This window comes from Pelodiscus sinensis, chromosome 18 (assembly GCF_052426305.1).
Source record: "Pelodiscus sinensis isolate ZL-2025 chromosome 18, ASM5242630v1, whole genome shotgun sequence".
Lineage (NCBI taxonomy): Eukaryota > Metazoa > Chordata > Testudines > Trionychidae > Pelodiscus > Pelodiscus sinensis.
The window spans coordinates 6,439,917-6,509,323 of NC_143069.1; the positions used below are offsets into that span (position 1 = coordinate 6,439,917).

Below are 69,407 nucleotides of genomic sequence, written 5' to 3' on the forward strand. Positions count from 1 at the left end.
TTTTTTTTTTGCCTGTTTCTTGACAAGATTGATTGAAATGTTGGTCTGACTAGAGTAGTCCCCAAGTTTAGCGCCCTGCCCTGAAGCAGGACGAAGTCAACCAAGACCTACGGGTTTGTCTAACCCTGTCTAATTCTTTCTTCCCACCCATGCTTCCCCAGAAGGGATCAGACAGGCTGTACACAGCGGGTGTTTAAGTCTCAGCTTGACAAAGCCCTGGCCGGGTTGATTTAGTTGGGATTGGTCCTGCCTAGAGCAGGGGGCTGGATTTGATGACCTTCTGAGGTCTCTTCCAGCTCTATGATTCTATGATTCCCTCCCCTTTCCTTCACCATCATTAATATCCTTTTGCAGTGAGTTCCAGAGGTTGATTATACACTTCAAAATACGTCCGTTTTAACTAGAGCTGGAAGGAAGTTTTCTGAGGGGATGTTTTTCCATTGGAAAATGCTGATTTTAGTGACCTTTTGTTTGGAAGGGGAAAACTCCACCATTTCAGAACATTAAAATGTAGTTTTCCATTCCTGAAATGACTCTTTGTTTGGTCTCTTTAAGGTTTATCTTCCGTAATCCACTGTACTACATTTAAAAAAAGTCAAAATCTAAACAAAACGTGAATTTATTTGCAGAACTGTGTGTGATCAGGAAAAAAAAGTCAAAATCCTGGAATTTCTAGTCCCAATTCAACCCTACTTTTAGCCACCTTGGTGCCAGGGATGTAAAATCTCATTTAATTAGCTAACCAGTTAAACAATATGTTGAACCAGTTAACCGATTAAATGGGACACGTAGGACGTGTTAAAGATGGGCTTGGAGGAGCCCACACACCTACCCCCTTGGCACACTGCTGTGACTGCTGAGCAACCCTACCCGTGGCGTGCCAGAGTGCCCTCTGCCTATGGCTGGTGGAGGGCTGCTCCAGCCCCCTCTGGTTAACCATAACCGGCTTACTGGTTAACCATTCACTTCCGAACTTGGTGTCCCCACTGCTAACATTAGGACAGTGGTCCCCAACACGGTGCCCGCATTTGTATGCGCCCGCCAAGTGCTCAGGGCTGGCCTGGCCCCGGGCACGTGGCGCATGTGCGGTGCCGGAGCTGGCCCCGGGCGCATGGTGCACGGTGAGCGCCGGCCCCGGGGGCGCCACGGATTGGCTGCCCGCGCTATGGCCACGTGGCGCATGGGGGGAGCGCAGGCTCCGGGCGTGCGGCACTTGCAGGGTGCGCCAGCCCTGGGCGCACAGCGTTTGGAGAGCACCGGCCCCGGGCGCGCGGTGCTTGGGGGGGGGAGAGTGCCAGCGCTAGTGCTGGCCCCGGGCGCGTGGCGCTTGCAGGGTGCGCCGGCCCCGGGTACGCGGTGCTTGGGGGGAGAGCGCCGGTCCCGGGCGCGCGGCGCTTGGTGGGAGGCCCGGCCCTGGGCATGCGGTACTTGTGGGGGGGGGGGGCGGCCCTGGGAATGTGTCTATGGGGGGGCCCCGCCCCCGGGTGCGCAATGGGGGCTCCGCTCCAGGGCGCCCTGCGGGCAAACAGCCACACCCCTTGGCGCCCGGCAACCTCAAATGGTTGGGGACCACTGCATTAGGAGAAGCCATTGGCTGCCTCCCCTGCCCCGCCCCATTCCTTCTTTGACATTCCCCTGCTCCCATGGGGGTCACGCTGCCCCCCTTTGAGAGCTGATGCTGAAAAGTGCTGGGAAAGCTCGGGGCGATTATCTGCCTGACCCCGGTGAATAGGAGCTGGCAAAGGCCCTGATGTGTGACAGACCCTGGAGCTGTGACCGGCCCTTTCACCCAGCAGGATGTGCCGAATGCCCCAGAGGACCAAGGGATGGTGGGCGTGGCACTTCAAGCACACCTTGATTTTCTTCTGTCAGGGCTGGGGCATCGGACCGTCCAGGCTGGGTTCCTGTGATTTCCCGCGCGTGCTGGGCGGATGGTTTCCTGTCCAGTGCAGATTGCTGCTGGTGCGGGACCTCTGCATATAAACGCTGGGTAAGTCCTGGTGGGTTTTTAATGGGCAGTGTCATGTGGTTTGGTAACTCAGGGTGCCCCTGTATAAAACTATGGTACGCCCACATCTTGAATACTGTGTACAGCTGTGGTCTCCTCACCTCAAAAAAGATATTTTGGCCTTGGAAAGGGTTCAGAAAAGGGCAACTAACATGATTAGGGGTTTGGAACGAGTCCCATATGAGGAGAGGTTAAAGCGATGGGACTTTTCAGTTTAGAAAAGAGGAGACTGAGGGGGGATATGATAGAGGTCTATAAAAACATGAGTGGTGTGGAGAGGGTGAATAAAGAAAAGTGATTTATTAGTTCCCATAATAGAAGAACTAGAGGACACCAAATGAAGTTAATGGGTAGCAGGTTTAAAACTAATAAAAGAAAGTTCTTCTTCACACAGGGTGTAGTCAACCTGTGGAACTCCTTGCCAGAGGAGACTGTGAAGGCTAGGTCTATAACAGGATTTAAAGAGAAGCTAGATAATTTCACGGAGGTTAGGTCCATAAAAGGCCATTAGCCAGGAGATAGAAATAGTGTCCCTAGCCTCTGTTTGTGGAAGGCTGGAGAAGGATGGCAGGAGACAAATCGCTTGATCATTGTCTTTGGTCAACCCTCTTTGGGGCACCTGGTGCTGGCCACTGTCAGCAGACAGGCTACCCAGTACTGCCGTTCTTATGTTAGGGTTCTTGGTTGGGGCACAGGGCAGAGCCCATCGGTTCAGAGCTGCTAAGAGCAGAGTTATTTGCACTCACATCCCAGCCAGACTCCCTCGTATCCCCTAACACAGGGCTGGGGGGATCCTTTTTTGGGTCGGGGGCCACAGAGAAATCCGTCGGGCCTTGTAGGAGTTGGGCGGCAGGAGTGGAGCTTAGTGCCTACGGGGCCAAGGGAAACAGAGAGGGCACCATGTCCACAGGGCCGGGGTGCCATTTTCCCTAGGGCCTCCGGGGGGGTGGGGGGGGGGGGGAGTGTGTCTATGGTCTAGGAGCCAGGGCCCACCAAAGATGAATCCGACCCAGGCTCTGGTACATCTCTGCAGCGCTGCCGGCCGGTTCCCCCACCTCTTGGTCCTCAACCCAACTAGACCCGCTTCCCGACGGCTGGTTGCCCCCGGCCAGCCCCGCTCCCTCCAGCCCCCTCCCAGCCAGCCCTGCTTCCCGGCGGCCGGTTCCCCCCCACCCCCTCTCTTCCAGCCAGTCCCGCCCCCCCCCCCCCCCCCGGCCCCTGCTGTTCGGTATTTTTTTTAAACCATCTGGTAACCCTAGCAGGTGGGGGTGAAAAGTGCATGGAAATGCCTGCACAGGCGCGTCTGGGAATGAGATGCTGCTCTAACATCTCCGCCTCTGTTCACTTCCAGCCCCTGCCTCGTGGCGCTGGCCCCCCCGTGGCCTGGGAGGGCTCCCCAGGCGCACCATGGCCCGGCATAGCAAGCTGCAGAAGCACGTCCTGAGCCTATACAGGCAGTTCCTGCGCACCGGCCGGGAGAAGCCAGGATTCCTGCCTCGCATCCAGGCTGAGTTCCGGAAGAACGCCAGCATCCCCCGGGCCGACGTGATGCACATCGAGTATCTGCTCCGCCGTGGCCAGAGGCAGCTGGCGCAGCTCCGAGACGCGAACACCAAACAGATGGGCACCTTTGTCCAAGCCAAACCGGAGGAGCAGTGACCCCTGCTGGTTGGCGCAAGCGTCTGTCTTGTACTGGGACGGTTGGGGGTGAATTCACAGATCAGCCTTCCTGGTTCTCACATCCCTGTGCACCCCTCGTGTCCAAACACAGGTGCCTGGCTTGGCATTTGCTGAGCTAAGGTGTCTTTATTGGCAGCCAAGCTTTTAAACAGTTCAGGTGTGGATGGGTGATCTGGAGGAGATGCTCTTGTTTCCAGGACCTGGTACACAATTCATTCTACCCCTGCTGGCTCCTCTCTTCGGGTATGTCTACACTACAGTGCTAGTTCGAACTAAGCTAATTCGAACTAACGCGTCTAGAACTAAAAACTAGTTTTGCTAATTCGAACTAGCAAGTCCACATTGAGTGGACTCTGAACAGGGCTTAAGGATGGCCGGAAGCAGTGCCAGCAGGGCATCAGAGGAGGACTTAGAGCGTGGAGATGCAGTCTCAGGCTAGCCGAGGGCTGCGCTTAAAGGGTCCCGACCCCCACCCCGGACAGACAGTTCTAAGGGGTGCCCCGCTTGAAAACCAGTCCTGGCTTGGAGTGCCCGGAGTACCCACACTGGGCACATCACACCACTCAGCCATCAGCCCGGCTGCACTTGCCACAGGCTGCCATCTGGGGAGAGGGGGTAATCGGGGGGCTGCAGGAGAGCTTCCACCCCCAGAAGCCTGCAGAGCCAGCCCAGTCCTCCCCATCGGGGGCTCGTACCCCATTCCTCCCTCACCTCCTTCCACTTACCCTTCCCTAGCCCCCCTTCTTATTGATGTACAAACTAAAGATAACGTTTCTTCCAACATTGACTCTGTCTTTATTGAACAAAACTGGGGGAGACTGGGAAAAGGAGGTGGGAGAGGGGAAGATTAAGGCTGGGAGAGGGGAGGGCAACTAACATGATCAGGGGTTGGGAACAGGTCCCAGATGAAGAGAGGCTACAGAGACTGGGACTGTTCAGCTTAGAAAAGAGGAGACGGAGGGGGGACAGGCTAGAGGTCTCTAAAAGCAGGGGTTGGGTGGAGAGGGTGCATTCAGAAAAGTTCTTCCTGAGTTCCCATAAAGAAGGACTAGAGGACACCAAAGGAAAGGACTGGGTAGCAGGCTTGAAACTAGTAAGAGAAAGTTGTTCTTCTTGAGAAAGCAAATAGTTAACCGGTGGAACTCCTTGCTGCAGGAGGCTGTGAAGGCTACAACTAGAACAGAGTTTAAAGGGAAGTGAGATCAAGTCATGGAGGTTGGGTCCATGGAGTAGTCTTAGCCAGGGGGTAGGAGTGGTGTCCCTGCCCAAAGTTTGTGCAAGGCTGGAGAGGGATGGCACGAGACAAATGGCTTAGTCACTGTCTTTGGTCCATCCCCTCCACGGTCCCTAGGGTTGGCCGCTGTCGGCAGACAGGCTACTGGGCTAGATGGACCTTTGGTCTGACCCAGGACGGCCATTGTAAGCTCAGGGCTCAGGGTCGGGGGTCTCAGTGGACCCCCTTGATTTTCATGCAAACCTGCTCCTGGGTGGCCAGGCTGGCAGCTCTCCTGCCCTAGATGGCCACTTTCCTGTGCCTAGTGCGGAGATCGTGGACGAGGTCCACGATGTCCGCACTAGCCCAGGAATGTACCCGCCTCTTGCGGTCCTGGGCAAGCTTCCGGGAGCTGCCAGCCTGGTCCCGGGAAGAGGGGGTGGGCTGGGGGACATCGGGTGGGTGGCTCTGTGCCGTGCCAGGTGCAGGGTCTGCTGGCTGGGTGCTAGCAGGCTTGCACCTGGCACGGGCACCGTAGCCAGCCCGTGCCCCTTTAAGGGGTCCGGGGCCGGGAGGGGGGCATAGAGTTTCCCTGGTGTTGGCCAGAGTGGCCACCAGGGAAACCTGGGGAGGGCTAGCCTCCCACTCGTTTGAATTAAGGGGCTACACAGCCCTTAATTCGAACTAGTAAGTTCGAACTAGGCTTAAGCCTCGTAAAATGAGGTTTTCCTAGTTCGAACTAAGCGCTCCGCTAGTTCGATTCAAATTCGAACTAGCGGAGCGCTAGTGTAGCGGCTATGAATGTTAGTTCGAACTAACGTCCGTTAGTTCGAACTAACATTGTAGTGTAGACATACCCTTCCATCCTTAGCCAAAGAGGAACAAGCCAGTTAGCCCAGGGAAATAAAAGAAAGGGAGAGCGGTGACGGAAAACCCTGTGTCTGTCATTTTTTCAAATGATCTATCTTGCCTAAAAGCCTGTCAGGGATTGGGCTCTGTTGCAGGAGGTGCTGGCGAAACACTCCGTGGATTTGGGTGCTACAATTCCTGAGTGTCGTCCGCCTTCCTGCCCCCTCCCCCCACCGAAGCGCTTTGGAAGGCTCACAAAGGACAGAGACCTGCCTTTTGAAAATCCGACTCCCCACCGGTGTCTCAAGACAGGCGGCTCTCTCTCGCCAAAAACGGAGGCAGCAGCGTGGGATGACAGGCAGCCAGGTCGCAAGGGGAGGTGCTTTTTAGACCAGTTCCCTCCTGGCACTCCGTACTGCTGCCTCTGTATCAGAGGCAGCAGCACAAGCTGGCAGCAGCCCTTGCCTGGGGGCTGGGTCTGAGCTTCTGGACCTGGTGCAAACTGGAACTGAGCGAGGCTGCCTGCCTGCCTGGCTCCTAACACACTGTAAATGCAGAGCCGCAGAGGGGGTAGGTCCCGCACCCAGCGCGAGCCAGGACTGAGACAGCTGGCCCCTGGGGACTATCGAAAAGTCAAGTAACCGATAAGAAATCATGAGGTTAATTGACTACTCAGTGAATATCTTAACGTCCCTAATCTCTTTTCATAGTTCCCCTCTGGACTCTCTCCCCTAAAGCATAGCCCTGAGATCTGGACACAGTGCTCCAGCTGAGGCCTCCTCCGCGCCAAATAGCTAGGACAGTGACCTCCCATGTCTGCCGTACGTCTCCTACCACGCCCCAGGGCTATGCCCTCTTACTGAAGGGCTTTGTGTCTGAGATCGCTTCTCTCCTAGGCTACGTCTACACAACGAGTTTTTTTGGCAACAAATATGCTAACGAGGGACTCTATGACACGCAATGTCATTTGCATATTTTCTGCCGATCCGTTTTTGTGCTCGGGGTTTGTGCGCAAAACCAAGCCGTGTGGATGTTTACTTTTTGTGCAAAAAACCCCCTTTTCCCACAAGATCCCTATTTCTGCAAAAAGGCCGACCGATCTTGTGCAAAAAGGGGCTTTTGCCTAAAAAGAAAACATCCACATGGCTTGTTTTTGCGTGTTCTTGCGAAAAAACTTGTGGCGCGTCTACACTCTACGTGCGTTCTTGCAGAAGTAAATTTGCAGTAAAGCATCAGAGAACAGGGCTCCTTGCACAGGAGTTATTCCTCTCCCGACGATGACTAAGCCCCCTTTGTGCAAGAGCTGTTGTGCAAGAAGGCAGCGTGGACGGGCACCAGGGGCTTCTTGAGCAAGACACTTTTATGGCTAAAATGACCATCAGAGCTTTCTTGCACAAGAGAGCGTTCACACTGCCATGGACGCTCTTGTGCAAAAGCCCATGGCAGGGTGGAGGCACTCTTGCACGAGACCTTTTGCACAAGAACTCCGGCGTGAAACAGCTCTCGTGCAAGAAGCCTGCAGTGTAGGGCAGGGAGCAGCCTATGAGGGAGGGGGAGGGACCCCTAGTAATGGCTCAAACTTCCCAGGGGGGTGGCCAGAGGCAGGACATTTGCCTGGCAGGGTGGGGGGGGGGCGGTGACCTCACAGGGGCTTTGGGCAGCCCTCAGCATATAAGGCAAAGGGCAGGTGGGGAGGTGATGACCTCACAGAGGGACCCACATCTCAGGCTGATAAAAGCGGGGGGCGGGCCCAGGGGACTTTGGAGACCCCCGGTTGCTTTAGCTCTGGTGCGTCTCCTCCTCACGGTTCGTTCGCGTTCTGTGAGTTCCACATCCCGACACCTTTGTGACGAAGGTAAGAGCCCCCAGGGGTTGGATCCCGCCCGGGGCCGGCTGGGTTCCAGGCAGGCCCAGCCCTCGGTCAAGGGCCAGAAGGTGATTCCTCACCTGGGCTGCGTCCTTAGCGCCACTGGGGCTTTCTCCTGGTTGGTTTCCCTTTTCCTCCATCCCCCCACATTTCTGCTCTGTTCTTGCCTCCTCTGTGACCTTCCCTTGCTGCCTCCCCCAGCTTGGGACCCAACAGACTAGCTGAAGGACGGGGGGTGGTTTGCAGGAGCCGTGGGGTGGGGGATGCAGCCCCCATTGTGGGGACTGGGGAGGTGGGGCTGGAACAAGTCTATGCCGGTGTCTTTGGGGAGAACGCTCCACCCCCCACACCTTAGATTCTCCCCTGATTGGCCAAGAAGGGGCTGTTGATGGGCAGGAGACTCGTGGAATGAGGAGTAACGGTAGTTTGAACTAGGAAGCCTAGTTCGAACTACCTAGTTCGAGCCCCGTGTCGCCGCGCTGCACGGGGTTCGAACGAGCGGGGTTTTAAAAATGGCGGCTCCCCGCTTATGCAAATGAAGCCCGGGAAATTCAAATCCCGGGCTTCATTTGCAAGTGCGGTATGCCTACATTACCCTCCTAGTTCGAACTAGCGGGGTAGTGTAGACATACCCTCAGGTCCTTGCAGTGCCTGTGCAAGACCGAACCGATAAGCAAGGGGCCATTTGGGGGCTGGGGGCAGTCGCTCTGGGGAGCTGGAACCCCTGGATTTCGCTCTGCAGGCTGCGCCCCAAGCTCCCCTTTGCTCCCCTCATTTGCAGCATGGCCAAACGTTTTCGGCTGTGGTTCAAGAAAGCCCTGAAGATGGCCCCAGGGCCGGTGGGGAGCAGCTTCTCCGTCCCCGCGGGCGGGGAAGCTGGATCCCACCAGCTCGGGGCGACTCGCCCACCGGCCAGGCCCCCCCGGACCTGGCTCCAGAGGCGGCTGGGCAGGCGGGACCCAGCCCAGTGGGGGAGCCGGGTAGGGTGGCTCCGGGGCCTCCTCTGTGGAGAGAAACACCTGCCCCGGGAGCCCAGCCCCCATTACCACCAGGGGGCATCGCCCTGCCCGGCCCCCGGGGACCTGCCGGTCTCCGGGAGCCCCCAGCCCGTCGCTCCCCGCACCAGCCCCTGCAGCTGTGGGTCCAGGTCCGTCAGCAGCAGCGCCTGGGCCTCCAGCTGCAGCCGGGCCACCTCCCGCAGCCGCTCAGACCCAGGTGAGGGGCCGTGAACACGCTGGGCCCAGGGGCTCACCCAGTACCCCGGGGGGGCAGCCCCAGTGTCTGCCCCACAGCCAGGGCAATGGATGGGGGGGGGGCTGCTTGGCTCTCTTGTTCCTGGTGGGGGCTCTGCTGAGGGCGTTGGCAGATGTGAGGGTGGCAGGGGGATGGGTCCCTGCGAGGGGCGTGTGGGGCCCAACCTGCCCTGGGTCCCTGACATGGGGGCACGTGACCCCTGCTGGCCGCTGGAGTCACCCTGGTCCCTTCCCTCCCGCACAGAGCCCCCCTGCGCCTCGGCGGAGCTCTGCCAGGAGCGGGTGGACTCCCGGGTGGAGGAAGGGGCCATCTATGACATCGAAGAGCAGCTCCACACCCGGGACACGGTAGGAACCTTCTCCACACGGGGGGGACCCGAGATTGTCCGGCCCCTTCCCAGCACGTCCCCCCCCCCTCCGGGAGGGGCTTGTCCCTGGGGATCCCCCTGGGGCCCCTTCTCCTGCATGACCTGGACCCCCCAAGCTGGGGGCTCTTGTCATGCACCAGCTGGGCCCCCACAAGCCTGAGGCAGCAGTTGGGAGGGAGTGCGGGTGCTTGGACAACTAGCAGATCCCACCTCCAGTCCTGGGAGACCTGAGCCCTGCAGCTGTCCGTGGGGGGCAGGCAGGCCCCAGGCTCACAGACTCTCTCTGGGGTGCAGAGCCCAGCCGCCCTGCAGCGGTTCCTCTTGGCCATCCCCCTCGCCTGCCTCGCCGCCCTCCAAAGGGGCGAGGACACCCTGGCGCCGCGCTGCTGCAAGGACACCATGATGGCCAGGATCGTTGTAAGCGAGTCGCGGCAGCCGGGAGGAGGGGAGGGGATACGTGGGGTGGACGCGGGTCTGCCTGGGCCATGGCGGCGGGTGGGGGTGCTGGAAACGGGATGGGTGGAGCCAGGAGGGCTGGAGGTGGACATGGGGAGGGTGGGTGGGAATGCTGGAGGAGGGAGGGACACAGAAATGGGGCAGGTGTGGGGTGCCGGACAGGAAGGGGGATTCGGGACAGGGAGGGGTCTCCCCGGGCCATGGGGGGCTGGAAGGGAGCCGAGCGGGCTGCTGGGGATGCGCCTGGGGAGCAGGGATGAGGAGGTTCAGAGGCTGGTCACCAGGGCAGGGAGGGGCAGGAGACGGCCTGGGGACAAGGATTGAGCTGGTCCCGGTTTGGGAGGGGGGTGCTGGGAGGGGCCCTGTGCCGGGCAGGGGGGCTACAGGGCAGCGGGAGGCAGTGGGGTTGGATCCTGCTGGGTGGGGGCGCTGGCTGCGTGAGCGTCTCTTGGGGGCCCCAGCCTCACACGCCCCTTTGTCTCCTTGGGTCTCCCAGGAGATCATGGAGGACTCGCCCCCCCGCTGGTCTTGGCCGATTGCCTCAACGCCGCCTGCAGCCTCAGGTACCGACCCCCCCCCCCGCCGACTCCCCCCAGAGCAGATCCCCTGGCCAGGGAGTGGGAAAGTCTCTGTCTCCTGCTGCTGAATTAACAGTCTCTGCCCCTCTCTCCTGCCAGCACCTTGCAGCCTCCCCTGGGGGCCCAGCTCCTGAGCCCCCTGCTGACGGCGGCCGTGGGACAGACTGTGTCTGGGGACTGGCAGCAGGAGCCCATCCACACGCAGGTACGTCCCTCCGGGCCCTGCTCCCGGGCTGGGCTGGAGCTCCAGAGAGGAGGGGGGGGGGCAGAGGGAGGGAAGAAGCTGCAGGTTTGGATCCTTCCCTCCAGGGTTCCCGTTGCTCTCCCGGGGGGCCCGTCCCTTCCATGCCCAGCCTGGGCTCCTCCCTGCTCTGCGAGGCGGCTCAGACCCTGCTCTAGGCTGGACCCCGGAGCCAGCGGGTGGCCTGGATCCCCCAACCCCCCTCTGACCCAGGGCTCCCCCTTGTCTTGCAGCAGTTCATCCGGGCCCTTCCCTACGACCTCCAGGCCCTACTGGCGAGCCTCCTCGCCGAGTCCCCAGACACCGCCCGGCTGCAGCTCATAATGGAGGTGAGCCCCGTGGGGGGGACGGGGCCATTGTCCCTGCTTCCTCGGGGGGGGCCGAGAGAGGAGCAGTGTCAGTGGCTGGGGGGGGGCACAGTCCGAGAGGAGCCCCAGGCTCTGCCCAGAACCGGCACCTCCCTACGGGTCCTGACCTGCCTCTTTCCCCCCCAGCACCTGAGCCCGTGGCTGGAGTCCCGCCTGCCCCAGGAGCGAGCCAGGGCCCTTGGCAGCACCACGGCCCTGCTGGGAGTCGCCACCACCCTCCCGGGGTTTGACGTAAGTGACCTCGGAGCCGGGGGGTCTGGGGCTGCAGGGCGCGGGGCTGGGAGCGTCCCCGGGAGGCAGAGGCAGGGCCGGGAATGGGCCGGGAATGGGCCGCGTTCTCCTTTCCCCGGGGAGGGGCGACCCTGGGCCCTTCAGGGGGGCTCTTGAGGGACTGGGCCTGGGGACTGGGGAGTGGCCGTCAGTGGATCCCCTTGTTCCACCCCCGGAGTGACCCTTCAGTCGGGGCCATTGCTCAGGGTTGTCTCCTCGCAAGGCCGGCCCCGCCCCGCCCCGGGAGGTGTCTCTGTCCGTCCCCCGAGCTCAGACCCGCCTCGGCGGCCGTTTGCATGGGACGTGCAGCCCCAGGATGCTGAGGGACCCCCCCTCTTCTCTCCCCTCAGAACTCCGCCGACTGGCCGAGGATGGGTCACCACGTGGCCCAGCTGGGCCTTTTTATTTCGGACCCATCCGAAGACGTCAGCCGGCTGGCCCGGGAGGGGGTGCACAGCCTGTATCAACTCCTCCTGCACCACAGGGGTAAGGAACCCAGCCGGGACCTGGGCCCCAGGGACACCCTGAGGGTGCCGGCGGCGGGGGGAGGGGACCCAGCCCTTTTCCCCCAGACTGGCCCAAGGGGGGATGCGTCCCTCTGTGTTCCCCTTCTGCCCCCTGTGCCCCTCCATTTGCCCAGGGATGCCTGCAGGGACCCGTGGGAGGGGAAGGGCTCAGACCTGCCAGCAGAATGACCCTGTTGTGTCTCTTGCAGGCCTCAACATCCACCAGGCAGAGGACCTGTGGTGCAGACACTACTACAAAGAAAGATGGGTCCTGGCTCACAGCAACAGCGTGAGGGTGGGAGAGGTAAGGACACGCTGCCAGGGCAGGGCAGGGCTCGGGGGTGGGGCTGGCTGGGGCCCTCGTGGGGGTAGGAGGGTCTTGGGGGCAGGAGGAAGCTGTGACCTGGGGCAGGGGTTGGGGTGCCGGGTGAGGAGAGCGTCTGGGTGCAGGGTCTGGAAGGGAGTTTGGGGAGGAGGAAGCTGTTTTAGCCCCAGGAGTTGGGGCCGGGCTCTGGGCCGTCAGCTGAAACCTCCTGTGCTCTTGATTTCAGGTCTTTGGGCAGCTCTTCACAGCAGAGCAGGAGAATTGCTTTTTGGACAAGGCTCTGCTCGCTGCCCGCTCCCCCCTGCGGCGCCCCAGCCAGGCCGGGCTGGTCCTGGCCCACGCCCTGCATGGGCAGGCCCATCAGCTCCTGGAATACATGGTGAGCAGCCGGAGCAGATGCAGGAGAGTGGGGCAGGGCCAGGGTCTCCTTCCCATCCCCTCAGGGAGTCCCCCCCCCTTTCCTCAGGCTGCCCCCACCCCACGTCCCTGCTGGCAGAATCCCTCCTGCCCCTGCGAGCGTCCCTGGGGGTGGGGGAGGCTCTGAACACAGAAACTGTCCTAGGAGGCGGGAGGGGGCCGAGGTGTCAGGAGCTCTGGGGGGGGGGGGGTCAGGAGCTCACCCTGCGGGCCTGACGGGGGTGACCAGAGAGCAGGGGGAGGAGGGTGGAAATGCTGGGGGGCCAGTTCCCCTGAGTCCCCAGGGATGAATGTGACGGATTCTGCTTCCCTTGCAGCAGGAAGACACCCAGTGAGAGCAGCAAGAGCTGAGGAGCCAGCAGCTGCGTCCCCCTCCCCCCAACCCTCCCAATTGTATTGAATTGTATTTACATTCTCATTAAACAATGTTTCAAAAAACATTTGGATCAGGCTTGGTCAATAATTTGTAATGGGGGGGCCATTTTGGCAACTGATCAAGGGCCACATTTCTACCGAGGGCTTTGGGGTCTGGGACGGGGTGGTTGGGTGCAGAAGGGAGCTTAGGGGTGGAGCCTGGGTGCGGGGGGGGGGTATGATCTGGGGCGGTGGATAGCGGTGCAGGGTCCAGGAGGGGGTATGGGCGCAGGAGAGGACTCTGGCCTGGGGGAGGGGCTCTAGAGGGGTGCAGGGTCAGGGAGGGAGCTGTGACCTGGGTGAAGGGGGAGCAGAAGGTTTGGGGGAGGGGGTGCGGGTGCCAGAGAGGAGTCTGGCCTGGGGGAGGGGTGTCGGGGGGTGCAGGGTCAGGGAGGGAGCTGTGATCTGAGGGAATGGGGGACGCAGGTTCAGGTGGTCGCCTGGGACAGGCAGTCGGGGAGGGGACGTGGGCGCCAGGGGCAGGCTCTGGCTGCGGAGGTGCCTACCTAGTCAGCTGCGTATGGGGGAGCCCGACTGTCACCTGAGGGGATGGGGGAGCTCAATTTTCAACTGTGGGGAATGGAGGAAATATTGTGGAGTGGAGGGAGTGAGATGGGGGGGGCTGAATTGTTCCCGGAGGGGAGATCTCCCTGGCTTGGGGGGGGGGGCGTTTCCAGCAAAGCCCTCACATAAGAGGGGGACAGACGGGGGGAGGGAGAGGACGGGGATGGGCAGGGCAGGTGGAAATGGGGAGGGGCAGGAGAAGGGAAGGGGGAGGAGATGGAGGAGAGCAGGGGATAGGAGTGGGGGCGGGGATGAGGAGCAGGACAGAGGCAGGGCAGTGGTGGTGATGGCTGAGCGATGAGAACAGCTCGCAGGGAGCTTAAAGCCAGCAGATGCTTTTCGGCAGAGTTGCCATTTGCCCTGGCGGCTTTGCCAGAATAGCTGTGCCAGCGGGGGGGGGGGGGAGGGGGGGGGCTTTTGCCACACACCAAAGCCAAGCCAGCTGTGGCGGCAAAGCCTTGTGATGTAACCTAAGCCCTTGGCAAGGTCGGGATCAACCTGCTCTGACAATTTCTCGGACCGGCGGGATGAGAAACAAGGATCGTGCAGGGAGATGGGGATGACTAGGAAGCGAATCCAGGTGTGGGGGGAATATCCTGGGTTGGAGGGTCAGTCGATACCCCCGCCTGCCACTGTCTGCCGGGGCTCTGCCCGCAAGATGGAACCAACAGCTGAGTTTGCTTTTCTGCCCCGTCGTGGGCACAAAAGGCCCAGAGCAGCCTCCTGCTATCTTGGAGGAAAGGGGCCAAAGTTCAGGAAGCAGGTGCCAGGCTGGGCTGGAATCCGCGAGCTCCGCTTTTGCTTTGCCCTTCCTGGAAGCTGGGCTGCAGGTGAGTGGCGGTTTCATCTCTGCTCTTGGGGTGTTTCTTGTGGGTTCCGAGTGTGGATCTGAGAGGGGCTGCGCAGGGGCAGTGTCATGAACGAGCTGTAAGCGTTATAGCCCCTTCTGCGCAGGCTGGCTCCAGCCTCCCGTCTGTCTCCAAGCCCTGGGGGAGAGGCGGGAGGCCAGCAGCATGGCCTAGTGGAGGGGGCAGGGGGTTGGGTGTAAGAACTCCCGGGTTTTAATCTAATGCCACCTAGTGACTAAGGCACAGAGTTGTGTGCTAGACCCTTGCTCCTCAATTCTGCGCTCACTCTCGCGCTGGTGACCTTGGAGAGGCCTTTCAGGTCTCCCTTTCCCTGTCCATCAAAGGCAGGCAAGTGCGATGTAATGCCCTGGAGCAAGTGCTTTGGGACGTGTCGCACAAGTGTGCCTGGCTCACAAGCGTGTCAGCACAGCTGTGTAAAAGCGTGACGAGGGCTTTGAGATCGATGCCGAAGGCGTGTGAGGCTGTAGCTGGCCAAGTGACAGGGAAATGAAAGGTCGGAGTTTGGTTGGTTAGATTTTATTGTAATACACTGAGACGAAGCACTTTGGGCGTATAAACGATAATGTCTTTCCAAGTGCGTTAGTTCAAGCCGTGTCCTAGGAGCCAAGAGGTGAGACAAACATGCTTGGTCCTGTCTCGGTGCAGGGGTGGACTAGATCAGTGCTTCTCGACCAGTGGTACGAGTCCCCTTAAAGGTACTCAAGAGATGTCTGGGGGATACGTCAACACAACTGAAATTTGGAGAAAACTGAATTTTAGTTTTCAGTTTGACAGCGCTTTATTCTTTTTGTACCTTTTACACCCAAAAATGCCATCACCCGCCCGGGTACGATGCAGTTGTTTAAACAAATGTGTTGCAACGGTAGAAAAAAATTGTGTGTGTCTGAAAACTGTAGGTACTGGGGGTACTTACACATTTTTTTTTAAAGGGGGTACATTATAAAAAAAGTTTGCGAAACACTGGACCTATCATGGTCCCTTCCACTCAGACTTTTCTATGATTCTGTGACAGGGCTGGGCGATAATTTTCAGAAGGGGGCCACTTAATGGATTTTGGTATGGGGTCATAGGCCGGCTCCACCCACAGAAGGGGCGGAGCCTGAGGCAGAAGGGGCGGTGTTGTGGACTAGCCCACCCTCAGAGTTCTCCGTGGCTGAGGCTTTCAATTAAAAGCACAGAAAAGAGCTCACAGCTTTGCCACTACTGGCAGCTGTCCAGCGTGGCTACAGCTTTTTAAAGGGCTCGTGGCTCCTGCCCCTGCTGTAACCATGAGCCGTGAATCATTTAAAATCGGATCCTGCTGCCTGAGTCCCCACTTAGAATTCGGCGGCATGGGCAGCAGGATCTAAACAGAAAGCGGCCAGATCACAGTGTTTGGTAGGTTGCATCTTACCCAGCCCTGTTCTCTGAGCTGGTTTCGAAACCTCCATGTCCTCCTTATGGTCTGACAGCTGCAGATTTACTGCCTGTCTCTCCTCTCGTGGCCCAGCCTAGCCGCAGCTAATGGACTAACTCAGGTTAGCATCACCTGCCCTGTCTTGGTGACTCTTCACAGCTGAACAGCCTATAAGGCATCGTGCTGGTCTTCTGATCTCTTGGTGACTCCTCTGCCTTCTGTTTATTTCTTTCTCCCTAGCTGGCCGATCGAGTCAAACCCTGTCAGTGCGTGAAGGCCCCAGGAATTACGAGTGCGATGGTCTCCCATGCCCAAGGTAATCGGCTGGCTAGTAATGGATGGGCTGCTTGGTTATCAGGTTAGGCTGCACAAGCCAGGTCTATGGGACCCCATGGCCAGCTGGCACCTGGTTCACAGGGAGGCAGCTGTACTAATCTGAAAATGGCTGGAAGACACCACCATCATTAGGCTCCAGAGTCAACAGCACTTGCTCCTCTTGGAGCTACTTGTCCGTGGCAGGCAGCACAGCTTAGCAGCTCATTGGGACGTCTCCTTTCTGTTGTGAGATCTGGGCACTTTTGAATGGCTGTAGCTATTGAAAGCGAAGGTGCACAGCTATAGGCATGGGGGTTTCCAGCTTTATTCACCTAGGTGGCTGATTCCAGGAAGCAAGGGTGTGTGTGTGTGGGGGGGGGGGGGGGGGGGAAGTCCTGTACAGAGGGTTCCCTGGCCCCTCTGCTTCCATGGCTGTGCAACTGCCACCAGGTGGATTAGAACCTGGGACTTTTGGAGCTTAGGGCAGGAGCTGCTATAGCTTGAGTTATAAGTCAGTTGCCTCTCAGCATAGGCTGAAGAGCTCCCTTGTAATAATTGCTTGCTGGAAGTGGTCTCAGTGCCACTCCATAGGATAGTGACCCACATCAGGTGTGTGGGTTACAGCTGCAGGCCTGCTCCCAGCATGCGGATCTGCTCTCTGGGCGGCATCTATAACTCTGTGGCTGCAGCCCTGCTCCCAGGACTGGATCTGCTCTCTGCCCATTGGCATGCGCAGCACATTTCATTAGGGTGTGCAGCCAAAGAATGTTTTTAAATGTACTCTTTGACCCCCATTAGCCACACCCCCTGACCCCCATTAGCCACACCCCCTGACCCCCATTAGCCACGCCCCCTGACCCCCATTAGCCACGCCCCCTGACTCCCATTAGCCACGCCTCTGGAGGTAACACTTTCAGGGCAATATGGACACATGACCAGAAATAAAAGGTGTCATGTGACCTCCCCCCCCCCCAAGGACTTTTCCCACCATCCACTTACCAATAGGGATTAGTTTGGCCCTCACCAACCCCCCCCTCGTGCAACGATCCTGCAATTGCATTAACCCAATGTGTGAGACATTAACTCGGGGGGTGGAGAGGCTGGGGGAAGTGTTCCCTCTAAGAGTTTCCTCCCATGAGCACAATACATTTTGTGTTGTGCACCAGTACTGAGTTTGTGGCTTGTTTGGATGTGTCAGTGTGGCACCCAAGTTATTCATAAATATCTTATGAACTCTGCTGCCCTGTCTCCTTCCCTTCCTCCATCAGCTCCCCTGGTGCCTGCTGCCCCCCAATCCCTCACCCACCTCTGCTGTCCTGACTCCTGCCCTTCTCACTGCCCTCGGCCTTCCCCAGACCTGCCCCCTCCAGCAGCCTTTCTCTCCCCCCCGTGCCCACTCCTCCAGTAGCCCCACTCTGACCATGTGAGCTACCCCTCCTCATCCCCTCTCCTAACACCCCCCTCTACACACCTGCCCTGCCTCTCTCCTCTGGTGCTGGTCCCTCCCCTGCAGGTGTCTGCCCTTCTGCTTCACCCCCCGGACTCTTCTGGCACCTGCACCTTCCCTTACCCTTGCACCCTCTTGGTGCCTCCCCCTTCGCTCACTGCCCCTGCCCCCTTTGCCTTCTTTTTCCCTGATGCCCACCCCCTCACCACCCTCTGCCCCCGTTCCCCTCATGTCCCTGTGCTCTCACACGTGCCTTGCTCCATCCCCGCCTTCCTCATGCCCATCCCTTCTTTCAAGCCTTTTCCCAGCACCTCCCCTTCTCCCCTCTAGCCCCCAAAGCCCTTCCCCTCTCCTCTCCTAGCATCATCCTGTCCCCTCCCTCACTGACACCTCCCCTCCTGCCCTTTTCCTCATTGTCTCCACTTGGCCCCCTGGCATTTGTCTGTCTCCTACACCCTGTCCCTTAGTGCCTTCCCCTTTCATCTCCTGACCTGCCACAAACCCCCACCCCGCAGACTCAGGTTCCCAAAGTTCCGGCAGTCCCCATCACTTGGTGCCTGCGCCGGGTCTGACTCGTAGGGTTGCCAGGTAGACCCTCCCCCAAAAAAACGGACACACTTGATACTGGGCAGGGGGGAGGGAGGAAGAGGGACTGGCTGAGGGGGGGGGCAGGAACTGGCTGGAAGGAAGAGGGGATGGGAAGCAGCCCTGGGGGGGAGGGGCCAGATCCTGACCCTGGCCCCCCCTTCTCCCTCCCCGAGGCCAGTCATGCTGCCTCTGACCCCCCCCTTCCTCCCTGAGGCCAGTCGCACTGCCCCCAATCCTGACCCCGGCCTCCCCTTCTCCCTCCCCGAGGCCAGCCCTGCTCCCCAGCTCAGTGCGGGCCCCTGCTCTCTCCTTAGCTCAGTCCCACTCTGCCGACCCTGGCTCCCTCCTGGCTCCCTGCTCTGCCAGTCAGGCTGAACTGGGACTTTAGCCTCTCCCCGTTGTTCCTGGGGACTGTCAGTCTCAGGATCTTGATCTCTCATTTCCCCTGCCTTTCACTGAGTTTCAGTAAGGAGCTAGCAGCAATAATGCCTCTACTTTTTCCCCCACTCCTCTGCGGAATACATTTTGTTATGTGCACCAAGGCATGCACGGATGTGCACTGTTACGTCACGTGGAGTTTCACAGCATGGGAAGAAATCAGTGGAAATACAGAGAGCTTGAGTAGTTGCAAGTGTCCATTTTATTGCATAGCACGGAGCTAGCTAGAAAAAACCCAAACCAGCTGGGCTGACCCCCAGTGACCTAACGCAGTTACTATAACAACAAGATCTATGTCTACACCCAGTACACCACATGCACCACCACTAGAAACACATGCTACCGGCTAGCAAACTGGGCAGCATTTGAATGTCTCCTGGCTGGCCGCCCAAGAGCTCAGCTTGCAGGGAACACTGGCTAACCGTCCCCTTCCACCTGGAGAAGGGAGAGACAGGAAAGCAGCAACAGAGCATCTGCCTGGGGGAAGCCCGAATCCCATGCAGGAGTGGAGCCCTGTTCCTTGTTCCAGGCCCTTGCTAGAGTCCCCTCCCGTAGCTGCAGCTATGGCCGGCAGTTTTAAAAGCGGACTTACGCTGGCCCTGCAACCCGAGCGACTCTGTCAGTGGGTGCTTATCACTCCATCACCTCGAGCTGTTTAACCAGCTTGTTTAACCAAGGAGGGAGGGAAAGGGAAACCTTTGGCCATTTGAGGGTTGCGTGCCAATGGAGGGAAAGGGGATGGATAAAAAGGGGCTGAGCACACGGTACTGCCTCTTTTTAAACCCAGGCCCAAAGATGTCCTGGAATTCTGGGCCACTGGCCTGAAGGAGATGGTCAAACTGCCTGGCAGCTGGACTTTTGGAGTCTTGTTATTCCTGGGCTCCTGGTAGCGATGGCTCCCATTCCAGGGGATTCCTGCCAGGTAGTTTACCTCAGACAGCAGCTTTTATTCCCCCGTGTCACTTCTCCCAGTATCTGAGACTTTGGTCATGGGGATCAAGCATTTAACATGATTCCAAGAGGAACCGGATGGTTCATCTAGCGAGCCAGGCTCACCGATATTTGAGTAGTTAATAAAAATCCCTAGTTGCTGTGTGTAGGTCTAAAAAGGGAAGGTTAGTATCATTAGTCTTATTTTACAGACAGGGAATAACCTCTCCAACCTGTGGGAGAGGCAGGAATAGAACCCAGGTTTCCTGATACCACAGTCAGGGCTTTGTTACCAGGCTACATCCTGTACTAGAAAGGATGGGCCTGAAGCATGGGCCTGGTGTAAGGCCTGAGGCCTGAACCAAAGTAAGCAAGAGTTAGCTGAAGAGAAACAGGCAGGTCGTGTCAAAAGCAGATGGTTGCCTGAAAGTCTTGGGACTTAACCCTAACTGTCTTGCCTGGAAAGGTTGAAACCATAGACAAAAGGTCCTAGAAAGTCTCCAGGAATGCTAGAGAAGCAGGAAGCGAGTTGACAGGAGGCCAGGAAAGAAAATGGAAACAGAATTTGGGGTTTTGAATTGGAAGCAGTGATGTGCCTGTTGTGTGATCATGCCTGGAAGATGTGAATTAAGCCAGGAACCTGGGCAAGCAGAATCCAGCGACTTTCTTGGCTAGGGAAAGACTAAATCTTGGAACAAGAGAGATGTGAGTAGAACAGGGAATTTTTAGTCAGACGCTACTAGGTTATTTTCTTTATTTTTTTAGTTTGTTGGACTTCTTTTTGCTAAGCACATGTAACTATCCCCCTTTACCCTAGAACTCTTCAAACTGAATCCCAGGGAAGCGATTTTCTGTGTTTTAATCTTTCTTTTTTCAGTTTCTTTGTAACACCTAGCAACCACGTAGATACGCTGGAGGGCAGTAGATATGCTGGAGGGCAGGGATAGGGTCCAGAGTGACCTAGACAGATTAGAGGATTGGGCCAAAAGAAATCTGATGAGGTTCAACAAGGACAAGTGCAGAGTCCTGCACTTGGGATGGAAGAATCCCGAGCATAGTTCAGGCTGGGGACCGACTGGCTAAGTAGCAGTTCAGCAGAAAAGGACCTGGGGGTTACAGTGGATGAGAAGCTGGATATGAGTCAACAGTGTGACCTTGTAGCCAAGAAACCTAATGGCATATTAGGGTGCATTAGGAGGAGCATTGCCAGCAGATCCAGAGAAGTGATTATTCCCCTTCATTCGGCTCTGGTGAGGCCACATCTGGCGTATTGTGTCCAGTTCTGGGGCCCCCACTATAGAAAGGATGTGGACGCATTGGAGAGGGTCCAGCGGAGGGCGACCAAAATGATTAGGGGGCTGGAGCGCATGACCTATGAGGAGAGACTGAGGGATTTGTGTCTGTTTAGTCTGCAGAAGAGAAGAGCGAGGGGGGATTTGATAGCAGCCTTCAACTTCCTGAACGGAGGTTCCAAAGAGGATGGAGAGAGGCTGTTCACAGTAGTGACGGATGGCAGAACAAGGAGAAATGGTCTCAAGTTACAATGGGGAAGGTCTAGGTTGGATATTAGGAAAAACTATTTCACTAGGAGGGTAGGGAAACACTGAGATGGGTTCCCTAGGGAGGTGGTGGAATCTGCATCCCTAGAGGTTTTTAAGTCTTGGCTTGACAAAGCCCTGGATGGATTGATTTAGTTGGGATAGGTCCTGCCTTGGGCAGGGGCTGGACTTGATGACTCCTGAGGTCTCTTCCAGCTCTATGGTTCTATGATTCTAAGTAATGTTTCACCAAGTGCATTTCTTTTGTTAATAGATGTCACATTTTTAAAACCATGATCTGATTCCTGCGTCCTAGAGGGCGGAAGGTTCTGTATGCACGTGCCTAAGACAGCAAGCCATACTTCTAGGAGAAATTACAGGTTTTCAAGCTCTCTCTGGAGGGAGTGTCAAGGACAAGGAAGGTACCCCACAGGAGGGAATTCTGAAATGCGCCTGTCTGGTTCTCAAAGGGGTTTGTGCATTTGGATGATGGCAGCAACACCAACGCAAGCCTCCAGTGGCAGGGTATTTTAAAGTCTCTTGTGGGCCCCCACCTTCTGCACTTGGAGTGCCAGAGTGGGAAACAGCCTTGACATGACCCCTCTCCAATTTATCAACATCCATCTGGAATTCTGGTCACCAGAGCTGGGCACAGAACTCCAGCAGCAGAAGTTCAAGTGCCGAATAAAGAGGCTAAGTCGGTTCCCCACTCTGGCACTTGGAGTGCAGAAGGTGTGGGCCCAAAAGAGACCTTAAAATACCGTGTCTCTATGGGCTTCTGCTTCAAAACTCCCCAAGGTCACAGATTCCCTGAGCTTAGGAGGGTTGCTGCCTCTACCCAAGTGGAAAAAAACTTTTTCTTCTTGAACGCAGGAAGAAGTCACTTGGGAACGTATTCCAGAAGGGTACCCCAAACTCTTTTACACAAGAGCCAAAAGAAATCTGATGAGGTTCAACAAGGACAAGTGCGGAGTCCTGCACTTGGGACAGAAGAATCCCAAGCATTGTTACAGGCCTGGGACCAACCAGCTAAGTAGTAGTTCTGCAGAAAAGGACCTGGGGGTTACAGTGGATGAGAAGCTGGATATGAGTCAACAGTGTGCCCTTGTAGCCAAGAAGGCTAATGGCATATTAGGTTGCATTAGGAGGAGCATTGCCAGCAGATCCAGAGATGTCATTATTCCCTTTTATTTAGCACTTGGAAAGAAAAAAAGAAAAATGAAAACAAACTGTAATTTCTGATAGCTCTCCTCTTAGTCTTAGGCAGGTATACACAGACCTCCTATTACTTTCCAGGATACAAAATCAGATCATAGCCTTAAAATAGGTGATTATATTAAGAAAACAAAAAGGTATTCATTTGTAAAGCTGACTTGGCTGCTAGGAGTTATAGCGCAACTGAGAAAAGAACAGATTAAAACACAGACAATTGCATCCCTGGGATTCAGTTTAAAGTTATAGTGGGGAGAGGAGGGGATATGGATTTAGCACAGAGGAGTTTAACCAAACAACAAAACAAAAAAATAACCTGATCGCATCTAAATAAACATTCTCTATCTACTCAAGTATCCACACTTCCAAGGTCCAGTCCAATTCTAGGCCCAGGTATTCTTTTTTTTAGGCATGATGTCCCTGCCCAGTTCAATTCATCCCCCCCCTCATCCCCTTCCACAGCTCCAGGATTAAACTCACAAAGAAAAACAGCAGACAGATTCCCTTTTAATGCAGATCTGAACTCTTTCTTCTCACTGGTGCTCCTGGCTCCCTGCCAACACTTTCTAGCTAGCTAGGTTTAACCCTTTAGTCACTGAATACTGGGATGTTCAGAAAAGAACAGTGGGCCTCCCATCCATCACAGAAGCGAGACAACCTCTTTACTCCTGCTCAAGCGTTTCCTGTTTATACATCCCAGAATTACAATAGCTTTTTAAGCCCCAACGCCACAATGGGAGCTCATGTTCTGCTGATTACCCACCATGACCTCTACATCTCTTTTCCCCGCCCTGCAAGTCTGGCCCACAGAACCATGGGAAGTGGCATAGGCTAGCCTGGGCCAGGGCAAAGGAACACGTGGGCCTTTCTCTTCTCCATCTCTCCCTCTGCATTGCACAGCAGGGCGCAGGAGTGCCAGGGGGCTCTGTGGATGCTGTTTGGCTTAATGCCAGCGAAAGCAGGGTCTACAGGAGTACTTACGGGCTCCTAGTGTTAAGAGCTGTGATGTGGTTGCCTCAGCAGCGTGGCTCAGTGCTTCTGTTCTTGGAGCTCTGGTGTCATCAGTGGTCAGTGCAGGTAACGCAGCCTGCTCCTGCTGCAGATCTCGCTGTTATGCACAAAGACCGACCACAGGCACCGTCTGGTGACAGAGGCACTTGGCCAGGTTTATAGCCGTGTAGTCACAGATCTAGTGCCCTGGATTTGCGGTTACGCGTGCATCAACTCATGAGTGCCCCAGGACGAGGAGCAAGTCAGTCAGTAAGTCTCTGTTGTCCCTTCGGCCATGCAAAGGGGGTAAGGCCAGGCACCCCAATATTTATAGCCTAAAATAAACTTGTCTGGTTTCGGACATTTGTTTGCTCCCTCCCCTTGTACCTAGTACCTTGAACCGAAAAATATTAGCAGAGACACTGTTGAGCATCCACTGCGGATGCGCTCGGTGAGGCTAATCTTCGTGTTTTACCTCATCCCCGTTGCAGGGTTCCAGACCAAGGAGGATATCTACTGCCTCGCTTTAGCGAAGGCCCTGTACACTGTGCCCATGCCAGTGACTGCTGGGTTTTATGCACCATGGGGACATTGCAAAAACCTGCTCTTACACAAAATCAAGGGTGAGTACTGCCCTGGGGAACGTAAGACGGGGAAGGAACCTTGTGGGGATGGGGATTAGTGGATGACAACTATCTCCAAAGAGCCAGAGCCACCCGTACTCATTTGCCGATTATGCAATCGCATAGGGGACCTGAAAATTTGGAGCAGCACTGGGTTTTCATGTCCACTCCACCCACCTGCCTCTTCCTATCCATGGTCTGTGGCTCTGCTTCCTCCAGCAGCAGAAGTTCTAGAAGATCTAGTTAATTTACAAGTGACAAAGTCTGCTCGAGCTACTGGCAGAACATCGACGACATGGTAATGAAGCCATTTAACAGGCATTTGCCAACCTCTGCTAAATGTTTGCTGAATTTACTGTGAGAGTCGACAGGACCTTAGTTTAAAATGTGTTTGTTTATTAGTGTGTGGATGAGGATTATAAAATCACATCGCTAAAAATTCAACATCCATCTGGGCTGCTGTTGGGCAGATGGGCACCAGTTTAATAGAACGGTGTAGGATCCCATCAATCCTAAGGATGGCTTTGCCAAGAGCTACCCATTCTTGATTGCTTCCCAGAAGGGAGGGATTGTGAAGCTGGAAGACACTTCAGGAGGAATAGTGATAGAAATGTAGCCGTGTTAGTCTGGGGTAGTTGAAGCAAAATGCAGGACAATGTAGCACTTTAAAGACTAACAAGATGGTTTATTAGATGATGAGCTTTCGTGGGCCAGACCCACTTCCTCAGAGGAAGTGGGTCTGGCCCACGAAAGCTCATCATCTAATAAACCATCTTGTTAGTCTTTAAAGTGCTACATTGTCCTGCATTTTCCTTCAGGAGGAGAGATTTAAGGCACTGCCAGGTACCTAACATATCTTCCTCTTTTATCTCAGAGAACATGGAAAACGAATCAAAGAAGAAAGACCTGGAGGAATTTCAGCGGACGCAGAAGATGCAGCGTGACAATACTGGCCGGGATCTACTCAAGCTCGTGTTACTCATGATCTTCTACCGGCCGGTCCTGACGGAGCAGCAGAAGTGGAGAAGGAACGTGAAACACGTATTCATCCATTTCAGCGCCTGGGAGTACGCGGGCTGCGACCAGCTCTGGGCAGGCCTCATTACCACACTGTGCGACGGCATCGAAAGCCACTTTGGTCTCCTACCCATGAGCATTTACAGGACCATAGACAGGAAATGTAGCATCATCGAAAGACCAGGGGATCAGGAATGGGTTAGCAAGAAGTTCCTCTTCCTCCCGCTGTGGGTGGCTGTGATCCTTTTGATCATGGTAGCTATTGGGGTGGGTGGTCTCCTCCTAGTGTTTGGGATCCCCATCGGGGATGCCTCAGGAGACGCCATAGCTGTCGTGGAAGGCATTGGGGTGACGGCTGTCAGCGTCTCTGCAGCAGCTGCCATACGGCTCACTATCACAGTGGTACGAAACATTATCGTCACCCAGAAGAGCCAGCTGGAGAGACAGATGAACCAGACGGCTCTCAGCGCACAGCTGGGCTTCATGAGCTGCGTGAAAAGCAAAGTCAGGACAATCACTGGGTTCCTGCAGTACATGGAGATCTTCCAGCGGCGGAAGCTGCGGGTGGTGCTGGAGATCACCCACTTGGATACATGCAGCCCTGACAAGGTGGTGGGCGTCCTTGATGCCATGAACATCCTCCTCTCAGACGATGACGCCCCTTTCATCTCCATCCTGGCTGTTGACTCCAGCATCATTGTCGACTGCGTGGAAAGCTCCAAGTATATGAGAGGTATGGCCAACAACGGCTACGAGTTCTTAAACCACATCGTCACCCTGCCCTTCTCTGTCCCTCGGATGGACTGCGACACCAAGCGGAGGCTGATCAGGAATATCATCGCGCGCAAGGAGCAGCTAGAGGCAGAGGTCGTCTTCCGGCAGGATGGCAAGATGGAAGCCAGCTCTGACTTCCTCAACATCTCTCGCTACCATTCGGCCAACCACGATGCCCAGAATCCAGTTGCAGAGGACAGCCAGATACCTCTCATGGTTGGAACCCCAGCGCTGGGAACCGGCAGCTGCGGGAAAGGTATCCGAGCCAAAGACCTCATTCAAGATGCTTTCGACTACCTCCTGGATGACGCCTTGAAGGAATTCATGACAGACAACGTGGTGCAGATGCGGCGCATCGTGAACACCGTCATCATCACCATCAGGCTGCTGGCGAGTAACATCCCCAAGGATGAAGTGTGTCCGAAGAAGGTGGTGGAATGGGTGCTCCTTGCCAACCAGTGGCCGTGCCGTCTGAGCTGGCTCTTGCAGTGCATCGAGGATGAGGAGCAGAGGAGTCGAATGGGCAGCTGCCATGGAAGCCCGCTCCGCCCCGACATGTCTCTGTGGGAGGTCTACGAGAAGTACATGGAAGAGCTGGACATGCTGAAAGGCCAGATGGAAAAGCTGCTGGAACTGGACCAGGATCCCGAGCTGTTCCACACTTTCCTGTGTGGCAGGTTTCGGGTGGAGGAGGCCCTCTTCTACCTCCCCTTCACGGTCAATTTGGACCCATCCCTGAAAAGACAGATGGAGCTGCAACGTGGCAGCCACAGACTGAAACGGACAAAGAAATTCGACAAGCTCAGCGCCTGCACTCTGCTGGGTATGACGGTGGAGGATGTCTGCTGAGAGGTGGGTCACCCTTGGGTTTCCTTCCTTCGAGCAGGGCCAGCTGTCGATAGAATGTCCATGCCTCTTCATCGCAAGAAGAATGTCATTCATGTGACAGCAGCTGCCCACAGATGACGGCTACAGGCAGAGCCATCTTTGCAAATTGTGGGGCCCTGAATAATTGAGGGCCCTTCTGCAGGATTGCCTGGGCCTTTTCCCCCCATGCAGCTTCTGCTGGAGGTCTGGTCGTTCCTACTACCTCCCTACCCCAAGCAGGGCTCAGGAACTAGAGCAGAGTTGCAGATCCTCTCTGCTTGCTAGCTTGCTGCTGCTGCTGATTTGAACCACATAGCAGATTTGAACCTAGGCCCTCTAGGAGTGTGTCTAAACTACATGGCTCCGTCGACGGAGCCATGTAGATGAGGCTGATCGGCAGAGGGAAATGAAGCCGCGATTTAAATAATCGTGGCTTCATTTAAATTTAAATGGCTGCCGCGCTCTGCCGACCAGCTGATGATCAGCTGTTTGTCGGCAGATCGGGGCAGTCTGGACGCTTCCCCGTCGACGTGAAAGCCCTTTGTCGACCTCCCCGGTAAACCTCATCCCACGAGGCATCAGGGGAGGTCGACAAAGGGCTTTCATGTCGACGGGAGCGTCCAGACTGCCCCGATCTGCCGACAAACAGCTGATCATCAGCTGGTCGGCAGAGCGCGGCAGCCATTTAAATATAAATGAAGCCGCGATTATTTAAATCGCGGCTTCATTTCCCTCTGCCGATCAGCCTCATCTACATGGCTCCATCGATGGAGCCATGTAGTTTAGACACACCCCTAGAGGCCTCGACAGCTGGAGCCATGAAGGCAGCTGGCTCCCAGCTTAGGATGTAGAGCTCCCTTGTTCTTATCTCTGGCTGTAAGAGGTCCAATTGCCACACGAAGGGACAGTGAACCACACACACTAGGTGTGTGGATTACACTGCCAGCTGAGAGGAGCACGTGGGGGAGGGCGAAGGGAAAAGCCCTGCAGCAGACAGGACACAGCGTCCCCAGAGACGAACCGGCAGAGGCATATCCTCAGACATACAAGAACACATGGCTGCTGCATTGGGGAACTCAAAAATTTGGTGCCCAAACTTTCCGGTGCCCTATGCAGCTACATATTTCCCATGGGCCTAGGGACAGCCCTGACTATGGGCCCCAGAGCTGGGAGAAAACTGTCCCACATAACTGGTGCATAACTGGAGGGAGAGGAGCGAGAACTAGTGGGGGTAGGATGTTGAGGGGAACAGGCGGTGTGGAATGGGGGCTTTCGGGGAAGGCACAGTGTGGGTTTGAGGCCTCAGGAGTAGGGGGGCACATGAGGGGGAATGGGCAGAGTGAGGATGAGGGGGAAAGGGTGATGGCCACAGTCCGGGCTCTGCTAGTTCCCCCACTTTCTGCTGCTCCTGACTCTTGGTTTGCACAAAACATTTCTTCTTGGAACAACTCGGTTCCTTGGAGCTCTTTCCTCCAACCCCGAAGCCATTGGCTGGCTCTCCCCGGGTTCATCCTTTACGCTCTGAAGTGACTTGGGTCGGTTTTAAGACTGGGAGACCCGTAGCTGTCTGTTATGCACTCCAGAGAGAAGAGAGGCAAAAACATAAATACTCTTGCTGGAGGCCTGCAGCGTAATACCCCTTATCCAGAATAACACACAAGAACCCTGAGGCTATGTCTACACTGCTAGCTTTTGCCTGCAGAGAGCATGCTAATGAGTGCCAAGAAGTTGCTAACGAGTGCTTCATTAGCATACTCTCTGCCTGCAAAGGCCTGCAGTGTAGATATAGCCTTAGGTCGAGAGGCCCAACTCCACCCCCGTCAGGCTGACTGCATGCTTCCCTCCAGCCTACAAGCAGGGTCAGGAAACCTTCCCTCTTCATTTCAACACACCCCTCCAGTGGTCCCTGCATTGCTAGCTTTTGCCTGCAGAGAGCATGCTATTTCCCCTGCCGTGCCAACTTGCTCAGCGGTGCCCTTAGCAGAATCCAAGCACTCGGCAGTGGGGTGTGCCGGGTACCATACCTGGCCCCACAGCCGGCCGGCCCGCCTTGTTTGCTAGAATCTGAGCAAGCCCAGACAGGTTCCTCTCGGGAGCTATAGCGGACCCTTCCTAAAAACGTGTTTGGCGACATGTTCAGTAGATGCACGGCACTAACGGGTGCTCCCACTTCTCTTCCAGATGGACACAATCGGCTTGAAGGAGGAAAACGTCCCGCTGTACAAACAGAGGCTCAGGGACCATAATCTCAACGGGCGCGCGCTGGTCTACAGTGACAACACTGAAATCAAAGAGGCCCTGCACATGAGTCTTGGCGAATGGACCCTCTTTAGCATCCATTTCCTTGGAGTGTTTCCCCCGGCGAATTTGGCCTCTTCTGTGGTGTCCCCCGTCCCGTTCCACGTCAGGCCAGAGGCTCTGAAGAACATGGTTGCCTTAAGAGAGACTGTGGCGAGAGGGAGCAAGCTCTCTCTGAACAGCTCCAGGGAAGATCTTTGGGAAAAGAGATAACTCTGAATCCTGAACACAGAGGTGAAAGTGCCCTGGTGCGCAGCTCCAGCAAGAACTGCAAAGACCTGGGCTGCAACAGGACAGTACCTGTGAGAAACTGTAAAGTTACTTTCACGGCCGCCTGTACAAAACCAGAAGCAAGATCGGGGCTTTCGCCCACAGTGTACCTCCCTGCGTCTCCAGTGACATCGCACGGATGAATCATAGAATCCTAGAGCTGGAAAAGACCTCAGGAGTCATCAAGTCCAGCCCTCTGCCCAAGGCAGGACCAATCCCAACTCAATCAACCTGGCCAGGGCTTTGTCAAACCGAGACTTAAACACCTCTAGGGATGCAGATTCCACCACCTCCCTAGGGAACCCAGCCCAGTGCTTCCCCACCCTCCTAGGGAAATAGTTTTTCCTAAAATCCAACCTAGACCTCCCCCGTTGTAACCTGAGACCACTGTTCCGTGTTCTGCCATCCCTCACTACTGAGAACAGCCTCTCTCCATCCTCTTTGGAACCTCCCTTCAGGAAGTTGAAGGCTGCTATCAAATCCCCCCTCATTCTTTGCTTCTGCAGGCTAAACAAACCCAAATCCCCCAGTTTCTCCTCATAGGTCATGTGCTCCATACCCCGAATCATTTTGGTCAAGCTCCCCTGGACCCCCTCCAATGCGTCCCCATCCTTCCTGTAGTTGGGGGCCCAGAACTGGACGCAATACTCCAGATGTGGCCTCACCAGAGCCGAATAAAGGGGAATAATCACTTCTCTGGATCTGCTGGCAATGCTCCTCCTAATGCCCCCTAATATGCCTTTAGCCTTCTTGGCTACAAGGCCACCCTGTTGACTCATCTCCGGCTTCTCATCCACTGTAACCCCCAGGTCCTTTTCTGCTGCTTAGCCAGTCGGTCCCCAGCCTGTAACAATGCTTGAAGCAATCAGATGACAAGAGAAGAATTAAGGATGCGGGGGGGGGGGGGGAAGAGGGGGGGACTGTACTGGGTCTGAGGGATTTGGGGCACATTCATGTCAACGGGGCTGGTGTCACGTTGTCGGGCCCTGGGTAATGTATGGGGGGGAGTCGGCTCTAGACCCCCTCAAAGGGGCAAAGCTAAAGGTAGGAGGGACAAGGCTAGGGCCAATCAGGCCTTAGCGCCACCCACCATGCACCAGACAGAGCTCTAGGATTGATTTCATTTGCCCGGGTCTCTGGCAGTGGCGGCTGCCATAATAGTCGATACAGTGACCCAGAGGCCTGGACCCTTTTAAATCATCAGCTCCCGGGACAACTGCCCCCTTTGCCTCTCCCCCTCCCCGTCCGTGGCCCCTGTCTGTGGGGCTTCAGACCCTGGTGGTCAAAGTATTTTGGTCTGGTTAGTACAGCAGGGGACAGGGAGTTGGGACATACGGGTCCTATTCCTAGCGCTGCCACTGGCTTGCTGTGTTTTTGAACAAGCTGCTCCTCCTTTTTGGGACTCAGTTGCCTCTGTAGTAAGTTGCGGGTTGGTAACATAAAATCAGCAGGCCCGAATAAAGGCCGGTAACATAAAAACAGCAACAGGCCTGAAATCTAGGAAGCAAGACTTTGGCTCAGTGGAACCGCAGGCAGGAAAGAGAAATAGTATAAGCCAGATCAAGCATAAAGGTCCAGGCACAGGTACCAAGCACATTTATAGAATCCTAGGGCTGGAAGAGACCTCAGGAGTCAACAAAAAATCCTCATTAAAAAAAAATTGTTTGGTGTTCCTCGGTCTTAAAAAGTTTAAGAAACACTCGTCTAGACAGTACTGGGTCCTGCCATGAGGGCAGGGGACTGGACTCGACCTCTCGAGGTCCCTTCCTGCCGGCTACATGTGGCAATGAAACGGTAACTCGAACTAAGTCCTTAGTTCGAATTAACTGTTACATCTCATTCTATAGCCGCGCGGCAGTTACTTCGGGCTAGTGGAATTTCAAAATGGCGACCGGATGGGAACATGCAAATAAAGCCTGGGCTATTTAAATCCCGGGCTTCATTTACAACTCCGGTTGCCTGCTTTGCCTACCTAGCTCAAATTAACGAGCTAATGTAGACATACCCTTATTGACTAATTGAGTAGTCGATGGAAATTCCACCAACTACTGGATTAGCTGATTAAGCGCAATTTAACATCCCTCGGTTGAGCTACCACATATGTTTTAGAAAGACATCCAATCTTTATGGCTTGTGTGTAGTTCAACGCATTAAATTCCAAGCAGGTTGCTGAAGTTTCTTTTTTTCATCATGATTGGCAATTTGACCAGCCTTATACAGTAATGGATCTTTACCATTCCTCTGATTTCTTTTGTTCCCGATATATTTAAACATTTCCTAATTATCCTTTATGTTACTGGTTATAGATTTTTTCCCCCAATTTTAGCTTCTCCTATCAACTGTTTGCTTTTTCATAACTCGCATCCTCCCTTTTTTCCCATTTGCTTTATATTTTTTTCTTGTGGTGTTTATGACAAAAACTAAAACATAGGACATAAACTTTGAGTCCTATTTATAGTACTTTAGGTTGGTTTAATGGAAAAATGGGTTGATACAGAGTAAATTGGAGTTCAAAATAACCCTTTCTCGGGCAATTTTTCTCTCGAAAGCCTCACCTTTTTCAGCCTCCTTCCACTAACTTCTGATTTTAAATGTCTGGATTGTTAGACATGTGCTCAGGAAACCTTACCTGTCACTAAACATAGATTTTGTTTGTGTTAATTATAGATATGAATGGAGCTAGTTAATCCCTGTTGTAAGATTCCAGTGGAGCCAAAGAAAGTAAACAAGTAACTAAATTGGGTCAATCTTTCTACTTGACAGTCCCTAGGAATCTACCGTTTCAACATTTCCTGGGAACAGAAACACAAGTTAGAACAGTGATAGAAATGTAGCCGTGTTAGTCTGGTGTAGCTGAAACGAAATACAGGACTATGTAGCACTTTAAAGACTAACAAGATGGTTTATTAGATGATGAGCTTTCGTGGGCCAGACCCACTTCCTCAGATCAAATAGTGGATCTGAGGAAGTGGGTCTGGCCCACGAAAGCTCATCATCTAATAAATCATCTTGTTAGTCTTTAAAGTGCTACACAGTCCTGTATTTTGTTACAAGTTAAAACACTCATTAATTTTGGCTTCATTCAGCTTTCCCTTGGAACAAATTAAAAACATAGTTGATAAGTGGCAAAGTTGGTGCATGGGAGTGAAGGACACGTTAGCTCATTATGCCTACACAGGGGGATGTCACACTGGTCTGACCAGTTCCAAGGACAGTTGGGCTGCCATAGAAAGGGATGCAGAGCTGCTCTTCAGGAGCTCCATGGATTAGACCTATACTGCTGTTGAAGGAATTGGGGCTCTCAAATAAAAGAAGTCCCTTGCCTTAGAATCATAGAATCCCAGGGCTGGAAGAGACCTCAGGAGTCATCGAGTGCAGCCCCCTGCCCAAAAGCAGGACCAATCCCAACTCAATCATCCCAACCAGGTCTGTGTCAAACCAGGACTTAAAAACCTCTAGGGATGGAGATTCCACCATCTCCCTAGTTAGCCCATTCCAGTGCTTCCCCATTCTCTTAGGGAAAGAGTTTTTCCTAATATCCAACCTACACCTCCCCCACTGCACCTTGAGACCATCACTCCTCGTTCTGCCATCGTCACCACTGTGAACAGCCTCTCTCCATCCTCTTTGGAACCTCCCTTCAGATAGTTAAAGGCTGCTATCAAATCCCCCGTCATTCTTCTGCAGACTAAACAAGCCCAACTCCCTCAGCCTCTCCTAAGTCATGTGCTCCAGCCTCCTAATAATTTTTGTTGCCCTCCACTGGACCCTCTCCAATGCGTCCACATCCTTCCTGTAGTGGGGGGCCCAGAACTGGACACAATACTCCAGACGTGGCCTCACCACATCCCAATAAAGGGGAATAATCACTTCCCTAGATCTGCTGGCAATGTTCCTCCTAATGCACCCTAATATGCCATTAGCCTTCTTGGCTACAAGGGCACACTGTTGACTCATATCCAGCTTCTCATCCACTGTAACCCCCAGGTCCTTTTCTGCAGAACTGCTACTTAGCCAGTCGGTCCCAGCCTATAACAATTCTTGGGATTCTTCCATTCAAGTGCAGGACTCTGCACTTGTCCTTGTTGAACCTCATCAGATTTCTTTTGGCCCAATCCTCCAATATGTCTTGGACACTCTGCACCATATACCCTACCGTCCAATGTATCTACCTTTCCCCCTAGCTTAGTGACATAGGCAAACTTGCTGAGGGTGCAATCCATCCCCTCATCCAGTCATTAATAAAGATGTTGAACAAAACCGACCGTAGAACCGGTCTTTGAGGTACTCTGCTTGAAACTGACCGCCAGTCCGACATCGAGCTGTTGATCACTACCCATTGAGCCCAACAGTCTAGCCCAATTTCTATCCATCTTACAGTCCATTAATCCAATCCATACTTCCTTAACTTGCTGGCAAGAATAAGTCCAGGTATATCACATCCACTGAATTCCCCATGTCCACAGAGCCAGTTACCTCGTCATAGAAAGCAATCAGGTTCGTCAAGCATGACTTGCCCTTGGTGAATCCATGCTGACTGCTCCTGATCCCTTTCCTTATTCTAAGTGCTTCAAAATGGATTCCTTGAGGATCCCCTCCATGATTTTTCCGGGGAGTGAGGTGAGGCTGACCGGTCTGTAGTTCTGTGGATTGTCCTAAGGAACATCTTGGTACCATTCACCTCCCACAAATAAAGTACATACCGACCTATGTTCAGGACCAGGTCAAAGTTGACAGCATAACAGATAGTAAGTTGACAGTATGAAGACTAGGAAGTAAGCCCCCTTCTGCAAGGTAAGGGACGGTAACCAGGTAACAGGGGGTAGCAACCTGATACATCAGGAATGTATAAAAGTTCACCTCAAATGGTGTTCACCAGCTGACTGTGTGGGGGCACTGGATGGTGCTCAGTGGGTGTGAGGACATTGCCACGGCTTCCATAAAGTGTAGCGGCGCAGCGCTGAGTCTGTTCGCTGGCAACTATTATTGCATGTTGTTACGCAAAAAATCTGCTTGGGCGATTTCGAATCTTATCTGGTTTGTGGTCTCTGGGGACTCTGGGCACGGAGACCACATCCAGCGATAGTGACTCGGCTCTGCAACTTTAGCGAAGAGCCAGGTGGCTTGTACCTCATGCAGTAGAGAAGGCTCCAGACTTACAAACCAGGTAACAGAACTTTTGCGTTCTCCTCCAGCAGCAGGCGCTCCGACACAGCTGGACTGAGTACAACACCTGCAAATAACCCAGTTAGTTAATGCAAGCATAAAGAGAGGCAGCCTGGCCAGATGTAACCATTCATTAACTTCCAGGCCAGAGAGGGCCATTGTGATCTTCAGTCTAGCCTGGCATCCTATGAGGTGCACACAGGCCCTTCTCTTCCACTTGTTTAAACAGAGGCACCCTGGGCCACCTTAAAGACTAACACGTGTATTTGGGCATCCGCTTCCAGGGGTAAAAAACACTTGGACCTGCTTTTCCTCCGCAACAGATCCTTTTTTGGGTCGGGGGACACAGAGAAATCCGTCGGGCCTTGTAGGAGTTGGGCGGCAGGAGTGGAGCTTAGTGCCTACGGGGCCAAGGGAAACAGAGAGGGCACCATGTCCACAGGGCCGGGGTGCCATTTTCCCTAGGGCCTCCGGGAGGGCGGGGGGAACGAGTGTGTCTATGGTCTAGGAGCCAGGGCCCACCAAAGATGAATCCGACCCAGGCTCTGGTACATCTCTGCAGCGCTGCCGGCCGGTTCCCCCACCTCTTGGTCCTCAACCCAACTAGACCCGCTTCCCGATGGCTGGTTGCCCCCCGGCCAGCCCCGCTCCCTCCAGCCCCCTCCCAGCCAGCCCTGCTTCCCGGCGGCCGGTTCCCCCCCACCCCCTCTCTTCCAGCCAGTCCCGCCCCCCCCCCCCCCCGGCCCCTGCTGTTCGGTATTTTTTTTAAACCATCTGGTAACCCAAGCAGGTGGGGGTGAAAAGTGCATGGAAATGCCTGCACAGGCGCGTCTGGGAATGAGATGCTGCTCTAACATCTCCGCCTCTGTTCACTTCCAGCCCCTGCCTCGTGGCGCTGGCCCCCCCGTGGCCTAGGAGGGCTCCCCAGGCGCACCATGGCCCGGCATAGCAAGCTGCAGAAGCACGTCCTGAGCCTATACAGGCAGTTCCTGCGCACCGGCCGGGAGAAGCCGGGATTCCTGCCTCGCATCCAGGCCGAGTTCCGGAAGAACGCCAGCATCCCCCGGGCCGACGTGATGCACATCGAGTATCTGCTCCGCCGTGGCCAGAGGCAGCTGGCGCAGCTCCGAGACGCGAACACCAAACAGATGGGCACCTTTGTCCAAGCCAAACCGGAGGAGCAGTGACCCCTGCTGGTTGGCGCAAGCGTCTGTCTTGTACTGGGACGGTTGGGGGTGAATCCACAGATCAGCCTTCCTGGTTCTCACATCCCTGTGCACCCCTCGTGTCCAAACACAGGTGCCTGGCTTGGCATTTGCTGAGCTAAGGTGTCTTTATTGGCAGCCAAGCTTTTAAACAGTTCAGGTGTGGATGGGTGATCTGGAGGAGATGCTCTTGTTTCCAGGACCTGGTACACAATTCATTCTACCCCTGCTGGCTCCTCTCTTCGGGTATGTCTACACTACAGCGCTAGTTCGAACTAAGCTAATTCGAACTAACGCGTCTAGAACTAAAAACTAGTTTTGCTAATTCGAACTAGCAAGTCCACATTGAGTGGACTCTGAACAGGGCTTAAGGATGGCCGGAAGCAGTGCCGGCAGGGCATCAGAGGAGGACTTAGAGCGTGGAGATGCAGTCTCAGGCTAGCCGAGGGCTGCGCTTAAAGGGTCCCGACCCCCACCCCGGACAGACAGTTCTAAGGGGTGCCCCGCTTGAAAACCAGTCCTGGCTTGGAGTGCCCGGAGTACCCACACTGGGCACATCACACCACTCAGCCATCAGCCCGGCTGCACTTGCCGCAGGCTGCCATCTGGGGAGAGGGGGTAATCGGGGGGCTGCAGGAGAGCTTCCACCCTCAGAAGCCTGCAGAGCCAGCCCAGTCCTCCCCATCGGGGGCTCGTACCCCATTCCTCCCTCACCTCCTTCCACTTACCCTTCCCTAGCCCCCCTTCTTATTGATGTACAAAATAAAGATAACGTTTCTTCCAACATTGACTCTGTCTTTATTGAACAAAACTGGGGGAGACTGGGAAAAGGAGGTGGGAGAGGGGAAGATTAAGGCTGGGAGAGGGGAGGGCAACTAACATGATAAGGGGTTGGGAACAGGTCCCAGATGAAGAGAGGCTACAGAGACTGGGACTGTTCAGCTTAGAAAAGAGGAGACGGAGGGGGGACAGGCTAGAGGTCTCTAAAAGCAGGGGTTGGGTGGAGAGGGTGCATTCAGAAAAGTTCTTCCTGAGTTCCCATAAAGAAGGACTAGAGGACACCAAAGGAAAGGACTGGGTAGCAGGCTTGAAACTAGTAAGAGAAAGTTGTTCTTCTTGAGAAAGCAAATAGTTAACCGGTGGAACTCCTTGCTGCAGGAGGCTGTGAAGGCTACAACTAGAACAGAGTTTAAAGGGAAGTGAGATCAAGTCATGGAGGTTGGGTCCATGGAGTAGTCTTAGCCAGGGGGTAGGAGTGGTGTCCCTGCCCAAAGTTTGTGCAAGGCTGGAGAGGGATGGCACTAGACAAATGGCTTGGTCACTGTCTTTGGTCCATCCCCTCCACGGTCCCTAGGGTTGGCCGCTGTCGGCAGACAGGCTACTGGGCTAGATGGACCTTTGGTCTGACCCAGGACGGCCATTGTAAGCTCAGGGCTCAGGGTCGGGGGTCTCAGTGGACCCCCTTGATTTTCATGCAAACCTGCTCCTGGGTGGCCAGGCTGGCAGCTCTCCTGCCCTAGATGGCCACTTTCCTGTGCCTAGTGCGGAGATCGTGGACGAGGTCCACGATGTCCGCACTAGCCCAGGAATGTACCCGCCTCTTGCGGTCCCGGGCAAGCTTCCGGGAGCCGCCAGCCTGGTCCCGGGAAGAGGGGGTGGGTTGGGGGACATCGGGTGGGTGGCTCTGTGCCGTGCCAGGTGCAGGGTCTGCTGGCTGGGTGCTAGCAGGCTTGCACCTGGCACGGGCACCGTAGCCAGCCCGTGCCCCTTTAAGGGGTTCGGGGCCGGGAGGGGGGCATAGAGTTTCCCTGGTGTTGGCCAGAGTGGCCACCAGGGAAACTTGGGGAGGGCTAGCCTCCCACTCGTTCGAATTAAGGGGCTACACAGCCCTTAATTCGAACTAGTAAGTTCGAACTAGGCTTAAGCCTCGTAAAATGAGGTTTTCCTAGTTCGAACTAAGCGCTCCGCTAGTTCGATTCAAATTCGAACTAGCGGAGCGCTAGTGTAGCGGCTATGAATGGTAGTTCGAACTAACGTCCGTTAGTTCGAACTAACATTGTAGTGTAGACATACCCTTCCATCCTTAGCCAAAGAGGAACAAGCCAGTTAGCCCAGGGAAATAAAAGAAAGGGAGAGCGGTGACGGAAAACCCTGTGTCTGTCATTTTTTCAAATGATCTATCTTGCCTAAAAGCCTGTCAGGGATTGGGCTCTGTTGCAGGAGGTGCTGGCGAAACACTCCGTGGATTTGGGTGCTACAATTCCTGAGTGTCGTCCGCCTTCCTGCCCCCTCCCCCCACCGAAGCGCTTTGGAAGGCTCACAAAGGACAGAGACCTGCCTTTTGAAAATCCGACTCCCCACCGGTGTCTCAAGACAGGCGGCTCTCTCTCGCCAAAAACGGAGGCAGCAGCGTGGGATGACAGGCAGCCAGGTCGCAAGGGGAGGTGCTTTTTAGACCAGTTCCCTCCTGGCACTCCGTACTGCTGCCTCTGTATCAGAGGCAGCAGCACAAGCTGGCAGCAGCCCTTGCCTGGGGGCTGGGTCTGAGCTTCTGGACCTGGTGCAAACTGGAACTGAGCGAGGCTGCCTGCCTGCCTGGCTCCTAACACACTGTAAATGCAGAGCCGCAGAGGGGGTAGGTCCCGGACCCAGCGCGAGTCAGGACTGAGACAGCTGGCCCCTGGGGACTATCGAAAAGTCAAGTAACCGATAAGAAATCATGAGGTTAATTGACTACTCAGTGAATAGCTAACGTCCCTAATCCCTTTTCATAGTTCCCCTCTGGACTCTCTCTCCTAAAGCATGGCCCTGAGATCTGGACACAGTGCTCCAGCTGAGGCCTCCTCCGTGCCAAATAGCTAGGAGAGTGACCTCCCATGTCTGCCGTACGTCTCCTACCACGCCCCAGGGCTATGCCCTCTTACTGAAGGGCTTTGTGTCTGAGATCGCTTCTCTCCTAGGCTACGTCTACACAACGAGTTTTTTTGGCAACAAATATGCTAACGAGGGACTCTATGACACGCAATGTCATTTGCATATTTTCTGCCGATCCGTTTTTGTGCTCGGGGCTTGTGCGCAAAACCAAGCCGTGTGGATGTTTACTTTTTGTGCAAAAAACCCCCTTTTCCCACAAGATCCCTATTTCTGCAAAAAGGCCGACCGATCTTGTGCAAAAAGGGGCTTTTGCCTAAAAAGAAAACATCCACATGGCTTGTTTTTGCGTGTTCTTGCGAAAAAACTTGTGGCGCGTCTACACTCTACGTGTGTTCTTGCAGAAGTAAATTTGCAGTAAAGCATCAGAGAACAGGGCTCCTTGCACAGGAGTTATTCCTCTCCCGACGATGACTAAGCCCCCTTTGTGCAAGAGCTGTTGTGCAAGAAGGCAGCGTGGACGGGCACCAGGGGCTTCTTGAGCAAGACACTTTTATGGCTAAAATGACCATCAGAGCTTTCTTGCACAAGATAGCGTTCACACTGCCATGGACGCTCTTGTGCAAAAGCCTATGGCAGGGTGGAGGCACTCTTGCACGAGACCTTTTGCGCAAGAACTCCGGCGTGAAACAGCTCTCGTGCAAGAAGCCTGCAGTGTAGGGCAGGGAGCAGCCTATGAGGGAGGGGGAGGGACCCCTAGTAATGGCTCAAACTTCCCAGGGGGGTGGCCAGAGGCAGGACATTTGCCTGGCAGGGTGAGGGGGGGGCGGTGACCTCACAGGGGCTTTGGGCAGCCCTCAGCATATAAGGCAAAGGGCAGGTGGGGAGGTGGTGACCTCACAGAGGGACCCACATCTCAGGCTGATAAAAGCGGGGGGCGGGCCCAGGGGACTTTGGAGACCCCCGGTTGCTTTAGCTCTGGTGCGTCTCCTCCTCACGGTTCGTTCGCGTTCTGTGAGTTCCACATCCCGACACCTTTGTGACGAAGGTAAGAGCCCCCAGGGGTTGGATCCCGCCCGGGGCCGGCTGGGTTCCAGGCAGGCCCAGCCCTCGGTCAAGGGCCAGAAGGTGATTCCTCACCTGGGCTGCGTCCTTAGCGCCACTGGGGCTTTCTCCTGGTTGGTTTCCCTTTTCCTCCATCCCCCCACATTTCTGCTCTGTTCTTGCCTCCTCTGTGACCTTCCCCTGCTCCCCCCCCCCCCCCCAGCTTGGGACCCAACAGACTAGCTGAAGGACGGGGGGTGGTTTGCAGGAGCTGTGGGGTGGGGGATGCAGCCCCCATTGTGGGGACTGGGGAGGTGGGGCTGGAACAAGTCTATGTCGGTGTCTTTGGGGGGAACGCTCCACCCCCCACACCTTAGATTCTCCCCTGATTGGCCAAGAAGGGGCTGTTGATGGGCAGGAGACTCGTGGAATGAGGAGTAACGGTAGTTTGAACTAGGAAGCCTAGTTCGAACTACCTAGTTCGTGCCCCGTGTAGCCGCGCTGCACGGGGTTCGAACGAGCGGGGTTTTAAAAATGGCGGCTCCCCGCTTATGCAAATGAAGCCCGGGAAATTCAAATCCCGGGCTTCATTTGCAAGTGCGGTATGCCTACATTACCCTCCTAGTTCGAACTAGCGGGATAGTGTAGACATACCCTCAGGTCCTTGCAGTGCCTGTGCAAGACCGAACCGATAAGCAAGGGGCCATTTGGGGGCTGGGGGCAGTCGCTCTGGGGAGCTGGAACCCCTGGATTTCGCTCTGCAGGCTGCGCCCCAAGCTCCCCTTTGCTCCCCTCATTTGCAGCATGGCCAAACGTTTTCGGCTGTGGTTCAAGAAAGCCCTGAAGATGGCCCCAGGGCCGGTGGGGAGCAGCTTCTCCGTCCCCGCGGGCGGGAAAGCTGGATCCCACCAGCTCGGGGCGACTCGCCCACCGGCCAGGCCCCCCCGGACCTGGCTCCAGAGGCGGCTGGGCAGGCGGGACCCAGCCCAGCGGGGGAGCCGGGTAGGGTGGCTCCGGGGCCTCCTCTGTGGAGAGAAACACCTGCCCCGGGAGCCCAGCCCCCATTACCACCAGGGGGCATCGCCCTGCCCGGCCCCCGGGGACCTGCCAGTCTCCGGGAGCCCCCAGCCCGTCGCTCCCCGCACCAGCCCCTGCAGCTGTGGGTCCAGGTCCGTCAGCAGCAGCGCCTGGGCCTCCAGCTGCAGCCGGGCCACCTCCCGCAGCCGCTCAGACCCAGGTGAGGGGCCGTGAACACGCTGGGCCCAGGGGCTCACCCAGTACCCCAGGGGGGGGGCAGCCCCAGTGTCTGCCCCGCAGCCAGGGCAATGGATGGGGGGGGGGCTGCTTGGCTCTCTTGTTCCTGGTGGGGGCTCTGCTGAGGGCGTTGGCAGATGTGAGGGTGGCAGGGGGATGGGTCCCTGCGAGGGGCGTGTGGGGCCCAACCTGCCCTGGGTCCCTGACATGGGGGCGCGTGACCCCTGCTGGCCGCTGGAGTCACCCTGGTCCCTTCCCTCCCGCACAGAGCCCCCCTGCGCCTCGGCGGAGCTCTGCCAGGAGCGGGTGGACTCCCGGGTGGAGGAAGGGGCCATCTATGACATCGAAGAGCAGCTCCACACCCGGGACACGGTAGGAACCTTCTCCACACGGGGGGGACCCGAGATTGTCCGGCCCCTTCCCAGCACGTCCCCCCCCCTCCGGGAGGGGCTTGTCCCTGGGGATCCCCCTGGGGCCCCTTCTCCTGCATGACCTGGACCCCCCAAGCTGGGGGCTCTTGTCATGCACCAGCTGGGCCCCCACAAGCCTGAGGCAGCAGTTGGGGGGGGAGTGTGGGTGCTTGGACAACCGGCAGCTCCCACCTCCACTCCTGGGAGACCTGAGCCCTGCAGCTGTCCGTGGGGGGCAGGCAGGCCCCAGGCTCACAGACTCTCTCTGGGGTGCAGAGCCCAGCCGCCCTGCAGCGGTTCCTCTTGGCCATCCCCCTCGCCTGCCTCGCTGCCCTGCAAAGGGGCGAGGACACCCTGGCGCCGCGCTGCTGCAAGGACACCATGATGGCCAGGATCGTTGTAAGCGAGTCGCTGCAGCCGGGAGGAGGGAAGGGGATACGTGGGGTGGACAGGGGTCTGCCTGGGCCATGGCGGCGGGTGGGGGTGCTGGAAACGGGATGGGTGGAGCCAGGAGGGCTGGAGGTGGACATGGGGAGGGTGGGTGGGGATGCTGGAGGAGGGAGGGACACAGAAATGGGGCAGGTCTGGGGTGCCGGACAGGAAGGGGGATTCGGGACAGGGAGGGGTCTCCCCGGGCCATGGGGGGCTGGAAGGGAGCCGAGCGGGCTGCTGGGGATGCGCCTGGGGAGCAGGGATGAGGAGGTTCAGAGGCTGGTCACCAGGGCAGTGAGGGGCAGGAGACGGCCTGGGGACAAGGATTGAGCTGGTCCCGGTTTGGGAGGGGGGTGCTGGGAGGGGCCCTGTGCCGGGCAGGGGGGCTACAGGGCAGCGGGAGGCAGTGGGGTTGGATCCTGCTGGGTGGGGGCGCTGGCCGCGTGAGCGTCTCTTGGGGGCCCAGCCTCACACGCCCCTTTGTCTCCTTGGGTCTCACAGGAGATCATGGAGGACTCGCCCCCCCCGCTGGTCTTGGCCGACTGCCTCAACGCCGCCTGCAGCCTCAGGTACCGACCCCCCCCCCCGCCGACTCCCCCAGAGCAGATCCCCTGGCCAGGGAGTGGGAAAGTCTCTGTCTCCTGCTGCTGAATTAACAGTCTCTGCCCCTCTCTCCTGCCAGCACCTTGCAGCCTCCCCTGCGGGCCCAGCTCCTGAGCCCCCTGCTGACGGCGGCCGTGGGACAGACAGTGTCTGGGGACTGGCAGCAGGAGCCCATCCACACTCAGGTACGTCCCTCCGGGCCCTGCTCCCGGGCTGGGCTGGAGCTCCAGAGAGGAGGGGGGGGGGGGGCAGAGGGAGGGAAGAAGCTGCAGGTTTGGATCCTTCCCTCCAGGGTTCCCGTTGCTCTCCCGGGGGGCCCGTCCCTTCCATGCCCAGCCTGGGCTCCTCCCTGCTCTGCGAGGCGGCTCAGACCCTGCTCAAGGCTGCACCCCGGAGCCAGCGGGTGGCCTGGATTCCCCAACCCCCCTCTGACCCAGGGCTCCCCCTTGTCTTGCAGCAGTTCATCCGGGCCCTTCCCTACGACCTCCAGGCCCTACTGGCGAGCCTCCTCGCCGAGTCCCCAGACACCGCCCGGCTGCAGCTCATAATGGAGGTGAGCCCCGTGGGGGGGACGGGGCCATTGTCCCTGCTTCCTCGGGGGGGGGCCGAGAGAGGAGCAGTGTCAGTGGCTGGGGGGGGCACAGTCCGAGAGGAGCCCCAGGCTCTGCCCAGAACCGGCACCTCCCTACGGGTCCTGACCTGCCTCTTTCCCCCCCAGCACCTGAGCCCGTGGCTGGAGTCCCGCCTGCCCCAGGAGCGAGCCAGGGCCCTTGGCAGCACCACGGCCCTGCTGGGAGTCGCCACCACCCTCCCGGGGTTTGACGTAAGTGACCTCGGAGCCGGGGGGTCTGGGGCTGCAGGGCGCGGGGCTGGGAGCGTCCCCGGGAGGCAGAGGCAGGGCCGGGAATGGGCCGGGAATGGGCCGCGTTCTCCTTTCCCCGGGGAGGGGCGACCCTGGGCCCTTCAGGGGGGCTCTTGAGGGACTGGGCCTGGGGACTGGGGAGTGGCCGTCAGTGGATCCCCTTGTTCCACCCCCGGAGTGACCCTTCAGTCGGGGCCATTGCTCAGGGTTGTCTCCTCGCAAGGCCGGCCCCGCCCCGCCCCGGGAGGTGTCTCTGTCCGTCCCCCGAGCTCAGACCCGCCTCGGCGGCCGTTTGCATGGGACGTGCAGCCCCAGGATGCTGAGGGACCCCCCCTCTTCTCTCCCCTCAGAACTCCGCCGACTGGCCGAGGATGGGTCACCACGTGGCCCAGCTGGGCCTTTTTATTTCGGACCCATCCGAAGACGTCAGCCGGCTGGCCCGGGAGGGGGTGCACAGCCTGTATCAACTCCTCCTGCACCACAGGGGTAAGGAACCCAGCCGGGACCTGGGCCCCAGGGACACCCTGAGGGTGCCGGCGGCGGGGGGAGGGGACCCAGCCCTTTTCCCCCAGACTGGCCCAAGGGGGGATGCGTCCCTCTGTGTTCCCCTTCTGCCCCCTGTGCCCCTCCATTTGCCCAGGGATGCCTGCAGGGACCCGTGGGAGGGGAAGGGCTCAGACCTGCCAGCAGAATGACCCTGTTGTGTCTCTTGCAGGCCTCAACATCCACCAGGCAGAGGACCTGTGGTGCAGACACTACTACAAAGAAAGATGGGTCCTGGCTCACAGCAACAGCGTGAGGGTGGGAGAGGTAAGGACGCGCTGCCAGGGCAGGGCAGGGCTCGGGGGTGGGGCTGGCTGGGGCCCTCGTGGGGGTAGGAGGGTCTTGGGGGCAGGAGGAAGCTGTGACCTGGGGCAGGGGTTGGGGTGCCGGGTGAGGAGAGCGTCTGGGTGCAGGGTCTGGAAGGGAGTTTGGGGGAGGAGGAAGCTGTTTTAGCCCCAGGAGTTGGGGCCGGGCTCTGGGCCGTCAGCTGAAACCTCCTGTGCTCTTGATTCCAGGTCTTTGGGCAGCTCTTTACACCAGAGCAGGAGAATTGCTTTTTGGACAAGGCTCTGCTCGCTGCCCGCTCCCCCCTGCGGCGCCACAGCCAGGCCGGGCTGGTCCTGGCCCACGCCCTGCATGGGCAGGCCCATCAGCTCCTGGAATACATGGTGAGCAGCCGGAGCAGATCAGGAGAGTGGGGCAGGGCCAGGGTCTCCTTCCCATCCTGTCAGGGAGTCCCCCGCCCCTTTCCTCAGGCTGCCCCCACCCCACGTCCCTGCTGGCAGAATCCCTCCTGCCCCTGCGAGCGTCCCTGGGGGTGGGGGAGGCTCTGAACACAGAAACTGTCCTAGGAGGCGGGAGGGGGCCGAGGTGTCAGGAGCTCTGGGGGGGGGGTCAGGAGCTCACCCTGCGGGCCTGACGGGGGGTGACCAGAGAGCAGGGGGAGGAGGGTGGAAATGCTGGGGGGGCCAGTTCCCCTGAGTCCCCAGGGATGAATGTGACGGATTCTGCTTCCCTTGCAGCAGGAAGACACCCAGTGAGAGCAGCAAGAGCTGAGGAGCCAGCAGCTGCGTCCCCCTCCCCCCAACCCTCCCAATTGTATTGAATTGTATTTACATTCTCATTAAACAATGTTTCAAAAAACATTTGGATCAGGCTTGGTCAATAATTTGTAATGGGGGGGCCATTTTGGCAACTGATCAAGGGCCACATTTCTACCGAGGGCTTTGGGGTCTGGGACGGGGTGGTTGGGTGCAGAAGGGAGCTTAGGGGTGGAGCCTGGGTGCAGGGGGGGGGTATGATCTGGGGCGGTGGATAGGGGTGCAGGGTCCAGGAGGGGGTATGGGCGCAGGAGAGGACTCTGGCCTGGGGGAGGGGCTCTAGAGGGGTGCAGGGTCAGGGAGGGAGCTGTGACCTGGGTGAAGGGGGAGCAGAAGGTTTGGGGGAGGGGGTGCGGGTGCCAGAGAGGAGTCTGGCCTGGGGGAGGGGTGTCGGGGGGGTGCAGGGTCAGGGAGGGAGCTGTGACCTGGGTGAAGGGGGAGCAGAGGGTTTGGGGGAGGGGGTGCGGGTGCCAGAGAGGAGTCTGGCCTGGGGGAGGGGTGTCGGGGGGTGCAGGGTCAGGGAGGGAGCTGTGATCTGAGGGAATGGGGGACGCAGGTTCAGGTGGTCGCCTGGGACAGGCAGTCGGGGAGGGGACGTGGGCGCCAGGGGCAGGCTCTGGCTGCGGAGGTGCCTACCTAGGCAGCTGCGTATGGGGGAGCCCGACTGTCACCTGAGGGGATGGGGGAGCTCAATTTTCAACTGTGGGGAATGGAGGAAATACTGTGGAGTGGAGGGAGCGAGATGGGGGGGGCTGAATTGTTCCCGGAGGGGAGATCTCCCTGGCTTGGGGGGGGGGGCGTTCCCAGCAAAGCCCTCACATAAGAGGGGGACAGACGGGGGGAGGGAGAGGACGGGGATGGGCAGGGCAGGTGGAAATGGGGAGGGGCAGGAGAAGGGAAGGGGGAGGAGATGGAGGAGAGCAGGGGATAGGAGTGGGGGTGGGGATGAGGAGCAGGACAGAGGCAGGGCAGTGGTGGTGATGGCTGAGCGATGAGAACAGCTCGCAGGGAGCTTAAAGCCAGCAGATGCTTTTCGGCAGAGTTGCCATTTGCCCTGGCGGCTTTGCCAGAATAGCTGTGCCAGCGGGGGGGGGGGGGGGGGGGGCTTTGCCACACACCCAAGCCAAGCCAGCTGTGGCGGCAAAGCCTTGTGATGTAACCTAAGCCCTTGGCAAGGTCGGGATCAACCTGCTCTGACAATTTCTCGGACCGGCGGGATGAGAAACAAGGATCGTGCAGGGAGATGGGGATGACTAGGAAGCGAATCCAGGTGTGGGGGGAATATCCTGGGTTGGAGGGTCAGTCGATACCCCCGCCTGCCACTGTCTGCCGGGGCTCTGCCCGCAAGATGGAACCAACAGCTGAGTTTGCTTTTCTGCCCCGTCGTGGGCACAAAAGGCCCAGAGCAGCCTCCTGCTATCTTGGAGGAAAGGGGCCAAAGTTCAGGAAGCAGGTGCCAGGCTGGGCTGGAATCCGCGAGCTCCGCTTTTGCTTTGCCCTTCCTGGAAGCTGGGCTGCAGGTGAGTGGCGGTTTCATCTCTGCTCTTGGGGTGTTTCTTGTGGGTTCCGAGTGTGGATCTGAGAGGGGCTGCGCAGGGGCAGTGTCATGAACGAGCTGTAAGCGTTACAGCCCCTTCTGCGCAGGCTGGCTCCAGCCTCCCGTCTGTCTCCAAGCCCTGGGGGAGAGGCGGGAGGCCAGCAGCATGGCCTAGTGGAGGGGGCAGGGGGTTGGGTGTAAGAACTCCCGGGTTCTAATCTAATGCCACCTAGTGACTAAGGCACAGAGTTGTGTGTTAGACCCTTGCTCCTCAATTCTGCGCTCACTCTCGCGCTGGTGACCTTGGAGAGGCCTTTCAGGTCTCCCTTTCCCTGTCCATCAAAGGCAGGCAAGTGCGATGTAATGCCCTGGAGCAAGTGCTTTGGGACGTGTCGCACAAGTGTGCCTGGCTCACAAGCGTGTCAGCACAGGTGTGTAAAAGCGTGACGAAGGCTTTGAGATCGATGCCGAAGGCTTGTGAGGCTGTGGCTGGCCAAGTGACAGGGAAATGAAAGGTCAGAGTTTGGTCAGTTAGATTTTATGGTAATACACTGAGACGAAGCACTTTGGGCGTATATACGATAATGTCTTTCCAAGTGCGTTAGTTCAAGCCGTGTCCTAGGAGCCAAGAGGTGAGACAAACATGCTTGGTCCTGTCTCGGTGCAGGGGTGGACTAGATCAGTGCTTCTCGACCAGTGGTACGAGTCCCCTTAAAGGTACTCAAGAGATGTCTGGGGGACACGTCAACACAACTGAAATTTGGAGAAAACTGAATTTTAGTTTTCAGTTTGACAGCGCTTTATTCTTTTTGTACCTTTTACACCCAAAAATGCCATCGCCCGCCCGGCTACGATGCAGTTGTTTAAACAAATGTGTTGCAACGGTAGAAAAAAATTGTGTGTGTCTGAAAACTGTAGGTACTGGGGGTACTTACAAATTTTTTTTTAAAGGGGGTACATTATAAAAAAAGTTTGCGAAACACTGGACCTATCATGGTCCCTTCCACTCAGACTTTTCTATGATTCTGTGACAGGGCTGGGCGATAATTTTCAGAAGGGGGCCACTTAATGGATTTTGGTATGGGGTCATAGGCCGGCTCCACCCACAGAAGGGGCGGAGCCTGAGGCAGAAGGGGCGGTGTTGTGGACTAGCCCACCCTCAGAGTTCTCCGTGGCTGAGGCTTTCAATTAAAAGCACAGAAAAGAGCTCACAGCTTTGCCACTACTGGCAGCTGTCCAGCGTGGCTACAGCTTTTTAAAGGGCTCGTGGCTCCTGCCCCTGCTGTAACCATGAGCCGTGAATCATTTAAAATTGGATCCTGCTGCCTGAGTCCCCACTTAGAATTCGGCGGCATGGGCAGCAGGATCTAAACAGAAAGCAGCCAGATCACAGTGTTTGGTAGGTTGCATGTTACCCAGCCCTGTTCTCTGAGCTGGTTTCGAAACCTCCGTGTCCTCCTTATGGTCTGACAGCTGCAGATTTACTGCCTGTCTCTCCTCTCGTGGCCCAGCCTAGCCGCAGCTAATGGACTAACTCAGGTTAGCATCACCTGCCCTGTCTTGGTGACTCTTCACAGCTGAACGGCCTATAAGGCATCGTGCTGGTCTTCTGATCTCTTGGTGACTCCTCTGCCTTCTGTTTATTTCTTTCTCCCTAGCTGGCCGATCAAGTCAAGCCCTGTCAGTGCATGAAGGCCCCAGGAATTACGAGTGCAATGGTCTCCCATGCCCAAGGTAATCGGCTGGCTAGTAATGGATGGACTGCTTGGTTATCAGGTTAGGCTGCACAAGCCAGGTCTATGGGACCCTATGGCCAGCTGGCACCTGGTTCACAGCTGTACTAATCTGAAAATGGCTGGAAGACACCACCATCATTAGGCTCCAGAGTCAACAGCACTTGCTCCTCTTGGAGCTACTTGTCCGTGGCAGGCAGCACAGCTTAGCAGCTCATTGGGACGTCTCCTTTCTGTTGTGAGATCTGGGCACTTTAGAATGGCTGTAGCTATTGAAAGCAAAGGCGCACAGCTATAGGCATGGGGGTTTCCAGCTTTATTCACCTAGGTGGCTGATTCCAGGAAGCAAGGGTGTGTGTGTGGGGGTGGGGAGTCCTGTACAGAGGGTTCCCTGGCCCCTCTGCTTCCATGGCTGTGCAACTGCCACCAGGTGGATTAGAACCTGGGACTTTTGGAGCTTAGGGCAGGAGCTGCTACAGCTTGAGTTATAAGTCAGTTGCCTCTCAGCGTAGGCTGAAGAGCTCCCTTGTAATAATTGCTTGCTGGAAGTGGTCTCAGTGCCACTCCATAGGATAGTGACCCACATCAGGTGGGTGGGTTACAGCTGCAGGCCTGCTCCCAGCATGCGGATCTGCTCTCTGGGCGGCGTCTATAACTCTGTGGCTGCAGCCCTGCTCCCAGCATGAGGATCTGCTTTCTGGGTGGCGTCTACAACTCTGTGGCTGCAGCCCTGCTCCCAGGACTGGATCTGCTCTCTGCCCATTGGCGTGCGCAGCACATTTCATTAGGGTGTGCACCCAAAGAATGTTTTTAAATGTACTCTTTGACCCCCATTAGCCACGCCTCTGGAGGTAACACTTTCAGGGCAATATGGACACATGACCAGAAATAAAAGGTGTCATGTGACCTCCCCCCCCCCAAGGACTTTTCCCACCATCCACTTACCAATAGGGATTAGTTTGGCCCTCACCAAACCCCCCTCATGCAACGATCCTGCAATTGCATTAACCCAACGTGTGAGACATTAACTCGGGGGGTGGGGAGGCTGGGGGAAGTGTTCCCTCTAAGAGTTTCCTCCCATGAGCACAATACATTTTGTGTTGTGCACCAGTACTGAGTTTGTGGCTTGTTTGGATGTGCCATGGTGGCACCCAAGTTATTCATAAATATCTTATGAACCACTTACCTGTCCCCTCTGCTGCCCTGTCTCCTTCCCTTCCTCCATCAGCTCCCCTGGTGCCTACTGCCCCCCCAACCCCTCACCCACCTCTGCTGTCCTGACTCCTGCCCTTCTCACTGCCCTCGGCCTTCCCGAGACCTGCCCCCTCCAGCAGCCTTTCTCTCCCCCCCTGTGCCCACTCCTCCAGTAGCCCCACTCTGACCATGTGAGCTACCCCTCCTCATCCCCTCTTCTAACACCTCCCTCTACACACCTGTCCTGCCTCTCTCCTCTGGTGCTGGTCCCTCCCCTGCAGGTGTCTGCCCTTCTGCTTCACCCCCGGACTCCCTGGCACCTGCACCTTCCCTTACCCTTGCACCCTCTTGGTGCCTCCCCCTTCCCTCACTGCCCCTACCCACTTTGCCCACTCCCTCACCACCCTCTGCCCCCGTTCCCCTCATGCCCCTGTGCCTTTACACGTGCCTTGCTCCATCTCCGCCTTCCTCATGCCCACCCCTTCTTTCAAGCCTTTTCCCAGCACCTCCCCTTCTCCCCTCTAGCCCCCAAAGCCCTTCCCCTCTCCTCTCCTAGCATCATCCTGTCCCCCCCCCCCCCACTGACACCTCCCCTCCTGTCCTTTTCCTCATTGTCTCCACTTGGCCCCCTGGCATTTGTCTGTCTCCTACACCCTGTCCCTTAGTGCCTTCCCCTTTCATCTCCTGACCTGCCACAAACCCCCACCCCGCAGACTCAGGTTCCCAAAGTTCCGGCAGTCCCCATCACTTGGTGCCTGCGCTGGGTCTGACTCGTAGGGTTGCGAGGTAGACCCTCCCCCCAAAAAACGGACACACTTGATCCTGGGCAGGGGGGAGGGAGGAAGAGGGACTGGCTGGGGTGGGGGGCAGGAACTGGCTGGAAGGAAGAGGGGATGGGAAGCAGCTCTGGGGGGGAAGGGCCAGATCCTGACCCTGTGTCACGTTGCTGAATTGGAGGGAAGCAGCCAGATCGCTGCTGCACCCCTAGGTGGGGGTGTTGGCCCCAGAAATTGGTATGGGGGGGCCATGTGGGGTATTGAATGGGAGCTTATTGTTTGTTAATCTTATGTACACTATTTATGTGAGTATATAATGTCTGTGTGTGTAGGTAGGAATCTGTGATCTGTGTGGAAGCTGAATATTTCTGTGAATGTGTTAAGCATGGCTATGGACAGGCTGAGTAGCAAAGCCCTGTGGAACAATGACTCTCAATAGGCTATGGACACACCCAAAGAATGGGATTTGTCACCTGAGGGCAGCCAGCAGGAAACATAGAGATTGGCCTCTGACCAGGTGACTTGCTGCATACAAGAAGAGGCCAGGAAGGAGTATAAAGAGGCCATGTGGTCGAGGCCATTTTGTTCTCAGCTCAGCACTTCATCCCAGAGGCAGCACTGCAGGGATTGAAGAGCCCGGAAGACCTGTGAACCCATCCTGATCGTAGGATGTGCAATAAGAACTTTTAAACCAGCAGCTGCAACACCTCTGCTAGAGCCTGCATCGAGTACTGGGAGATTCGGTGCATGTAACGTACTGTACTTTAATAACCTTACTCTCATGCTTTTCTTTCCTGTAATAATAAACCTTTAGATATAGATTCTAAAGGATTGGCCCAGCGTGATTTGTGGGTAAGGTCCAGAGGGTAAATTGACCAGGGATCTGTGGCTGGTTTCTTGGAACCGGACAGAACTTGTTCGGGGTAGGTGGGATTGGGTGCTAGGACCCCTCACCTGTGTATAGGCCCGGGGCCATCTGGGGCACGGATATTGCTGGGGTGTCGGAGGGGTTTTGCTCGGGAGGCTTCAGGCAGGCTGCTGAAGCGCTCTGTGAGACTGGTTTGTGGCCTGTTTGGAGAGGTCACCAGTCGGGGGCTGTAAGGAGCCCCGGATTTGAGCAATTCGCCCTAAGCGGACGCCCTTAGCTGTGCCCAGACATGGCCCGGTCCGTCACACCCTGGCCCCCCCTTCTCCCTCCCCGAGGCCAGTCATGCTGCCCCTGACCCCCCCTTCCTCCCTGAGGCCAGTCGCACTGCCCCCGATCCTGACCCCGGCCTCCCCTTCTCCCTCCCCGAGGCCAGTCATGCTGCCTCTGACCCCCTTCCTCCCTGAGGCCAGTCGCACTGCCCCCGATCCTGACCCCGGCCTCCCCTTCTCCCTCCCCGAGGCCAGCCCTGCTCCCCAGCTCAGTGCGGGCCCCTGCTCTCTCCTTAGCTCAGTCCCACTCTGCCGACCCTGGCTCCCTCCTGGCTCCCTGCTCTGCCAGTCAGGCTGAACTGGGACTTTAGCCTGTCCCCGTTGTTCCTGGGGACTGTCAGTCTCAGGATCTTGATCTCTCATTTCCCCTGCCTTTCACTGAGTTTCAGTAAGGAGCTAGCGGCAATAATGCCTCTACTTTTTCCCCCACTCCTGTGCGGAATACATTTTGTTATGTGCACCAAGGCATGCACGGATGTGCACTGTTACGTCACGTGGAGTTTCACAGCATGGGAAGAAATCAGTGGAAATACAGAGAGCTTGAGTAGTTGCAAGTGTCCATTTTATTGCATAGCACGGAGCTAGCTAGAAAAAACCCAAACCAGCTGGGCTGACCCCCAGTGACCTAACGCAGTTACTATAACAACAAGATCTATGTCTACACCCAGTACACCACATGCACCACCACTAGAAACACATGCTACCGGCTAGCAAGCTGGGCAGCATTTGAATGTCTCCTGGCTGGCCGCCCAAGAGCTCAGCTTGCAGGGAACACTGGCTAACCGTCCCCTTCCACCTGGAGAAGGGAGAGACAGGAAAGCAGCAACAGAGCATCTGCCTGGGGGAAGCCCGAATCCCATGCAGGAGTGGAGCCCTGTTCCTTGTTCCAGGCCCTTGCTAGAGTCCCCTCCCGTAGCTGCAGCTATGGCCGGCAGTTTTAAAAGCGGACTTACGCTGGCCCTGCAACCCGAGCGACTCTGTCAGTGGGTGCTTATCACTCCATCACCTCGAGCTGTTTAACCAGCTTGTTTAACCAAGGAGGGAGGGAAAGGGAAACCTTTGGCCATTTGAGGGTTGCGTGCCAATGGAGGGAAAGGGGATGGATAAAAAGGGGCTGAGCACACGGTACTGCCTCTTTTTAAACCCAGGCCCAAAGATGTCCTGGAATTCTGGGCCACTGGCCTGAAGGAGATGGTCAAACTGCCTGGCAGCTGGACTTTTGGAGTCTTGTTATTCCTGGGCTCCTGGTAGCGATGGCTCCCATTCCAGGGGATTCCTGCCAGGTAGTTTACCTCAGACAGCAGCTTTTATTCCCCCGTGTCACTTCTCCCAGTATCTGAGACTTTGGTCATGGGGATCAAGCATTTAACATGATTCCAAGAGGAACCGGATGGTTCATCTAGCGAGCCAGGCTCACCGATATTTGAGTAGTTAATAAAAATCCCTAGTTGCTGTGTGTAGGTCTAAAAAGGGAAGGTTAGTATCATTAGTCTTATTTTACAGACAGGGAATAACCTCTCCAACCTGTGGGAGAGGCAGGAATAGAACCCAGGTTTCCTAATACCGCAGTCAGGGCTTTGTTACCAGGCTACATCCTGTACTAGAAAGGATGGGCCTGAAGCATGGGCCTGGTGTAAGGCCTGAGGCCTGAACCAAAGTAAGCAAGAGTTAGCTGAAGAGAAACAGGCAGGTCGTGTCAAAAGCAGACGGTTGCCTGAAAGTCTTGGGACTTAACCCTAACTGTCTTGCCTGGAAAGGTTGAAACCATAGACAAAAGGTCCTAGAAAGTCTCCAGGAATGCTAGAGAAGCAGGAAGCGAGTTGACAGGAGGCCAGGAAAGAAAATGGAAACAGAATTTGGGGTTTTGAATTGGAAGCAGTGATGTGCCTGTTGTGTGATCATGCCTGGAAGATGTGAATTAAGCCAGGAACCTGGGCAAGCAGAATCCAGCGACTTTCTTGGCTAGGGAAAGACTAAATCTTGGAACAAGAGAGATGTGAGTAGAACAGGGAATTTTTAGTCAGACGCTACTAGGTTATTTTCTTTATTTTTTTAGTTTGTTGGACTTCTTTTTGCTAAGCACATGTAACTATCCCCCTTTACCCTAGAACTCTTCAAACTGAATCCCAGGGAAGCGATTTTCTGTGTTTTAATCTTTCTTTTTTCAGTTTCTTTGTAACACCTAGCAACCAAGTAGATACGCTGGAGGGCAGTAGATATGCTGGAGGGCAGGGATAGGGTCCAGAGTGACCTAGACAGATTAGAGGATTGGGCCAAAAGAAATCTGATGAGGTTCAACAAGGACAAGTGCAGAGTCCTGCACTTGGGATGGAAGAATCCCGAGCATAGTTCAGGCTGGGGACCGACTGGCTAAGTAGCAGTTCAGCAGAAAAGGACCTGGGGGTTACAGTGGATGAGAAGCTGGATATGAGTCAACAGTGTGACCTTGTAGCCAAGAAACCTAATGGCATATTAGGGTGCATTAGGAGGAGCATTGCCAGCAGATCCAGAGAAGTGATTATTCCCCTTCATTTGGCTCTGGTGAGGCCACATCTGGCGTATTGTGTCCAGTTCTGGGGCCCCCACTATAGAAAGGACGTGGACGCATTGGAGAGGGTCCAGCGGAGGGCGACCAAAATGATTAGGGGGCTGGAGCGCATGACCTATGAGGAGAGACTGAGGGATTTGGGTTTGTTTAGTCTGCAGAAGAGAAGAGCGAGGGGGGTTTGATAGCAGCCTTCAACTTCCTGAAGGGAGGTTCCAAAGAGGATGGAGAGAGGCTGTTCACAGTAGTGACGGATGGCAGAACAAGGAGAAATGGTCTCAAGTTACAATGGGGAAGGTCTAGGTTGGATATTAGGAAAAACTATTTCACTAGGAGGGTAGGGAAACACTGAGATGGGTTCCCTAGGGAGGTGGTGGAATCTGCATCCCTAGAGGTTTTTAAGTCTTGGCTTGACAAAGCCCTGGATGGGTTGATTTAGTTGGGATAGGTCCTGCCTTGGGCAGGGGCTGGACTTGATGACTCCTGAGGTCTCTTCCAGCTCTATGGTTCTATGATTCTAAGTAATGTTTCACCAAGTGTATTTGTTTTGTTAATAGACGTCACATTTTTAAAACCATGATCTGATTCCTGCATCCTAGAGGGCGGAAGGTTCTGTATGCACGTGCCTAAGACAGCAAGCCATAATTCTAGGAGAAATTACAGGTTTTCAAGCTCTCTCTGGAGGGAGTGTCAAGGACAAGGAAGGTACCCCACAGGAGGGAATTCTGAAATGCGCCTGTCTGGTTCTCAAAGGGGTTTGTGCATTTGGATGATGGCAGCAACACCAACACAAGCCTCCAGTGGCAGGGTATTTTAAAGTCTCTTGTGGGCCCCCACCTTCTGCACTTGGAGTGCCAGAGTGGGAAACAGCCTTGACATGACCCCTCTCCAATTTATCAACATCCATCTGGAATTCTGGTCACCAGAGCTGGGCACAGAACTCCAGCAGCAGAAGTTCAAGTGCCGAATAAAGAGGCTAAGTCGGTTCCCCACTCTGGCACTTGGAGTGCAGAAGGTGTGGGCCCAAAAGAGACCTTAAAATACCGTGTCTCTATGGGCTTCTGCTTCAAAACTCCCCAAGGTCACAGATTCCCTGAGCTTAGGAGGGTTGCTGCCTCTACCCAAGTGGAAAAAAACTTTTTCTTCTTGAACGCAGGAAGAAGTCACTTGGGAACGTATTCCAGAAGGGTACCCCAAACTCTTTTACACAAGAGCCAAAAGAAATCTGATGAGGTTCAACAAGGACAAGTGCGGAGTCCTGCACTTGGGACAGAAGAATCCCAAGCATTGTTACAGGCCTGGGACCAACCAGCTAAGTAGTAGTTCTGCAGAAAAGGACCTGGGGGTTACAGTGGATGAGAAGCTGGATATGAGTCAACAGTGTGCCCTTGTAGCCAAGAAGGCTAATGGCATATTAGGTTGCAGTAGGAGGAGCATTGCCAGCAGATCCAGAGATGTCATTATTCCCTTTTATTTAGCACTTGGAAAGAAAAAAAGAAAAATGAAAACAAACTGTAATTTCTGATAGCTGTCCTCTTAGTCTTAGGCAGGTATACACAGACCTCCTATTACTTTCCAGGATACAAAATCAGATCATAGCCTTAAAATAGGTGATTATATTAAGAAAACAAAAAGGTATTCATTTGTAAAGCTGACTTGGCTGCTAGGAGTTATAGCGCAACTGAGAAAAGAACAGATTAAAACACAGACAATTGCATCCCTGGGATTCAGTTTAAAGTTATAGTGGGGAGAGGAGGGGATATGGATTTAGCACAGAGGAGTTTAACCAAACAACAAAACAAAAAAATAACCTGATCGCATCTAAATAAACATTCTCTATCTACTCAAGTATCCACACTTCCAAGGTCCAGTCCAATTCTAGGCCCAGGTATTCTTTTTTTTAGGCATGATGTCCCTGCCCAGTTCAATTCATCCCCCCCCTCATCCCCTTCCACAGCTCCAGGATTAAACTCACAAAGAAAAACAGCAGACAGATTCCCTTTTAATGCAGATCTGAACTCTTTCTTCTCACTGGTGCTCCTGGCTCCCTGCCAACACTTTCTAGCTAGCTAGGTTTAACCCTTTAGTCACTGAATACTGGGATGTTAGGAAAAGAACAGTGGGCCTCCCATCCATCACAGAAGCGAGACAACCTCTTTACTCCTGCTCAAGCGTTTCCTGTTTATACATCCCAGAATTACAATAGCTTTTTAAGCCCCAACGCCACAATGGGAGCTCATGTTCTGCTGATTACCCACCATGACCTCTACATCTCTTTTCCCCGCCCTGCAAGTCTGGCCCACAGAACCATGGGAAGTGGCATAGGCTAGCCTGGGCCAGGGCAAAGGAACACGTGGGCCTTTCTCTTCTCCATCTCTCCCTCTGCATTGCACAGCAGGGCGCAGGAGTGCCAGGGGGCTCTGTGGACGCTGTTTGGCTTAATGCCAGCGAAAGCAGGGTCTACAGGAGTACTTACGGGCTCCTAGTGTTAAGAGCTGTGATGTGGTTGCCTCAGCAGCGTGGCTCAGTGCTTCTGTTCTTGGAGCTCTGGTGTTATCAGTGGTCAGTGCAGGTAACGCAGCCTGCTCCTGCTGCAGATCTCGCTGTTATGCACAAAGACCGACCACAGGCACCGTCTGGTGACAGAGGCACTTGGCCAGGTTTATAGCCGTGTAGTCACAGATCTAGTGCCCTGGATTTGCGGTTACGCGTGCACCAACTCATGAGTGCCCCAGGACGAGGAGCAAGTCAGTCAGTAAGTCTCTGTTGTCCCTTCGGCCATGCAAAGGGGGTAAGGCCAGGCACCCCAATATTTATAGCCTAAAATAAACTTGTCTGGTTTCGGACATTTGTTTGCTCACTCCCCTTGTACCTAGTACCTTGAACCGAAAAATATTAGCGGAGACACTGTTGAGCATCCACTGCGGATGCGCTCGGTGAGGCTAATCTTCGTGTTTTACCTCATCCCCGTTGCAGGGTTCCAGACCAAGGAGGATATCTACTGCCTCGCTTTAGCGAAGGCCCTGTACACTGTGCCCATGCCAGTGACTGCTGGGTTTTATGCACCATGGGGACATTGCAAAAACCTGCTCTTACACAAAATCAAGGGTGAGTACTGCCCCGGGGAACGTAAGACGGGGAAGGAACCTTGTGGGGATGGGGATTAGTGGATGACAACTATCTCCAAAGAGCCAGAGCCACCCGTACTCATTTGCCGATTATGCAATCGCATAGGGGACCTGAAAATTTGGAGCAGCACTGGGTTTTCATGTCCACTCCACCCACCTGCCTCTTCCTATCCATGGTCTGTGGCTCTGCTTCCTCCAGCAGCAGAAGTTCTAGAAGATCTAGTTAATTTACAAGTGACAAAGTCTGCTCGAGCTACTGGCAGAACATCGACGACATGGTAATGAAGCCATTTAACAGGCATTTGCCAACCTCTGCTAAATGTTTGCTGAATTTACTGTGAGAGTCGACAGGACCTTAGTTTAAAATGTGTTTGTTTATTAGTGTGTGGATGAGGATTATAAAATCACATCGCTAAAAATTCAACATCCATCTGGGCTGCTGTTGGGCAGATGGGCACCAGTTTAATAGTACGGCGTAGGATCCCATCAATCCTAAGGATGGCTTTGCCAAGAGCTACCCATTCTTGATTGCTTCCCAGAAGGGAGGGATTGTGAAGCTGGAAGACCCTTCAGGAGGAGAGATTTAAGGCACTGCCAGGTACCTAACATATCTTCCTCTTTTATCTCAGAGAACATGGAAAACGAATCGAAGAAGAAAGACCAGGAGGAATTTCAGCGGACGCAGAAGATGCAGCGTGACAACACTGGCCGGGATCTACTCAAGCTCCTGTTACTCATGATCTTCTACCGGCCGGTCCTGACGGAGCAGCAGAAGTGGAGAAGGAACGTGAAACACGTCTTCATCCATTTCAGCGCCTGGGAGTACGCGGGCTGCGATCAGCTCTGGGCAGGCCTCATTACCACACTGTGCGACGGCATCGAAAGCCACTTTGGTCTCCTACCCATGAGCATTTACAGGACCTTAGACAGGAAATGTAGCATCATCGAAATACCAGGGGATCAGGAATGGGTTAGCAAGAAGTTCCTCTTCCTCCCGCTGTGGGTGGCTGTGATCCTTTTGATCATGGTAGCTATTGGGGTGGGTGGTCTCCTCCTAGTGTTTGGGATCCCCATCGGGGATGCCTCGGGAGACGCCATAGCTGTCGTGGAAGGCATTGGGGTGACGGCTGTCAGCGTCTCTGCAGCAGCTGCCATACGGCTCACTATCACAGTGGTACGAAACATTATCGTCACCCAGAAGAGCCAGCTGGAGAGACAGATGAACCAGACGGCTCTCAGCGCACAGCTGGGCTTCATGAGCTGCGTGAAAAGCGAAGTCAGGACAATCACTGGGTTCCTGCAGTACATGGAGATCTTCCAGCGGCGGAAGCTGCGGGTGGTGCTGGAGATCACCCACTTGGATACATGCAGCCCTGACAAGGTGGTGGGCGTCCTTGATGCCATGAACATCCTCCTCTCAGACGATGACGCCCCTTTCATCTCCATCCTGGCTGTTGACTCCAGCATCATTGTCGACTGCGTGGAAAGCTCCAAGTATATGAGAGGTATGGCCAACAACGGCTACGAGTTCTTAAACCGCATCGTCACCCTGCCCTTCTCTGTCCCTCGGATGGACTGCGACACCAAGCGGAGGCTGATCAGGAATATCATCGCGCGCAAGGAGCAGCTAGAGGCAGAGGTCAGCTTCCGGCAGGATGGCAAGATGGAAGCCAGCTCTGACTTCCTCAACATCTCTCGCTACCATTCGGCCAACCACGATGCCCAGAATCCAGTTGCAGAGGACAGCCAGATACCTCTCATGGTTGGAACCCCAGCGCTGGGAACCGGCAGCTGCGGGAAAGGTATCCGAGCCAAAGACCTCATTCAAGATGCTTTCGACTACCTCCTGGATGACGCCTTGAAGGAATTCATGACAGACAACGTGGTGCAGATGCGGCGCATCGTGAACACCGTCACCATCACCATCAGGCTGCTGGCGAGTAACATCCCCAAGGATGAAGTGTGTCCGAAGAAGGTGGTGGAATGGGTGCTCCTTGCCAACCAGTGGCCGTGCCGTCTGAGCTGGCTCTTGCAGTGCATCGAGGATGAGGAGCAGAGGAGTCGAATGGGCAGCTGCCATGGAAGCCCGCTCCGCCCCGACATGTCTCTGTGGGAGGTCTACGAGAAGTACATGGAAGAGCTGGACATGCTGAAAGGCCAGATGGAAAAGCTGCTGGAACTGGACCAGGATCCCGAGCTGTTCCACACTTTCCTGTGCGGCAGGTTTCGGGTGGAGGAGGCCCTCTTCTACCTCCCCTTCACGGTCAATTTGGACCCATCCCTGAAAAGACAGATGGAGCTGCAACGTGGCAGCCACAGACTGAAACGGACAAAGAAATTCGACAAGCTCAGCGCCTGCACTCTGCTGGGTATGACGGTGGAGGATGTCTGCCGAGAGGTGGGTCACCCTTGGGTTTCCTTCCTTCGAGCAGGGCCAGCTGTCGATAGAATGTCCATGCCTCTTCATCGCAAGAAGAATGTCATTCATGTGACAGCAGCTGCCCACAGATGATGGCTACAGGCAGAGCCATCTTTGCAAATCGTGGGGCCCTGAATAATTGAGGGCCCTTCTGCAGGATTGCCTGGGCCTTTTCCCCTCATGCAGCTTCTGCTGGAGGTCTGGTCGTTCCTTCTACCTCCCTACCCCAAGCAGGGCTCAGGAACTAGAGCAGAGTTGCAGATCCTCTCTGCTTGCTAGCTTGCTGCTGCTGCTGATTTGAACCCCGTAGCAGATTTGAACCTAGGCCCTCTAGGAGTGTGTCTAAACTACATGGCTCCGTCGACGGAGCCATGTAGATGAGGCTGATCGGCAGAGGGAAATGAAGCCGCGATTTAAATAATCGTGGCTTCATTTAAATTTAAATGGCTGCCGCGCTCTGCCGACCAGCTGATGATCAGCTGTTTGTCGGCAGATCGGGGCAGTCTGGACGCTTCCCCGTCGACGTGAAAGCCCTTTGTCGACCTCCCCGGTAAACCTCATCCCACGAGGCATCAGGGGAGGTCGACAAAGGGCTTTCATGTCGACGGGAGCGTCCACACTGCCCCGATCTGCCGACAAACAGCTGATCATCAGCTGGTCGGCAGAGCGCGGCAGCCATTTAAATTTAAATGAAGCCGCGATTATTTAAATCGCGGCTTCATTTCCCTCTGCCGATCAGCCTCATCTACATGGCTCCATCGATGGAGCCATGTAGTTTAGACACACCCCTAGAGGCCTCGACAGCTGGAGCCATGAAGGCAGCTGGCTCCCAGCTTAGGATGTAGAGCTCCCTTGTTCTTATCTCTGGCTGTAAGAGGTCCAATTGCCACACGAAGGGACAGTGAACCACACACACTAGGTGTGTGGATTACACTGCCAGCTGAGAGGAGCACGTGGGGGAGGGCGAAGGGAAAAGCCCTGCAGCAGACAGGACACAGCGTCCCCAGAGACGAACCGGCAGAGGCATATCCTCAGACATACAAGAACACATGGCTGCTGCATTGGGGAACTCAAAAATTTGGTGCCCAAATTTTCCGGTGCCCTATGCAGCTACATATTTCCCATGGGCCTAGGGACAGCCCTGACTACGGGCCCCAGAGCTGGGAGAAAACTGTCCCACATAACTGGTGCATAACTGGAGGGAGAGGAGCGAGAACTAGTGGGGGTAGGATGTTGAGGGGAACAGGCGGTGTGGGATGGGGGCTTTCGGGGAAGGCACAGTGTGGGTTTGAGGCCTCAGGAGTAGGGGGGGCACATGAGAGGGAATGGGCAGAGTGAGGATGAGGGGAAAGGGTGATGTAGGGGGCAAGGCCACAGTCCGGGCTCTGCTAGTTCCCCCACTTTCTGCTGCTCCTGACTCTTGGTTTGCACAAAACATTTCTTCTTGGAACAACTCGGTTCCTTGCAGCTCTTTCCTCCAACCCCGAAGCCATTGGCTGGCTCTCCCCGGGTTCATCCTTTACGCTCTGAAATGACTTTGGTCGGTTTTAAGACTGGGAGACCCGTAGCTGTCTGTTATGCACTCCAGAGAGAAGAGAGGCAAAAACATAAATACTCTTGCTGGAGGCCTGCAGTGTAATACCCCTTATCCAGAATAACACACAAGAACCCTGAGGCTATGTCTACACTGCTAGCTTTTGCCTTCAGAGAGCATGCTAGGGTGTGTCTAGACTACATGCCTCCGTCGACGGAGGCATGTAGATTAGACAGATCGGCAGAGGGAAATGAAGCCGCGATTAAAATAATCGCGGCTTCATTTAAATTTAAATGGCTGCCCTGCTCTGCCGATCAGCTGTTTGTCGGCAGATCGGGGCAGTCTGGACGTTCCCCTGTCGACAGAAAACCCTTTTGTCGACCGCCCCGTTATGCCTCGTGGGATGAGGTTTACCGGGGCGGTCGACAAAAGGGTTTTCTGTCGACAGGGGAACATCCAGACTGCCCCGATCTGCCGACAAACAGCTGATCGGCAGCCATTTAAATTTAAATGAAGCCGCGATTATTTTAATCGTGGCTTCATTTCCCTCTGCCGATCTGTCTAATCTACATGCCTCCGTCGACGGAGGCATGTAGTCCAGACACACCCCTAATGAAGCACAAGAAGTTGCTAACGAGTGCTTCATTAGCATACTCTCTGCCTGCAAAGGCCCGCAGTGTAGATATAGCCTTAGGTCGAGAGGCCCAACTCCACCCCCGTCAGGCTGACTGCATGCTTCCCTCCAGCCTACAAGCAGGGTCAGGAAACCTTCCCTCTTCATTTCAACACACCCCTCCAGTGGTCCCTGCATTGCTAGCTTTTGCCTGCAGAGAGCATGCTATTTCCCCTGCCGTGCCAACTTGCTCAGCGGTGCCCCTAGCAGAATCCAAGCACACGGCAGTGGGGTGTGCAGGGTACCATACCTGGCCCCACAGCCGGCCGGCCCGCCTTGTTTGCTAGAATCTGAGCAAGCCCAGACAGGTTCCTCTCGGGAGCTATAGCGGACCCTTCCTAAAAACGTGTTTGGCGACCTGTTCAGTAGATGCACGGCACTAACGGGTGCTCCCACTTCTCTTCCAGATGGACACAATCGGCTTGAAGGAGGAAAACGTCCCGCTGTACAAACAGAGGCTCAGGGACCATAATCTCAACGGGCGCGCGCTGGTCTACAGTGACAACACTGAAATCAAAGAGGCCCTGCACATGAGTCTTGGCGAATGGACCCTCTTTAGCATCCATTTCCTTGGAGTGTTTCCCCCGGCGAATTTGGCCTCTTCTGTGGTGTCCCCCGTCCCGTTCCACGTCAGGCCAGAGGCTCTGAAGAACATGGTTGCCTTAAGAGAGACTGTGGCGAGAGGGAGCAAGCTCTCTCTGAACAGCTCCAGGGAAGATCTTTGGGAAAAGAGATAACTCTGAATCCTGAACACAGAGGTGAAAGTGCCCTGGTGCGCAGCTCCAGCAAGAACTGCAAAGACCTGGGCTGCAACAGGACAGTACCTGTGAGAAACTGTAAAGTTACTTTCACGGCCGCCTGTACAAAACCAGAAGCAAGATCGGGGCTTTCGCCCACAGTGTACCTCCCTGCGTCTCCAGTGACATCGCACGGATGAATCATAGAATCCTAGAGTTGGAAAAGACCTCAGGAGTCATCAAGTCCAGCCCCCTGCCCAAGGCAGGACCAATCCCAACTCAATCATCCCAGCCAGGGCTTTGTCAAACCGAGACTTAAAAACCTCTAGGGATGGAGATTCCACCACCTCCCTAGGGAACCCAGCCCAGCGCTTCCCCACCCTCCTAGGGAAATAGTTTTTCTTAATATCCAACCTAGACCTCCCCCGCTGTAACCTGAGACCACTGTTCCGTGTTCTGCCATCCCTCACTACTGAGAACAGCCTCTCTCCATCCTCTTTGGAACCTCCCTTCAGGAAGTTGAAGGCTGCTATCAAATCCCCCCTCACTCTTTGCTTCTGCAGGCTAAACAAACCCAAATCCCCCAGTTTCTCCTCATAGGTCATGTGCTCCATACCCCGAATCATTTTGGTCAAGCTCCCCTGGACCCCCTCCAATGCGTCCCCATCCTTCCTGTAGTTGGGGGCCCAGAACTGGACACAATACTCCAGATGTGGCCTCACCAGAGCCGAATAAAGGGGAATAATCACTTCTTTGGATCTGCAGGCAATGCTCCTCCTAATGCCCCCTAATATGCCATTAGCCTTCTTGGCTACAAGGCCACCCTGTTGACTCATCTCCAGCTTCACATCCACTGGAATACCCAGGTCCTTTTCTGCTGAACTGCTGCTTAGCCAGTCGGTCCCCAGCCTGTAACAATGCTTGAAGCAATCAGATGACAAGAGAAGAATTAAGGATCCGGGGGGGGAAGGAGGGGGGACTGTACTGGGTCTGAGGGATTTGGGGCACATTCATGTCAACGGGGCTGGTGACAGACGTTGTCGGGCCCTGGGTAATGTATGGGAGGGGGTCGGCTCAAGACCCCCTCAAAGGGGCAAGGCTCTAGACCCCCTCAAAGGGGCAAAGCTAAAGGTAGGAGGGGCAAGGCGAGGGCCAATCAGGCCTTAGCGCCACCCACCTTGCACCAGACAGAGCTCTAGGACTGATTTCATTTGCCCGGGTCTCTGGCAGTGGCGGCTGCCATAATAGTCGATACAGTGACCCAGAGGCCTGGACCCTTTTAAATCATCAGCTCCCGAGACAACTGCCCCCTTTGCCTCTCCCCCTCCCCATCCGTGGCCCCTGTCTGTGGGGCTTCAGACCCTGGTGGTCAAAGTTGTGAAAGTAGAAAGAATTATACTGTAAGAAAAAGATGAATTGTGTTGTAATAACTGAATAAGTTGAAGGAATTCTGTTTGTCTTTTTAAGAGAAAGAAGAAAAGTATGTTAATGTTGATTGTAGGTATGCAGATCAAGGTGCTAGCCAATTTGGGCCTGAGTTTAACAGGAAAAGGAACATTAAGTGTTAGACAGGAAACAATTCCAGATAATCAGGGAGATATAGCCAGGAGATTGCTGTGTGCTTAATATTGAAATGAAGAGTACTTGAGTAGCCTCACACTAATTATGTGAAGTTTTGCCCCCCTTTTAATCCTGTTAATTTTGGCTTTCTTTTGACTGTATAAATCAAGAGGTTTGAACCTTGTATGGCACTCACATTTTCTCCATGCATTTTAGCAAAGCTTTGCTGAAATAAACAGAGCAGTCTGCCAAATCTGTGAGTCCTGTCTGACTTTGACAATTTGGAGGTTCCACCGAGATGGCAACCGTCTTCGCTGAGGCTGTGTGATCCCTGACCGTCTTGCAGGATGACCGTGGTAGCCGGCACCTGGGCATTTGGCCCGAGCGGTCCTCCGCCAGAACGGAAAGGTGCACAACCACAGCGAAGTCTACGCCATCGAACCTGTTGGTTCCTGCTCTGTTCTGGTAGGGATCCCGGGATCTAACATCAGGACTCTGGTCAGGTAATTATTTTGTCCGGACTGAGGACTGTCTTGTCTCTGTGTCTATCCATCTTCCCTGTGGTGTGAGTGAGTCTGGGAGCCATCCCTGCCCGGGGACTGGCCGACCAAGGGGCTCCTGTCCCCGCGGTCTGTGTGACTGGAATCTGCACAATCGCAGCCGCACCGCACCTTGGATAAAATCCTTGGAGTGAACGCAAGGGCGATTGAGGCAGTAGCCTGTGGGCTTCTTTTGTGTGTTGCACTGGGCACCGCTCTGACGAACCCGAATTTCCTCCTTGTGTGATTGGTGTATGAAGTCCTCCTGTATGGGTAACTAGACGTCTAAGCAGGGATAGTTCCCTAAAGGGACCCTGGCTCAGTTTATATATTTTAGAAAGGGTCCGGACTCCTGTAAATTTCTGGAAAAATGATCTAGATTGACTCTGGGGGGATCCCAAAACTCAGTGGCCACTGTTAGGATCTTGGAACAAAGACCAAGTGGACGTCTTAAAAGACAAACTTGGCCTTCCCAAAACTAAATTGGCTAGAGGAGAGGTAGATTGCTTCATGCAGTGGTGGGACGAGGCAAATCTTAAATGAACTGAATCGAAGCTCGCCTCCCTTAAAAATTCTAATTATAAGAAAAAGCTTTATTGGAAACCTCCTCTCCCACCACCAGACCGAGCGCTTCCCTTTACCCCGTCCTCCAAGAAGACTCAGACCGGTCCTACTTGAAGCTATAAACCCTGGACCCACACGGAGCTCCACTCGATTTTAAAAGGTTTTCCAAAGCCCCAGGAAAACCCTACCAAATTTGCAGAGGAATTTTGCTAGTGTGCAATGCCTATGAACCCTCTGAAGCAGACCTCCTGCAACTGTGTAAACTACTTATAACCCCGTAAACAGCAACAAAGAAAAAAACCCGGGCAACTATCACACAGACTGACTGATGGTTTTTTTGTTTGTTTGGTTGGGTTTTTTTGGGTTTTTTGGGATACAGCAACCAGGTAAAAATGGACAGGGCGCCCTGGCGCATGCGTTTGTTAATAGCCTCTTATCTGCTATTAGCAGTATGTTAAAGCAAATAAGTGTTGGATGGGAGGCCAAGACCATGGACAAATTGCAAGCAGTGGCAGAGCATTGCCACTGCACTCTAAAAAGAAAGAGAAGCAGTCCTCACAAAAGTTGATAGCTCTGCAAATACAGCATTATTCAGGGCAGGGCAGACAGTACTGGGAATGGGGAGGGTACCAAGAATGGGGATAAGGTCAGAGAAGGGGTCGTGGCACCGGGTTTTTGGGATTTAAAGGTTTCAGCTCCGGTCATATCCACCCTGTGGGAACAAGGCATTATTGTCCCCTGTTCCAGCCCCTGTAACACCCCTATCCTCCTCCCAGTTCGAAAAGCTGATGGTAAATCATGGTGGTTTGTTCAGGATCTTCAAGCTATTAACTGCATTGTTGTACCCACCTTTCCTGTAATCCCTAACCCAGCAACTAATCTGGCTTCTATCCTGCCAGATGCAACTCATTTTACTGATGTTGATCTGTGTTCTGCTTTCTTTTCTGTCCCGGTTCACCCTAAGTCCCAGTATCTTTTTGCCTTTTCTTACAAGGAGCAGCAGTATGCTTCCCAAGGGGTACACAGAAAGCCCGTCTTACTTTTCCCAAGCATTAGCCAAAGACCTTGTTGACCTGGTCTTCCCCTCTGGGTCCACATTGGTCCAATGTGTAAATGATCTACTCCTCTGTTCCCCTTCATTATCTGCCTCAGAAACTGACTCTTTAGTGCTTCTCACTGCCCCCCCAGCCACCTTAGGGTTACCTGACTACTGTAAGCCTTTACCCTTTTCTGCCACGAGCAATCTGGTTGTGCACTTGGGGTTCTTACTCAGGAGCATGGTGGCAAAAATCGTCCAGTAGCTTATTTCTCTGCCACCTTGGATCCTGTTGCCCAAGGTCTACCCCCCTGTCTGCGTGCTGTGGCTGCCGCGGCACGCCTAATTGAAATGTCTGAGTCCCTTGTCCTCCGCTCTCCTGTTTCTCTCATGGTCCCTCACTCTATAGATACTCTCCTGCTACAATGTAATACAGCTCACCTTTCCTCTGCCCGCCTCACTTTTACTGCTTTCGGCTTCGCATATCACCATAAAGTGCTGTTCTCAGTTGAACCCTACCACTCTCCTTCCTCTGGCTAATGACGGTGAACCCCACGACTGCCTTGCAAGTGTCTCTGCTGTCACCGTCTCATGCCCCGACCTTTCTGATGTCCCTCTCTCTAACTCCGACCTTGTGTTATTCACTGAAGGTTCCTGCTTTAGTGGTATCACTCTCTGAAACCCTAGGAGCTGCGCCTTTACCTTCTGTGACCTCAGCACAAGTCGCTGAACTAGTTGCCCTAACCCGCGCTTGCTTTCTGGCTGAGGGACGCTCCGCCACCATTTATACTGATTCTCGATATGCTTTTGGGGTTGTACATGACTTTGGCACCCTCTGGCAAGCTCGGGGTTTCCTTACCTCTGCTGGTACCCCTATCAAGAATGGCCCCTACATTGCTGCTCTCCTGTATGCACTCCCATCTGCATTAGCTATTGTTAAGTGCCCTGGTCACTCCACAGCAGATACTGATGTTGCTAAGGGTAATGCTGCCATAGAACCTTCCCCAGGTGCGTTTCTCGGTTCCCTTTCTGTTTCTGTACCACCGCAGTCCCTTTCTAAAGTCACCCTGCTCCAAGACTCTGCCTCAGAAACAGAAAAAGACTCCTGGGTCGCCCGGGGTTGCTCTCTACACCCTGATTCCCTTTGGCGCCCCCTTATTGGTGCCTTTGTGGCCCCCTTTTCGCTCTACCCAGCTCTGGCCACCCTGCTACACGGCGTTTCGCATGTCGGAAAGGAGGGTATGATCTCTGCTGTAACTAAGGCAGAATGGTGGGCCCCCCATTTCAGCTCTTTTGCAGCTCACCACTGTGCCGCCTGTACCACTTGCCAAAGCTACAATGTTGGCAAACCTGTAAAGGTAGCTCAAGGGTTCTGGGGCCTGCCCCAAGCACTGTTCTTGCATTGGCAGCTTGATTTTGTACAAATGCCTGTGTGTCAACTATATGAATTTATTTGGGTTATGGTATGCTTATTTTCGGGTTGGATTGAAGTCTTTCCTTGTCGCAAAGCTGATTCGCTGTCTGTTGCCAAATGTTTGTTAAATCATATTATGCCTGCCAAAGAAACTCCTGCCACTCTGTCCAGTGGCCGGGGTACACGTTTTACTGAACAACTTGTTCAGCACCTGGATCGTGTGTTACATGTCACACACCTGCTGCACTGTCCCTACCATCCCAAAGACATAAACTAAGTCCTTTTGAAATTGTTTATGTGAACAATGGCTACCATTACTCCAGTCTCAGACTTGAACTTGACTCACAGTACACTCCTTCAGTACTGCAAGGGACTAATGCAAGCTGTAAGTCACTTCCATTCACAGGTTCGAGCCGCCTGGCCGACGGAACCCACCTCGGATGCCTGCCACACTCTCGAGACAGGTGATTGGGTCTACGTACGACACCACCAACGAAAACACGCCATGGAACCCCGGTGGAAGGGCCCGCATCAGGTGCTGCTCACTGCCCAGACGGCTGTTAAGTTATCCGGCATCGCAGCATGGATACAGGCTTCGCAGTGTAAGAAGGCACCATCCCCAGCGGACCAATCATCACCTCAGGACCATGCAGAGTCAATTTTGACTCCAGAAGAAGACGTAGAGGAACAGCCTGCAATACCTTACAACCTACGTTCGCGTAAGGATTGCCTGAAGCAGATGAGGACCAAAAGCAAGGCCCAAGAAGAAGCAGTAGTGAGCCTAGCGCCTGCTGCCTGGTGGACATAAAACCGTAACTGCGGGTCCCTCAGTGGAGGTTGTCAGAACCAAAAGGGTCTTGCCTCCAACATGTGCCTCTGGTGGGGCCTGTTCCTCGGCCACTGGTGTCTTAAGATCTGGGGAATCCACAATGACAATGACAATTCTTTTATCCACCAGCAAGTATGGATCGCTCAGACCCTTAATATCTCTAATTGCTGGGTCTGCAGCCACATTCCATCCCACTCACAAGCTGGTTCCTGTCTTGGCAATCCCACTTAATTCCCCAGGCCTCACCCGTTTAACAAGACATGGAACAGTAATGACACTTGGGAAGCAGTGGGAATAATTGTGGGAATAAATGTATCTAAACGGATAAGTGTGGAGGAGAAAAAAGGTCACTGGTGTTTGGTGTGTAATGGGACGGGGCTGAATCTGGGGAGGAGCAGTTGTCTCCAGCATATTGTAACATCAGTACAATCTTTAATGCCATGCAAATAACACCACTCCCCGTAAGGAGAATCACCGTGTGCCCTTCGGGGGATATTACTCCTCCTTTGTAGACACCTATATGGCAAAGGGGTGCAACCGACCCTTCCCGGCTTTGATAGGGCATCATTGGGTCTGTGGAACAAAGGCCTATACCACATTACCAGTTAACTGGTCAGGTATCTGTTATCCCGCCCAACTCTTCCCACAATTCCGAGTGTTAGAGTCCTTCCCATGAGAACGCCTCCGTAATTTTAGGCGAAAAAGAAGGGACTTGTCGGATGCCCAATGGTATGTGAATCACATAAGCCCTTTAACTTGGGAAGAGGCTATTGGTGGTTCCTTTGACCCACTTGGGGGAGTAATACATCATGCAAAAAGGCTTCTGAGGTTACAAACAGTAGTTAAAATCATGGAAAATGAAACTGGAAAAAGTTTAAGGGCCCTGGCCAAAGAAACAGGAGCGATCAGACAAGTGGTCCTCCAAAACCGTCAGGCATTGGATATAGTGCTGGCAGCAAAAGGAGGGACCTGTGCTCTCATTGGCAAAGAATGTTGTGTATATATACCAGACAACACCAATGATAGAATAGATCGCGCTAGCTACTTAAAAAAGATTGCATACCTTTCCAACGAAGAGCCAAGTTCCCTGTGAAAATGGCTAAATAACTTGTCCAATTTCTCTGGCATAGGAAACTGGTTGTTTCAGGAAGCCCTGACTATCCTATTTGGAATCTTAATAATGTTTGTATGTTTTCAGTTAATCTCCTGTTGTATCCAAAACTGTGCAAGACATGTCACAGACATGTCCCCTCACCAGAGTGCTAATCTGATGCTTTTAAATATCACTAATGAACAAAAAGACAAAGAACGGTTAATGCAAGGAACCCAGTAATTGTTGGTCATAGGCGAGGCTTGACCAAAAGGAGGGATTGTGAAAGTAGAAAGAATTATACTGTAGGAGAAAGATGAATTGTACTGTAATAATTGAATAAGTTGAAGGAATTCTGTTTGTCTTTTAAGAGGAAGAAGAAAAGTATGTTAATGTTGATTGTAGGTATGCAGATCAAGGTGCTAGCCAATTTGGGCCTGAGTTTAACAGGAAGAGAAACATT

At 54.9% G+C, this 69,407-nt stretch overlaps 2 protein-coding genes across 3 annotated transcripts; both read left to right on the forward strand.

Annotated features, from left to right (window-relative positions):
• Positions 1-8,403: 8,403 nt before the first annotated feature.
• LOC149523172 (maestro heat-like repeat-containing protein family member 7) lies at positions 8,404-44,484 on the forward strand. Of its 2 annotated transcripts, XM_089769947.1 has the most exons (11): positions 8,404-8,832; positions 9,115-9,218; positions 9,533-9,655; positions 41,833-41,900; positions 42,014-42,119; positions 42,392-42,487; positions 42,653-42,757; positions 43,147-43,282; positions 43,512-43,606; positions 43,855-44,007; positions 44,362-44,484. In XM_089769947.1, exons 1-11 carry the CDS (start codon positions 8,442-8,444, stop codon positions 44,377-44,379), a joined length of 1,395 nt encoding a protein of 464 aa, XP_089626073.1. In that variant the 5' UTR covers positions 8,404-8,441; the 3' UTR covers positions 44,380-44,484. The 2 variants fall into 2 exon arrangements, with proteins under 2 accessions (XP_089626073.1, XP_089626074.1); XM_089769948.1 differs by lacking the exons at positions 8,404-8,832; positions 9,115-9,218; positions 9,533-9,655 and adding an exon at positions 41,156-41,298.
• On the forward strand, positions 10,375-12,839 carry LOC149523173 (maestro heat-like repeat family member 5). Its single transcript, XM_089769950.1, has 7 exons — positions 10,375-10,477; positions 10,747-10,842; positions 11,008-11,112; positions 11,502-11,637; positions 11,867-11,961; positions 12,209-12,361; positions 12,717-12,839. The coding sequence occupies exons 2-7, from the start codon at positions 10,837-10,839 to the stop codon at positions 12,732-12,734; spliced, it is 513 nt and encodes a 170-aa protein (XP_089626076.1). The 5' UTR covers positions 10,375-10,477; positions 10,747-10,836; the 3' UTR covers positions 12,735-12,839.
• Positions 44,485-69,407: the final 24,923 nt, after the last annotated feature.

Bases quoted from the DNA above. Each gene is read 5' to 3' on its own strand.
- LOC149523172 (XM_089769947.1), top strand. From the start codon at position 8,442: ATGGCCCCAGGGCCGGTGGGGAGCAGCTTCTCCGTCCCCGCGGGCGGG. The intron at 9,219-9,532 runs GTAGGAACCTTC...TCTGGGGTGCAG, and splicing joins AGCTCCACACCCGGGACACG to AGCCCAGCCGCCCTGCAGCG. The intron at 43,607-43,854 runs GTAAGGACGCGC...TCTTGATTCCAG, and splicing joins ACAGCGTGAGGGTGGGAGAG to GTCTTTGGGCAGCTCTTTAC.
- LOC149523173 (XM_089769950.1), top strand. The intron at 11,113-11,501 runs GTAAGTGACCTC...CTCTCCCCTCAG, and splicing joins CCACCCTCCCGGGGTTTGAC to AACTCCGCCGACTGGCCGAG. The intron at 11,638-11,866 runs GTAAGGAACCCA...TGTCTCTTGCAG, and splicing joins ACTCCTCCTGCACCACAGGG to GCCTCAACATCCACCAGGCA.